Below are 72,089 nucleotides of genomic sequence, written 5' to 3'. Positions count from 1 at the left end.
ATCCTCTTTATTGCAAACATGGTACCCGTTCCCTTAGCGGAAAACTGGTTTAAAGATTAGGCAGCATGCCCCCCTCACATAACTACAAATATGTTTCCCTGTGGTACGGTAGGATTATGTTTTTCTGCTAAATTACTGAAAATAATAACACTGCCAATTAAGTGATTTTTTAAAGAAACATCTTTGCATATATTCTATATGTGAAATTAGTCATTTCACTTTTTGCTTTGGAAAAAAACAAACAAACAAACTATCCCAGACAAACTGCATATCGTCGGATCGTAGACTCTATTCAAATGATGGGCGTAACCACAGAATATCATTTGTGAGGCCTGTGTAGAAGTGCATCAAAGTGCAATACTGCAATAGGCTGCTGGGGGCTGGTTACAACAATTCCCTGGCTATAGAAGATTTCCAATCAAATGCATTAAATTCATTCAAGAGAAACCATAGAAGCTTTTTAATGTTAGACAAAAAAAAAAAAAACTCTGGCTTTTGAGGGCTTTTTAATTGCATTCAGTCCTGTGTCAAAAAACTAGTGGTTTCTGTTTTTTATCGGCTCCAGCCAGGTGCGGCATTGATGAGAACACAACGTGTGGAGGCTCTGAAACTGGCAGACAAATCACAGACAAAAAGAAAAAAGACATTTACAGTCTGCCCTGATGTGTGGAACTGATGTCCGTGGTCCAATCAAAATAGAAACGTAGCTTAATTATCTCCGAGAGGCATGATAATCAGAAACACAGCCTGTGGGATACAATGTAATGTCATCCCTTCATGTTGTCATAGTAACATGCTTGTTCACTGGGAGGTAGAGGTACACCAGACTGGTGGGTTGTAGCCCTCAAACAATGAGGATAAACACACTGCTACTTACACCGGGAAAGGTGTTAATGGGCTTTTTAAAGCAGATGCACATACATTTAAAGAACCTGTTTAAACATGCGTCTTTCGGTGTGTAAACATTATAGGTCATTATGGTGGTATTGTCTAAATTCACCCATTAGAACTGGTTGAGCTTTTGAAAATAATTCCATAATTAAGAAGACAAAATATCTCAGACATGTTTTTGTTCCGTTAGCTTTCCAGCTCCATCGTCCCCGACAGCTCAGTCTACAGTCTGGATGTGACCTTTGTATTCGGCTTCTGTCAAGTGATTCTAGGGACAGAAATTGTAATCATTATGAAAAACCTTGGTAGTGCTGTTCAGAAGTTATTTTCGCTTTGTATATTACCAATTACTATATAATAAAGCATAGTGGATGTACAAATGAAAAAATTGTTGCCGATGACAAGAAACATACAGGCTGGTTTCCTGGTCTCCTTCATGAGGTGTGAATAAACATACTTTATATGATTCCACCTGAGTGAATATTTATTCCTGCATCTGCTTTGAATGTTTATTTAACGTCTTTTTTCTGTGAAGAAAGCTGTACACTGCTTTGCAAGATGATATTACTCCAATTCTCCTCTAACCTTCCTCACCATGTGATTTTACAATGTGAGAGAAAGAAGGAGAAAAGGAAAGAGGAACTGAGCCCTCACACTATAATAAAAGACCCATATGGATATGCATAAGGTAGATACCACTGCTGTCAAGATTGGCGTAATCAAGGTATTCATAAACTCACAATAGAGCAACAATAGAAGCAGCCACGTGTAGAGGTAGACGTGGGAGAATTTCAGCTCCTTAATTTTCTAGGACAAAGCAGCCATTTATGTCTTGTTCCACAGAAGGGGAATCTGACTTAAGCAGTAAGACATTACTTGAATTGAATTTTGGATATTGTAGTTCAAACGAAGTCACGCTGGGCTGAACTAATGTAAAATCACTGCTGTGTTGCCTTGCATACTTCAGCTCATTATGTACAGTGCAAATGCAGACTAATTGTAAAGCAGAAGACTTTAGGATCTATTCTACTTTTTAATTATCGTCATCCGAGGAGAGCAGTAGAAGGGAATAATTGTAGGGTTGTTGTTATTTTCATTTTGAAACGGCACTATTAGGGGAGGAAACAGGAGCAAGAATGCCAGGATATGGTGACAGCTTAGGCTTTTGATCAGAGGATCTCAGAGTGGCATGTTGTGACCAGCAGATGATGTGCGACTTCAGTGACAGGAAGACATTCATGCATGCAGAAACAGCAGGGAAAGGCATTGTCACATCTGTTACTCACATCCCTTCAATCAGTATATAAAACCCACTGTACACTGGTGCAGGAATGTGTTGTAAACATCAGATCATGATGGGATGTATGGTATTTGTTCATATAGTACGATGTGGCAGCAATGAATATGAGCCCCTCTGTATAAATCACAATAATGTAATAGTAATTTTTGGAAATATAGAGTACAGAAATCAAGGAGGAACCATACTGTATATTTATTGTATAACACACATGTGTGTATTCCCCACGATGTTCAGTTAACAGGCTTAAAAGAGTTTATCAGTTTCTGTTGTATTTATTTCTGCATCACCTTGTGTCTAGTTAACCCCACAAACAAATTTCACCCTGAGTGACAATGGAGCAAATTCACTGTTCCCATTGAGGAAAGGCAGGCCACTTTAATAAGCTTCGACTGACAAGAAAATTCCCACCTTCTTATCTGATCGCCTGTCAAGACAAACAAAAAAACGTACGGATCTGTATAGTTGGAAAATGTCTGATTACCAAAACATCAAAGACATTTTATACAATAAAAAAGATAACAGTGACTGATACATTTTTATTTTCAATTTCTCTGAGTCAGTGTTAGTGTGTTTCTATATGTTCATACTATGGGTAAGGCTTTACAATAAGGGATACAAAATTATGAGCATCTCCCAGGGAAAAGATGGGAAACAAATGAGGACTTAACTGCTGTCTAACCATTAGTAAATGTGTAAGTCAAAGCCAAATGCTATGCAGGCAAGTATCTCACAATCTAAAACAGGACTATTTATTTCAGACTAGCCCGCATGACATTAATTTACTGTATGTATAATGTTATCAGCTGACCACCCGCTCTGCTCAAAAATCAGCCATACAAAAAATATAAATCTGTCTGAGCAAAAAGCACAAGACCATGTTGTTGAACTGAAAGTGCGCTTGCTGGATGTGTGTGTTGCTGGAATCCACAGGACTGCATAAGCCAGCATGAACAGGAGGTAAGTGTAGCGGTGACTCCTCAGGACATCCTGCTGCTCCTTGTCGAGAGTCAAATGACCCTGCAGGTAACACCTGGCTATTGGGGTGCAAAGGGATGTGAAAAAGATGTAGGTTTAGATGACTCTTTTAGATTAGTTATGCAGATCAACGGAAGGCCAGTGCAGCCTCTGGTGCATGCCAGATCCTGTAGTTTTGAGAAAAAGAAAGAGAAGAAGAAAGTGAAGGGTGGAAGGTATGCTATTCACCCTTCTCTGTCACTATTTGACCCAAGCTGCCAGATATCCAGCATATCTTCTATAAAACTAACCTGACCCTCCCCCATAACCTGTATTAATCTGCAGGAACCACAGGTCAGGGGTTACAACCACTAATAACTGCTAATGGAGGACAGTGTGGTAGATAAAGTTATGAGTTACCAGCGAGCAAAAGTGGAAGGTCCTTCATTATTGGTTTCTGTTAACTCTGCATCAACCAGTGAACAGGACAAAACCAGTAATAACCAGCAATGGCTGGATCACCTGGGGCAAGAAACTGGACCACACATTGTCTCAGATTTGTTCATCGGTGTGTCAGTTTGTATGATAGAGAAAAAACATAGCATGGGCTTAAAATTTGAAATGCTGGAAGAATGTGTGTTTGTGAATGAATGAATGTGTTAAAAACACCTTGAGTGGTCAACAAGGCTTGAAAAGTACTTTATAATCCAGTCCAGTCATGACCAATTACTTCAACTTAAGTTATTTTCATTTTGCATTCAAGAGGTGATACATAAGACTGAGCAATTACTTGGTAGCCACTCATCATTGACAGCACAGTAAACTGGACAATATTGAAACTAGAGAGAAACCAATAGTTATATCGCTCCTGAGGCCAGCTACTGATCTGATCAGCCCACTCTGGTAACTGGGAAGCCAGCAACGGGACAAGAGATGACAACCACTTATTCGACATAGGTGGCAGCTCCTGTGTCAAACTCAGTCTTGATTGGGTATTAGCATGCTGGTGCTGATGGATTTGTCTGATAAACATGCTGATGTTAGTACCGCTGTATTGCATGGTCGAGCATGAGCAATTGCTAGATATTCATAAAGAATCTTTACCTAATGATTTTTGTTTTCTGGTAACTCATTGTTATCTACAGACTGACTGAGAATTATTAGAGAAGTACTTATTAATGATTTCTCACTCATGAAGTTGTTCCTGACTTATTCCTAACTTTTGTGTTCCTCCTCATAAAATGTTACTATATTGTTTGTTGGAACCAAGTGCAGACAGTCTTCAAAAAATAAAGGAATAAATAAATAAATAACACGTGAAACAGATCCCGGATAATGACCACTATTTTCTGGTTGTGGAGCTGTGTGTTGACAAGCAGGTCTCTTTCCTGTTTGTTTCTCATGCAGGCAAACGAGGGCGCACAGACCTCTTCATACTCCGTGGTTTTATGTCTCACATGGCTGTTGGCTGTTGTGAGAGAAATGCAGGTTTGGTGTTGTACTGTGTGACAACAGCAGCTTATTAAAGGCGTTGGTGACCAAAAACAGAAAATATGACAGGAAAAGAATATACGATCAAAACAAACAATGTGACCGCTACTACAAAAAGAATATGATCCAAACAGAAAGACTAAAGCTTGCGGTGACTCCAGCAGAATGCAGCTGATAATGAAATTGATCTACCATCAATCAGCCACTTAGAAATTAAGCATTACGTTTTAATCTCCATCTTCTGGGTTCTAACAACATCATGCAACTCTTGCTGATCTTTTGAGGTGATGGTACAGCTTTGGTGCAAAAGGTATTAGAGCAATTTGATGCACATTATTATTACTATTATTCTAAGCCCTCTTAAATGCAGCCTCTCCTTCACTATTAACCCCCTAGCAGTGTCAAACAATTCAGGCATACCCATGTTGCACTGGGAAAAATTAAGAAAATTAAGAAAACTCCACCACTAGTAGGATTTCCTTCTCTATGACTTAGGCAAGGTTTTTGCAGAGGCAACTCCCACTCTATGATTCACTGAAATGACATTGTATTGCTCTTAAACAGTAAAAGAATGCTTTTAGTTGACCTAAGGAAAACATTTATTTTCATTAAAGATTATGAGTTTTTAGCTCCTCTGTTCCTTCAGTGAAGAAAACTACTTACCAAGAGTTTGTTGTATAGAGGGGCAACAAAAAGCAAGCCCCAAGGTAGGCATGGTTTTTGTTCCACTTTTCCTTTTAAAAGCAAGGTCAAAATGTTCAACGCTTCTCAGCTTTGCTGCTTCCAAGGTCCGCTGAATGCAGCTTCAAGACTGCTTTATGTAATTTTAATGTTGTTTCCATCCTCACCTGTGTGGAGATGCTGAGGTCTATCCCTTTTATCATGAAAATCTATGATATGGTCTACCGGTTAATCCAAACAGATATTGCATTTTGGTCCTTAATTGTTGCTTCATCACTTATCTGACGTGTGGTTCAAAACTACACTCAAGCTTGAAAATATAAGCCAAGTATTGTGCCTGTATTCCACTCAAATTAAAGTTTGAAGTCACTTATGTAGAACTGACTTTTTTCTAATATATTTCAATATTGTAACTGACCCCCTACTGTTCTTGGTTCATCTGTTTTAGTAGCTTGAGATACAAATTCTGATTTATAAAAGATTCTAGTTGTAGCTCTTGATTCTAGCTAACCGTTGATTTTGCTACCAGGTGGCATGCCAGTGTGTAAGACTTATACTTATTAGACAGTCCATAGCTCCCTAGAGGACACCAGAAAAGGTCAGGGGAAATGCACTCACAGGCAAACATGGATTTAAATAATTGCATGTCCCAATAGTTTGAAAATAAGTCTTTGGTGTTTTATGAGACCGGAAATGCACTTAAAATATTTGTCAAGATAAAGGTACATTAAAGGAAAGAAAAAGCCAACTGTTAATTGAATGCTGCAAGTCTAAAGGGGATAAAATTCATTAGCGTAGTGTTGTACAGCTGCAAAGAAATGGACGGAACTTGTCTGACTATCATACAGCATCATTCAGTCTCTGACAGCCAGAGGCATCTAATTGTTGTAAATGTCAGAAGTGTTTAGTTGCTTTCCTCTCCCACTAAAAGCCATGTGATGCTATTATGAATAAGAGAGGGCATAAAAGAGATATGGCAACTCCTGAACAGACAGTTGCCTGTGGCTTTTTACTTAAAATATGTTGGTACTCATAAACACAAGAGATTACACATAAAAAAGTGCACTGCAGTGTGTGACCGTGTAGCCTAGCTTTGTCCCAGTATTGTGTGAGATATTTTTCCCTGGCTGGGACCTAAATCACTCTGATGAATAATCAATGAATCCCTAGAGAACAAAAAGTAGACTGTGAGACAGTTCATACTCACATTTGTTTCTCTTTAAGGCAGCAGCACATCAGACAGTGTAACATCTGCATATGTTTTGTCACCTACTTCTTGCAGTTTTAGGCAGGTTTTCTTTGTATATTTTTATTGTGTCTCCTTGCGCATCCATCATCTTGGTGACATTAACAAAAAGCTGCAAGTGCAGTGTATGTGAAAACTTAAGAACAGAATCTTCTACCTTAAGCTGTATTTGTAAGAAGCAAGTTTCAGATGTGAAAACTCGGTATAATTAGTATTGAAGAAATATAAAGCAGCAAAATCGCTATTAATTTTTTTAGCTCAGTACAAGCGTGTGAGTCTTAGGGAGGACAATGGACAGCAAAGGAAAAGTCATCTAATGGCAAAACAAATAATAACTAACAGCTGTTTTATGTTGAACAAACAAAAGCAAATGAGAAAAAATTCTGCACTAAATTTCTCTCATAATTATACCATAAGGATGCTTATACTTGAGCCATTTGTGGGCATTTGTTGTCGAAATAAAGGAAGCAGAGGATCAAAGTGTAACCTTCACATTTTGTCAGGTGAAACATCCTCATATGTAGAAAACCCACACAAAAAGCAACAAATGTAACGTGAATGAAAGAAACATGGTAAAAACAGCATTGTCTGGCGTGACAGGATAAAAAATCCTCCTCTCCCACTGGCCTGTAATCCTCAGGCGGATAATTAAAAAGTGTGTGCCACTGTCGAAAGAAAAAAGAAAGATTAAAATAAATAAAGAAGTGAGGGAAAGGGAAGAGGCTCCACGCACCTCCCAGGGGGATCCATTAAAGAATGTTTTCTTGAATTGAGGTTAGGTGCATTGATCTCTGTCGAAGCTGGCACAGCAGAGAGTTAACACTCCCTGTCTGAGACTCTGACTCATTTCATACATTATTCCAATTAAAACACTGCAGCCTGACTGGCTGCCTGCCTATATGTTTTCTAGGAAAGGAGGAATTGGCACCTGCCGGACTAAATCCAGTGTCACTAAGTAGGACTAAAAGAGAGATGGAAAAAAGGAGGTTAACTAAGGAAATGTTCCATCTGCCTTGGTTGTGGAAACGACTGAACATCCACCATGATATATTAGACACATTAGGTGCATGCTAATAGATGCACTGTCCTATACAGTAGACCTGAGTGTCAATGTATGATATATTGAGTGGTGGAGGGGTGAAAACAACCATTGTTTGAGTTTCTTTTTTATACAGAACACAAAAGAAAGGCTCATTACTTTGAGTTACTTTAGGTGATGCCATTTGATGCATTCCAGTGTTTCATGGTGGCATTGGCTTGGAGTATACAAAACAACTCAGCCATGAAACTTTACTGGAATCTTTTACCTTCTCTGTTTCCAAAACCTTGTACCATCATGGCCAACACGTGTTACGCTAGATGGACCAAAAACAAGACATTTGTTGTTGATAAAACTGCCTCAGCGCAAAATCTGTTAAATAGCTGCTGTGGAGAATTCATCAAACTAAATTTGTCACAGCTGTAGATTAAGCGATGACACGGTCTTTAATTAGTGTTCCTTAGCTGTAGAATGGATTTCACCTTTTGAGCCGACATGAAACACAAACAAAGTAAGCACCTGCTATGAGTCCCCCAGAGTCCACCTGAAATGTCACTCGTTGGAGCTTGATCTTACTGTCCCCTCTTTTCATTTCTCTTTTTGTCATACAATATGTTAATCAAACAGCAAGCCCTATCAGGGTATGTTAACAGGCTAGCTAACTAATATTTCTGGTTAAATTAACTCTTGCTTCCTCTGTCAGAGCTGGATTCATTTTCATAAGCACTGTCAAATATGTTGACTGCATCTTGATGCAAGCAGGTAATTGTTGCGGTTACTCTGCCAGTAGATAGTTGTGATTAACACAGGTGCTGCAACTACTATGGATGGACTCAATCCTCATATGACCATGCTTTGCATATTGGAGACACCTAACCGATAACCCTACCCTAAGCCATTATACTACTGTATATTGCAGAATGTCACAGTCTATGTTCTGTCACAGTTTGTTTTTCAGATCACAGTTTATGTTTTAATAGTTAGGTTATGTTCTTGTCTTGTTTCTCCCCTGTCACGTTCGGTTCACTCACGTCACCTGCTTCATTGTTCACAGCTGCACCTCGTTCACTGATCACTCCGACAGTATTTAGTCTCCTGGTTTGCTTTCAGTCATCACAGAATCCTCACTATCCCTTCATGCCTTGCCACAGAGAGATAAGGCTGGTTTTGCCTCATAGCCATAGTCCTGTTCGTAGTTATTTATTCACAGTCATAGTCTTGTCTTGTTTTCATAGTTAAGTATTTTTGATCCGGCTCTGCCGCGCCTTTTGTTCGTGCTCCCTGTATCAGAATAAACCTTTTGATTTTTGGAAAAGAACTGCATCTGGGTCCTACCTCACCACCAGTCCCTGACACAGAATGATGGTTTAGAAAGAATGAAACAATGGTGTCTCAAACACAAATATTCCTAAAAGGCTGTAAACAGACTTAAAAAAAAAAAGTAAAAAGTAAAAATTAATGAGAACCTGCATGTAATTTCTGAAAATATATGAAAAAATGTCATGCCAAAGACTATGAACCAAAGATCACGGTTTATGATAGTTTTGCCAGGATGAACCATACCCTGTATATAAAGAATGGACATAGTCATCCATAGTCAGATGTTAAAAAGATGAGCACGTGCACTAAAATTGGTGGCTGCGATGTGCCATCAATCCATAATTAGCTGAAGTCAGTCCATCTGATCAGTGTGCTGGTGGTTAGATAGCCATCAGCGCTGAAATATGTGTATATCAATTTCCAAGAACCACTCTCCAAAAAGACAAAGAAGGAGACGACCGGAGGCCGAACCTGAGACTTTAAAACTGCAGTTTACAAACTAATGGGTAAAGTCATGGTGACTCCATCTCTTATTAACAGTCTGTGGGACTGTTTTTACACAAACAAAGGAACATTTTTATGTGTTACTGTCAGATGCTTCCTCTTTACAACTCAGGAAAAACTTAACATTATGATATGGCATCATCCATATAAAGGCTGTAAAACTGTGTCCCTGCTTCCTTTTTGGTGTCACTATAAACACATTGTGCAATGTTTTTATACCTTCTCGCTTGTGAGCCTATTAGTGATTATTGTTAGTGTGCCTTGAAGATGCTGCTGAGACCTGTGATTTAAGGTCTGAGGCCTGTCTGTCAAGGGTCACCAAAGCAGCAAAAAGCAGCTTATATGGTTGGTGATAAGAATATATTAAACTCAGTTTGCAAAAAGATTTCATAGTTCACGGCCAGGCCAAAGTGAGGTCCCTCACAAAAACTGCTTATGGGTTGTTATCTCAAGCCAGGTCTGTTTCTTGAACCTGTAACATAATGTGGTTCTCCCAGTTGTGAGATATATTTCTATCAGTTAACTGTTGTCTTGTGAGGCTTTATTTCAACACAACGGTGGTTTTTATCAGCTAGTTGACATGCTAACAATGGCAGCATTGTCATGATATTAAGCATGTACTGCATACTTATTGTATTTTCTTGACTAAAACTGGGATTAAATAAAAGACAGTTCTTTCATATTTGCCAGAGGTGGAGTTGACATGAACAATGGAGACTGGCCTTTAACAGCTGGGGCGGGCAGGCAGGGAGCGAGGAAAGATTTTTAAAAAGAAAAAGAATTGTCATTACAAAGTCTACCCCAAAGGCAAAAACATTTCAGCCTGGGCCAATTTCATCTAATTATTTCATTGACATGATCATGATGTTTTAAATATGTTGTTGGACTGGATTTAGTATTTGCCAAAGGTTAGTGTCTGATTCCTTTACTTTAAACCACTTCTCATCAGTCCAATAAGCTGTTGCATACAATAAGTCCTGTTAAGAACAGGGGTGTTTCTATACACTTAAATTTGGAAGAGATTCTAATTTGATACAGTTGAGGAAGAGTTTTGTGGGTAGTCTCAGCCAATAATTCAGAAGAATATTTGCTTTATTCAACTCTCTGGCACACAATCCACCACAAAAGTGTCAAGGCAAATTTTGGAGGGTTTTAAAAAAAAAAAAAAATTGTTATGTACACCTTCCTAATGTCGTAGCTCCACGAAGGAACAAATGGATTTCCATTTGACTTGCCTATTGACACACAGACCTGCAAGTGTTTTAGTGCTCTGTTTTAAAGGCATTTATTTAAGACATTATGGAAAATAAACATATGACAATGTGAAATAAAGGTCTGGTACTCTAAGCTCTTGAAGATTGTTTTACTTTCTGCACCAAAAATATTCCCGACATAAAATGTAATACAGTTAGTTATATGAGAACTAAGAATGTCTTTGGAAATTTGAAGCAAAGCCTCAACAAACTTACAGAGATACTGTAGTATGGATCACATTGGTGGATCTCCACTGACCCAATCTGCATATATTTATATATATATATATATATATATTGATAAGCTGATAGCTGAGATTTAGGTTCATAAATAGCATGGATACTGGTTTATGGATGAATAACAGCTTGGATCAGCAATGTGCTGTTAAGCCAAGGCACACAGATTTCAGTGTCAAACTGGTAGAGAAATGGAAGCATTACCGTTGCCACTCATTAACACAAAAAAAGCTCAATTTTTCTGCTTTTCTCACAGGAGCTATATGCAAATGCTAACTGACAGAATAAATTGCTTTTTTCTGCTTCTTTCTTTCACCTTACCACACCCCTCCACATTGTACAAACAAAGACAAAAACACATTATAACACCACAGTGCAATCAGACCCAGCTCTGTGATTACAAGCTGAAAATGTTTTTCAGGTACTTTTTTCAGATTTGTGAGATGATGTGAGGTGCAGCTTGTGCAGAGTCTGATGCAGGCTTGTGTCAGTAGATCAGTCTGTCTTAAATGTGGATGGAAAACTTTACATAAACATTATTCATCGTGACTTCAGTGGCCAGGTGAGAAATGGGTAGACACAACACCCACATCAAACATCTCCTTTTCTTGGTGAAAGGGATTAAAATAAATGTTTTCCTATGAAATGTGGCATGTTTGAAATAATCTTGCCATCAGGAACATCAGTCAATTCTACACAGTCAGAGAGCACTGAAATCTAGATATCTCGTAGTGCTGCTGTATTCACATTTAAGGAAACATTGATTCAGCATGCTTAAATTAATGCAAGACAGATGACACAGCAAGAAAAGGGGAAACAAACTAAGACTGCATCAGCTGGAAAGAGCAGCCGGGTGAAACATTTAACAAACAAGCAGCTTTTGAATGCACATTGCTGTTGTCTTACTGGAAATGTAGTGCCTGCTGGTTCCATATTGATCCTCTGTGGCTGATGGACAAGTTAGAGTCAAAATAAGAGGGCAGGGAGGAACGATTGATAGAAGAGAAATACTAATGCTTTCAGTGAATGTAGGTCCACATATGCAGCAAACTGTAGATAGCGAGCATATGCTAAAGCCTGACTGTAACGAGCAAAACACACACACACAGTTAACTGCAGCCTCTACTGAAGGAGAACACAGCCTAGCTCGTCATTGTCTCCTAATGGGAGCAGATTGCATTGCCTACCCATAGCTGAATGAGGACTTGCTCCCACACCATGAGAGAAAGGAAATAAAGAAACAAAGCTCTTGTTAAAGAAAGGGAGGTACACATTCATTAATGGATGGGTGGGGCATATTTAGCTGCTGCGTGTAATTTGCGCGTTTCTATTTACGACATTTAAGCTCAGCTCAACTGATGTGTGAACAACACTCATCATTTTTTTGTAACATAAGTATGCAAATGAGGCCATCTTTTCACTCCGCTTATTTCTTACAGTGCATCTGCTAAATTGGCTTTCATAGAATAGAAGACAACAATTCACTGCTTCTGTGACATGTGTTTGATAACATAATTTCTCTTTCATGCATGCTTATCCTCCATTGACTCAACTGTAATCATATTACAGGCAATCTAGTGAGTCATTTGACCTTCTCTGTACCCACGATAGTCACCAAGCTGTAATCTAATGTCATGTAATCTAATGTCTGATATAATTATATCTATTGCTCACTCTAAATAACACAAAGCCCGAACTATCATATCTCTTGATAAAGAGCTAATATAATTCGGAATGCATGTGAAGCACCAAACATTAGCATTCAGAGCAATTTTTTCTTCATGCAAAAAAAATTATACTGTCAGATAAACAGCTTAAAGGAGCATGGGCTGCTTTCTTTACACTTCCCAACAAGTATTTTGAATATTCATAAAGATGAAATAGAAGAAAAACTAATCCAAGATTTTCCTCGCGCCCCCTCCTTTCAGCCTGCATCTGCAAACTTCCTGCTCGTGAAAACTAATGGAAAATGCATGCGGAGGCTCCAATCCATTTTAATCCCGAAGGCAATTACGGTGTGGGGTTTTAGGGTCAGTACTGCTGTTGATTGATGGGAAGAAAAAGTCACTTTAACAAAGTGCTGTGAACTTCAACCACCTGGCTGCAGCACAAAGGGTGTTGCTTGATGCACCGAGAAGCTTTAACGCTTTGTTAATGCATTCGATCGAAGAATACGCAATGGAGAATTAATGATTGCTTCTCTGATAGGCCTTATATGTCAATATCACTGATAAATCTGATTCCCAAATCTCTCTGAATCATTTGCTACTGTTGTCCAGGATGGATTTGGTAACGTCATCGCCACCAGCAGCATGGAAGTTGCACATTTTAGACCTAGATGGTGTCGCTGGGTGTTGACATATTTGCAATGCCTGAAAAGCCAGGTTTGTTTGTGAGTAAAATCATGTGCTTCACTGTTTTTCTTCAAGCTCCCTTTAAAGTGCCATGATCTGTTTCCTAGCAACAGGACTCATTCGCCCCCATCTGTAGTCGCTGGCAGAGAGAAAGGGCAAGAGCACGGAGCCCCAACTGACTCCTGTCGCCGTTAATACAATGTGGTTACAATCAGCTTTGGAACATGTAGACAACTTCGTGTAATGTCAAGGGCATCGATCAGAAGTCCTACTTTTTTAACAGTCTGTATCCAATACTCAGTGCAGGTCTGGGAAGTAACCAAGTATGTCTCATTTAGTACTCCATTAAAACCTTGATTTCATTTTATATTGTTTTATACATCTTCTTCAGTTTGATGTAGCGGGGATTTCTTTTTTTTTTTTTGTTGTTAATATAAGGCACTGAGGAAAGCCTTGCTGTATTGGTATGCTGGTGTGCAGAGTGCATGTTGCAAATGTTTTTTTGTTAATTTTTTTCCGTTTGTTTGTTTTGTAAGAGCTGTGTATTCTTTTCACCACTGGTGATCTCTTGCATCAACCACGCTACTAAACATAAGCCTCATCCAAGATGCCATAAACCAGGAGTCTCCAACCTCCTCAGAGAGCTAGTTTGACCTATTTAGAGGTTTTCTTATACTGCTTGATATATTTATTTTAATTGTCATGGGGTTGCCGAGTGTCATCTGATAGATAGACTGCATATTGTTTGTTGAGACAGTTAAAAGGATGAATAGTTTTCTTCCCCCTCCATCTGGTCTGTTTATGGAATTGTGTAAATTATACATGGGGTGTCTCTATTGAAACAGCTGAAATACGGTTTCAGAGGACCTGTTCATAGTCCTTGTAGTTTTATTGCTGGTTTGATGTGCACATGAAAGTTGGTTTGTCTCATCGGAGGGGCTTCCAATATAAAGACTGGACTTGAAGCGTTCAATGCACAAGAGCAGCTTGGGCCTAGCAAATACAAAAGCCACACTGCAAAGAACTTAGTTTTGGTCAAATAATTGTCTAGTATAAATTCTGTCATGATAATTAGAAGATTTTGTAGCTTAGTTTTTCTATTGCTGTTGTTGTTTTTCTGTCTCTACATTTTTCCTTTCCATAACTAAACATGTCACTTAGCTGGTGAGGAAAACAGAGTCACGCACCATGTGAAGATCTGAGTGAAGGCCTTCTGCTTCAACCAATTCAACCACTCAGCCAAATCCCATAAACATATCACATAAAAACTGATTACCAAACCAGCTGAACATGCAATTATATTTATTATTTGTGATTAAATGTGCATCAGTTACATGTAAATATACAAGGCTTGTGTTAAAGTTTTCCCACTAGCTGTAGGGTTACCCCTGTGGATGAATATTCTTTAAATTTGGTTCTGTTGGTCTTGCTCTGGACCTGGATTTCTAGATTTGCATTTTCATAACAGAGAAAAGCCTTCACAATGACGACAAGACCCAATTTACGATGAGAGTTCTTACAAGTTGCTTGGGTTTTCCAGGTGCCAGAATCAAATGACTGGGTTTTTTTTTTTTCTGTTTCCATCCACAATTAATTTAGTCATTTAAATGATGCTTTTATCCAAAGAGATTTACAAGTTAGGATCAACATTCAAGGTTCAGTACAATAAGAAACCCTGGCATAATCATGTTTTAGACATGTTTTAATTGAGGTTATACTTCAAAGTACAAGGATATTCCTTATGTGGCATCAACGCTTAATTCCTGCATTTTTGTTTTTAATCTAGTTTCATCTTGGACACCTAGTTTTTTGTGTGACCTGTATGACACACACTGAACATTCCCTTTATTAAATTAATCTTGCATGTCCATAAAAGATACAAAAGGGTACCCTCTATAAATATATTAAATCAGTGTAGAGTCACATGCAACATGTTTCAAACTTCTTCCATAAATTGTAGACTATTACCACTTCTCAGAAACTAACACAAAAGCTGGTCACCTGCCTCCCAATATCACATGAACATCTATCAATGGCTTTACAAGCTAAAATGGATATCATACTTTTCGACCCTTAAGTGTTTTTACTTCTCTCCACTCTCTGAACCCTGCAGGAAATAGAAACTACTGTATGTGCACTGAAACTGGAGATAAAATGTGGAGAATTGGTAAGGATGATCAATGGCTGAAGAACAATGTAACCCACTATCTGATCCCTCCCTCATGCTGTTTCTAATGGCCTCTGCGCCTATGAGGTAAGTCCTTTCATCTGCCCATTCCTGTGCTCCGCCTCCAGTTCCAATACCCATGCATATTATCAGATGAAGAAGAGCAACAGGATTCCAATCTGCCAAGCTGCAGCAGAAAGCCAGTGTGATTTCCAGGGATGAATCACAAAGCACTGCAGGCATGCTCTCGATTTTCTCTGTCCCAGCCTTTTAAATCTGTGATCTACAAACTACTGAAATTGTTGTGGGACAGACACACAAAAAAACGGACATTACAGAAATTTCAAAGAAGTGAAATGTTCTGTATGTTTTTCTACTTGCAAAGTACGATTTGGAACAAGTTTTAGAGGATACAATTTCTCTGCGATAGCTTGGAAAAATAAATGTCTTCTCCTGGAAAAGGGTCTGGACGGGGTCTTTACAGGACAGTAAAACTAGAGTCATAGCTAGTGAAAAACACACAAGGCCTGCTCTAGAGCCACTGTTTGATTTGTGCATTCTAGACAATGGTAATACAGGGGTTCAAGATTGGTGATGGGCGAGGAATAGACCCCATTAGACTCTTCGAATATAAGTTGCTTGCTCTAAGTGTCATGGAGTTCTGAGGTGCATTTGTTTATATTTCAGCATTTATTTAAGTTAATTTTTTTCTTTTTTATTGGTTTTACTCCTATTCTTTGTTTAGTAAGTGCTTGCCTTATTTTAATGTTCTATATTATAGATCATTTCCTGTTTAATTTTGAAAGATTTTTCTTTCATTCATTCCAGTTATCTTTTGCCTCTGCCGGACTTGCTTCTCACCTGGGTTCAGTTAGTTGATTGTTACTCATGTTAATTTGAGATTGCCCCACTCATCTTATGTACAGCTAGTTCTGTTTGCCTCTTGTCAGATGGTCAAATGGTCTCACCATCCATTTGTTTCAGACCTATTGTACGTCTGAGTTGCTTTGAAGTCATGATCCTCTGGATTTATTTCTCCTGAATCCAAATGCATAAACGATGTACAGACAATTTTGCAAAGCTTGTTCAGTAGTGATGGTAAGGTGGAAGAGCTTGAAGCTCTAAGCCTTTCCAACCAATTGTGCTGAAGTGGTTAATTTCCCAAGGCTTTGAATGCTCAGTAATACCATCAACTGATGAGCTTTGAGGTTTGAGAAATTACACAGTAAATATGTGTCAGGTACTGTGCATTGATGTAATTTCATATCTTTATTGTTATATGATATTTAAACTGCAATTGAATACCCCAAATTTGTTTTAGTAGCTTTACGCCACATTTTCCGTTTTTGTTCATTCATTCAGTCATTGTTGTTCATTCTAAAGACCATATCAAGATATTACCATGCAGACTGTATACTGTGCAGACAGTGTATTAATTTGCTGAAGATATATTTTCTCTTATCTTCTCTCTTTGGCTGTTAGTTTATATTCCAATCTAATTCTTTTTTTTTCTGCTGAGTTGTTTGCCCTGAACTTCCAGAGTTTATCTCTTGTTACTTGTTATTTCAGACATTTCTGGGTAACACTACAGTTCAGTTTGTGGTTACGTACGTGGACTACTGCGCATACAATAGAGCTGTGGTAAAAGATAACTTAGTATGCCATACTTGTATATCCAAGTAAAAGATAAACTGAAGCAAGATCAGATGCGCTTTTCAAAAATACAGCGATTCCTTGTATTTAAGTAAATATCTCTATTTATCCAATTAGAAAATTACTTGTTCTCATGTACAAGTAAAATTAATATATTTGTAAAAGAAATATTAAGAACTGTAAAGGATTACCTCAAACTGAATCATATTTCACTGAACTGAACCAGTTAGTTTAGTTAAGAAATGCATTGTCACTTCTTAGCCATGTATCTAAATATGTTCAATTATCTTTTAAGGGAAAAATACACACCCTTAACAAATACTCGGGTTTTGGCCAGTTCCTTTTTCATTTTAGAAGGTAGATTTAAAGTTTCCTCCTCTTCTGTGACGGTTTATTTCTCTGTTGGTTCCACATCTGCACTCGTGACATACATTGGCAGTTGTGTGCTCAGTTGGTATATTTGTGGGTCAACTCAGCAAACCATTACTTGTAATCTTGAGGGAGATTGAAGATCAGGCACAACATGTTAAGTGCTTTAAATGTGTAACATAACAAATTTCAACAACGTAGCATTTTTGAACAGTTTCACCCCAGATACATTTATTGGTGAATTGACTTGTTTATACAATTATAACAAAAACCGCTCTTTTGTATGTTTGAGGACACGCATGATGAAAACATATGGATTTAAAAATAATTTGCTCTCTTGTAAGGGTTTGAAGGCACATGGTAAATGTCCTTGTTCTCTTCTCATTAGAAATTCTACTCTGCCATTCTTTGTGACAATGAAAAAGCTTTCCTGACACATGAATTTCAGATACCCACAACCCAGAAGCGTAATCATAATCTATTATTTTGTCCAAACTGTCAAAGACTATAGATTAGCCATCACTCGATTAGAGTCCCAACTCATCTTAATACCTCACTGAAAGACGAGCATAGTTAAAGCCTCATTTTCAAAGTGAAAATGTGCTATGTGCTGTTTATGTGTTTATTCAGTTCATCCATTGACCACAAAGAAAATAAAATCTCAAATTGCACAGATTTTTAAGGTAAATTCTAACTTAAACTTTGTTGTACTTCTGTTGAACACTCTTATCGTAGATGCCATATTTCTGTGCTAACTTACAAAAGAAAAATGACCTACTTAATGTCTCCACTTTCAAAAAGCAAACTATTTTGCCATATAAGTGCTTTATATTTTTATAGGCAGCTGTTTTAGTCATGAGGAGTTATGGTCTACCAGTGATGTATGATATTCTGCAATCTGTTAGATTGGTTACATGGGTACACGGTTGAGTTAAGAAAAGCTCCTAGAAAAAATTTACATTTACGGATGATCCAATTCTGTTTGCTTTTGTGAACTAAAGAGCAAGTTTTCAGATTTCAGATACTACAGGAGCCATTCTGTCATAAAATATGTTTTCCTATTTCTCATCATGAGGCCAGCAGAACAAACATTTCTTCAGCTGTCATAAGTTTCATAACACTATAATATCAAATCAAGTTTTTTTATTTTTATTAAACACATTCAAAATAAACAAAGTGCTATACATGAAACGAACATACAATTTCAAAACAAAACAGATGGAGCAAAGCAAGCAGTAATCGTCCTTTAAATCCTCTTTTAATACAACAGGGGAAACAAAATCAGAGGAAAACAACATAAATGAATACAAACGTAATGCATAAGAAACATTACTAAAGAGAAATAAATGTCAGAAATCCTTAAACTAGCAGCATTAAAGGCAGTTGAAAGACAGGGAGAACAAACGTATCCTAAGCTGTTAATATCTTTTATAGAGCTTGGAATCTAAATGGGTGTAATTTTAGGCATTTTCACTTAAATGTCAGCTATTAGTCTGTTTTCACTTGCTGCTCCTCTCAAATGATTTTCACATTGTGCTGTTGTTACATTACCGCTCATGTGTGACACAAGCTGCTGATAAACTGTCCCGAGACTTATAACCACGATTTGTTTGTCATTCTGACTTTCTTTCCTTTACCCCACCAAGCGTCCCCACAAACCTTATTATTTTCCTAAAAAAGGCGATAGGTATTATCATTTCCCTGAAAGCAGCCATATTCAACATAAGTTGGGTTAGCAATTAGAAAAGCCACTTTTACTTTATCCGCATGCAGCACACACACACAGGGGTAGGTAAGTTTTAGAATTACACGGTACACAGAATATCAAATATATGTATATATACTTTTGGTTGAATATGTTTTACTTAATGCAGAAATACAGTGCATCTGGAATCTTAAGCACTTGTGTTTCACTTACATAAAGATTTTGATCTTTTAGCAGCAAATATGAACAAGACCAGTTACAAAAAACAGTAAAGAAATTAGAATATTGTATGGTTTACACTCCAACAGATCTGGTAATCTAACAGCTCTACAATTATTTTAATTACAAACAGAAATCCTTTCAGGCCAATGGCCACTCAATAATGTAATCAAAAGCTTTAGTGCTCATTACAGGCTTTATAATGCATGCTATAGACAGAACAATATAGGAGCACTACACTTTGTAATTAGATGTTGCCGAAAACATCTATAGATGCATCCAAAGTTTTGACCTGTGAAATAAGCAAAATAAGCAAAATAAGAGTGTATGAAGAGCTTAATACTACAAAAAAAGTAGGATTTTTGTCGCTCATTAGTCCACTTATTTTTACTGTGGTTGACAATCGGATAACCTGTTTTTAAACCCTGGGTGTGCAATAACAAAATGCTGTCACATGTTTATGATCACAGGTAACACCCTAACCCATGACTTAAATACTTTTTAATTTTATAAATTACAACATAATAGACATTTTTTTTATTTATTCTTAAAATCAGACTTTCTTCTCATGGTAGAGCCCCCTGTGAGTAATTGTTCTTTGTGGCATAGATACCCCAGTATGAATAATTTTCCAAGGCTTGTATTCAGTCTAATACACATCACATCTCACTTGTTACATAATTTCTCTCAGGTGTTGCCTCACTGGAAAAGCCATGCATTTTTTCCCCTCCAGATCTTGGTTGCCTTCTGTAATTTTCAGATCAAACCAATTAATTGCCTCATATCTATGACAGTAACCCAGATTTTATGGTAATAATGTCATGTAATAATAAAACTAGGTTTGCATGATACACAGTGCTCTGAAAACATACCTAGTATTGACTCAGAAGCTGCTTGAGGCGCTGTTCTATTTAACATAACTTTTTATTATTATTTGTAGGGCAAAAGATAGCGAGTGGCAAGGCCACCCTTTTAACTGCTTGTTTAATGATTTAAGGGATTAAGGGACACCCCTTTGCTTTGTTTTTGCCCTTGGTCAGTTCTAAAAGCTACTCTACCTCCTTGTGTAGTCCTCTTTCCTAACAAAATGTCCCCCACATACTTCTTTAGGTGGCCCACATGCCCCACTAATGTCTCTGCTTAGCTTTGTTGCTACTGTCATGTGACCTTAGGGCAAAAATTCGTCATGATGCCAAGCCCTCTGGAGGAAATGTCCCTTCTCACTGCCCCACAGAGAGTCAATGAACAATAAGATCAAATTAAATCAGGTTAGTCTGGCTTCTCCCGAGGATGTATTTAGGTAGCCAAACATTTACTGTGTCCATAAGTAAACAACTGACCATTACCACCTGGCTGAAAAGGTAGGCTGTGGTACTGATTCCTGCATTCTGATTTAAGTTTTTCATGGGCAAGATGCTGGGTTATGGCAAAGACAGGCAGTAGAGTATAACTGGAGAATTAGGTGGACCTGAGCAACATGCAAGCTTTTTTTTAAACAGATCTATAGTGAAACAGACAGCAAACAATGATTTGCATTTATTATGGGAATCTCCTGTTACAAGGTCCTCAGTACCCATATGCGCTCCAACAGAAATAAGGCGATTAAAATACTTACCATTGTCATTCTTTGTAATAAATTGCAATTAATCACAAACTTGTTTAATCCCAAAGTCTGTTAAAGACAGTGGTGATAAGACCACTGATTAGAGAAAGGGTTCGAGACTAATTGCTATTGCAATGTTATACACTCTGTGTAATGTCTTAGAAGTAGAAATACTGGTTGATACAAAGTTACAATGTTGTCTCTTTGTCTGTGCTCATCGGTGCAGAGTAAAAGCAATATATCAGCAATGGGCGAGGCTGCAGTGAAGACACAGTACTATGATCAGGAACCACAGTTTCTGCTAAGATTACAGCCAACAGGTAACTGGAACACTGCTACTGCTAGGGGTCTGATGCCTCTATTTAGTTTTTTTTTGTTTGTTTATTGTTTATTTTTGTTGCTTAAAGATGAATAAATACAAAACAGATAAAAGAAGAAATCTATCAAAAATAAAATGTGTGGGTTCAGTAGAAACACCCCCCCATGGGCTTATATAATATCACACCTAAATATCGTACAAGATTTACAACACAAAGATAAAGTATCAGATGTACATATCATTGTTTGTGCCATTTATCATTTACCAACTGACTACTTAATGTCTCAACATTTTGCTGTAGACATTGATCAAGTCAAATATTTTGATTGAAGAATATTTCTAAGCTTCTTTTCATTTTTTTTCTTTATGGTTTGTATGATGATCGTTGGGTGTTTTGAATGAAACAACTGATGCTTTGGATGGTGAGCAAACTGTCAATGACTGAGGCTGAATGGGTTCCTCTGGCTGATGATTCGATGACGGGTGTTCAGATGTAAAATCAAATCTATATTTTATGCAATTAAAAACAAAAAAGTTTTTTTAGGTTTATAAACGGGATGAGTTTTACATAGACTGAAGAATTGTGGCCTCTGTGGTTTAAAAGTCAAAAGCTTTGGTGTGAGAGGAAACATAAGAGATGGCCTTTTGGTCAGGCTCAAATTTTTTTTGGCAAACAGGAAGATGGCTCAGGGGAAACCAGCACTTTCGTCCAAATTGCACTCACAGAGGATGGGGAGCAGCAGACCTTGACTGGAAACGTTTTCTTTTTTTAAAAAACTTTTTCATTTATCTTTTTTTCCCCTCAACACTTTATTGAACCAAATTCATCCCCAGGCTCTGTGCTGCAAAATATAAGTCTCAGTATGAAGAGCACAAAGATGCAGCCTCCACAGTATTGGTTGCTGTGTGTTTTCTTGACAATAACAGTTTCCTTGCATCTCAAACACAGACGAAAAGGAGCAGAAGGAAAACATCCCACATTAAAACATATATGAAAAATATAAGTATAAGCTGAATGTGTGTATATATATATTTCTTTTGTTATACATGTGTATATACATATATTCTTTATTATTTTTGTTTGAGCTTACAATCTAACACGCACAAATTGACTACCTTTGGTGAGACTTTGATGAGGGAATTCAAAGGCCCCCACACAACAAAGGGCTTGCAATTCTTTACATTTTCTGACCAAATCCACCCATACGCAAAGCTTTATTACAGCAGCTTTAAATGGTCGTTCTTTCATAGTATTTAGACTTGCACTTTGTTGTTCCAAGAACAAAATGCCTCGTTGATGAGACAATTTGTTTCACTGCCACCTCTTGGCATGCAGACACTGAATGAACTAAGCAGAATTTGTACACTGATAATATAACAAATAATGTGCAGCAAAGTTGTTAAAAGGCCTGCTACCTACACTGTTTTCTACTGGCAACTGGCAGGTATTGTTGTAATGTGGAAATTCAGAGGATTGGAGGACCCAGGGGAAAAGCATTTTCAGTTGCTCAAGTCTTAGGTATTTGGCCGAAGGGGAAGCATCTTGGAGAGATAGTGGAGAAGATGCTGTGATCCTCAAAGGATGTTATCTGCCAGCCCACTAACTGCCTCCAAGAGAGGCCTGCCAGGAGAAGGAGTTGGCAGACATTCAGTGATTTTGGTTTCTGAATATGGTGAGTGAATGAAAAGACAAAAACTGGTCAAAATGGAAAATAAGCAGCTGAAATTAGACTGTCCCTAAAGCTCTTCATAACTTTGACTTTCATGAGGGATTTTTCCAAAGGTCCATCTTTGCACGAGACAATAAAGATTGATTTCATATTGACTCTGAGGGGTATGATGCTGTAAATCCATGAATAACTTGAACGTTCAGCGTTATCGATGTGACGAGGCAGCTGCAGTGATGTGATACACTCTTGCTTGTAGCAGACACCAAATTCCAGCCAGGAATTCTTGAGATGCCAGAACACTTTATGTTATGCTTTTCGGGTCTAAAACTTTTTCCACCCATTTCTCCAAGTGTGTGTGTTTCACATGTGTGAGTGCAAAATTCTGTGTGTGCATGTGTGTGAGAAAGAGAGAGAGAGGAATATTGGATGGCACAGTCGATCATTCGTGCATTTATGATGTGTGTGCAAGAAAAGCAAATGAAAATGAGTTTTTAACTTCTTTGTTACTTTAAGTTTATAACATGACAACACTTGACTAAAACACTTTAATCACATTCTGGTTGGGTTTAGGCAGTAAGGTTTGTTGGTTAGGGTTAGAAAATGATCGTTATTATGGCTGAAATCAATTCTTTTTACAATGTGCTCTTACATTCATGGACACCATTTTGCTGGTTGTCTTGGTTACATGTAAGCAGAACAAATTAAGATTAAACTTTGTCACCACCTGGTTGAGTAAGACAATTACTTCACTTGATTAGGGTTGGGAGTCAAAACTACTTGGTTTCTGTAAGAAAACATTTATGTTTAGGGCTAAACTCCATCATGCTAAATCCAGATACTATTCTTACAATTCACATGCAGTTGCACTCAGGACCACTGAAGGGTTGCACATTGTTCAAACGTAACATTAGTTCAGCCCGCATGAACAAATGCCCCATGGGGACATGTTTGCATGCAGGACAGTGTCCAACACCTGGGTGCCAACACTAGTTTGTAAGGACACTGCTGTAGTCGGGGCAAAGTTAACACAGGTCAATTTTTCTTTACAGAAACATAAGTTTATAAACCATAACATGTGGCTCTAATGAGAGATGAGACTGATTGAAAGTGTTTGAAAGAAAGCTGTCAGTTAACCCTCAGTCCTGTGTGGGGCTGACGTGTGTGGTCCAGTCAAAAATGAATAAACTAGCATAATTATTCTCGAAAGTAATTCACATCAAAAATAGTTGTCCAACACAGGATGTAGGATACAATGCATTTGCAACCCTTGATGTTACCATAAACCCTTTATTGTACATGAAAAACTGGAGATGTTCAGGAAAATTTGATGGCAATTTGACCATGTCTTTTTGCTCGATTGTTGTTCACACAAACAATTGACAGCGTGAGATTTTAAGATGAAGAAGAGTTCTCACAGCTGGAAATTTGGGGGAGGGGCTGTGGGCGAGAGTCTGTCAAGAGCACAGAGGACGCTAAATGTGATGTAAGAAGTACACTGTGGAAGCCTCTGTTTTCTTTACAACACATCGAGAATAATAGGTGAGACTACTTTACAAACAGTAGCAAAGAGCAAGTGAAAAGCAGCAAACTTATCAGTACAAAAAGAAAATGAAGCAGCAGTTGTCACCAGCACACACACTCATTCAACTTGCTCAGTAGCTGCAAATGCTGTGGACTATGGACAATGTGGATACTGCTATGTTCGCGTGTTGTGTCACCCGCTGATGTCCAATATATTTCTAAAATTTCTGCAAGAAGTCCAGAGCAAACATTGTGAACATTTGTACTGACATATGTCACCTCTCCAGAACGTCACTAGAATATTTCAGGACTACACTGCTTGGCCTCCAGGAAGAAGTGCTTCTTGACCAGTTCTGTTTTGTTTTTTATATTTCAGCCTATAAAATTGCTATACATTAGAAATCTAATTTCTTTAGATTACAGGAGGGTTGAAGTCCTGCCTCATCCCAGCACAAACATGTTGAAATAAAGGTGTGAAAAAATAGATTTAGGTGTAACAAATAAATGCACTATTATGTCTTTCTTCCCCCCCAAAAAAAGTTTTTCGAGATTTACTGTGAGCCCGAGGGAGCCGGTCTGATGTAAACGTCCTAAATGCTGACAGAAAACACTACAGCGTCAGAGATATGCAGTGTGAAATGTATTGACTTATGCTTGGGCCAAGTGGAACACGACAGTTTCTCATATCCAGCAGCTTTTGTTTGGAAGAACCTGTTAGAAGCAGAAAGCTCTTTTGCTGGTTAAGAATGTTTTAACATCAGAAATCTGTACATACTCAATGCTCAAAGCTGTCAGCAGTGTATCCCGCTTATCTCCTTAATAAACACTGAGAAAAAAAAACAAAGTCCTGCTATGCAACAAAAGGTCCCTGAAGGCATGCAGCCCTACATCTGAAGGAGTTAGCCAGCGGTTGAGCTGACTCAATCTGTTTGACTTTCTCTGTGGGGCATATTGAGCCCAGGGCAGGCAACAGGGTCCATAGGCTTGGCCCACATTGATCTGAAAATTCAGCATCAGACCGCTGGTCGACTCTTAAATATTTGGTTTTAATTACTGCCACAACCTTTACTCTGGCAGGTTACTTTTGAAACATAATCCTCAAGGGACTGCATGGCAATGGCATCGCACCATTATTCAAGCATAGAGTGGATGTCAGGCATGCCTACACCCTGGCTTTTTTATTTTTATCTTAAAAAAGGGACACAGCCGCAGATTATAAAGGCTGCCTCTGACAAAGAGCAGTGGAAAATCATGAGATGAGACACACTCCATAACCCTTAATTATACAGCAGCTACATTTGACTCAAGAGTACAGCTTATCTAACTGGAGGGGTTGGTGGATTTTTGAACTTCTCATTTGATTACTTGCCCTGTTCACCTTTCTGCCTCGACAGCCCACAGATGCACTAATGAAGGTGTGCACATTTCCTCTCACACATCTAAGGATGATTTTCTAATTTAGCCAAGTATCGTCCATGGAAAGATGATGTAGGAGAGGAAAAACCCACTATAGATCTGTTGCCTCAGGGTAACACCTGTCTTTTCCTCAGCAGCGTCCTGACAGTCACTTCACTGGACTTTTCTTCTATTCACTCTGGCATTAATTATCCATTTGCGTCACTGATGTTGAAAAAAATGCATTTTCAATTCTGAATTTATTTAGTATATTCCTCTCAAGAGATTTATTTGTTACTTTTCCCAAGGCTGTGTCGTACCACGATTCAAAAGAAATGATATATGGTGTGGCCTCGGCTTGAGCACTCATTTTTAAAAACTGCCAGTGGGGTGTAGCAAACCTTTTGGCACAGGTAGATACAATATGTTAGGTGATGAAATATTTCTCATCTACTGTCCTACTAAACTCTTTTGTACTTGCATGAACTCTGCTGGAAGACTGACCAACTGTAAAGTCTATCTTAGATACACTAATATTTTGTGTTTGGTGCATTGATTTCACAGCATTATTCATTAACAAGCTCCCCCTTTTGATGTGAAGAAATCATTCCCCTTGGTGTGAAACTAAGAAAGCATGAAAGGGTGGGAAAGTGCAAAGTGTGTTTTACATACTGGCTTTTAATCCTTACACTCCAATAATTGGACTTTGCCACATGTACCCTTTGATGTATTTCTGTCTGGGTATCCACAAAGCTGTGTCTACCCCATGGACCATGTAGAGACAAAAAGCTTTCTGATGGAAACATGGCTTCCCTTTTGTTACCTATCTCCAAAACCACTATGTACTGCTCTCACAACAATGATCCTCACAAATCACTCTCCAAGGTGAGCCTTGAGTATGGGGAGTGAGTTTGCTAAAGGGGTAAATATCATCTATACCTGTGATCCTATCGTGTTATGATTAAAAATGTCAGTGAGGCCCTGGAGGTGACAGATTGCAGGGTTGTTGGCATCCCTGGGTATTTTTGGTGCAGGGACAGGTGCAATATGCCTGGGAGACTTGGAGGGAGGAGAGTGCTGATGAGAGGAGGGAGGGAAGAATGGAAAGCAAGGAAGAGGGAAGTGGGAGCAAGAGCTGCTCATCGATGGCCTGTGGCTAGCCTACATAATCTACTACCTGGGCCGGGCTCCAGCTCATCTATGTCAGGCAAAGCGGCCTGGTCCTCCCAGCATGGCTGTAAAAGGCCCGTTGCAAATAGGTTTGTAAGAGGCAGCAAACAACACCAATCACTCTACCAGTACCAAAACAGGTCAGACATTTAGTACTGTAGGGAATCAGGTGTACTTTCAACATCCACACCTCTCAGTCCACATGGAACCACATCTGACAAACTCCACATGACTGCCAGCACAATATAACACTGTGAGTCAAAAAGACTCTAGAGTTCATCAGGGCTCCCTCCAAGCCCGATCCATCTGTTCCCACCGGTCACTTGACTCTGACATGTCATTCAAGGGGCAGCATGGCCAGTCAGCCCTTCTGTTTGTACTTACCACTTGAAAAGGTTAATGCTTTCTATAGAGAACAGTTTAGAGACATACTTGAGACATAGACTGAGAGATAGATTTTCTCTTTTTCTGTTTTTATTTTTTTTATTACAACACAGATAAAATCACAGATTTCTAAGAGGCCTCTCAGCTGAACATATGTTATATTATTTAACAAATCAAGTAACCCTGTTTAAAATGGTGCCAATTAAAATAGTTGATACACACCAACAAAGAGCATATACAATTGACATTTGGTCATCATTTTAATAATTTAGAAAATTAACCGAATAAGTCTCGGTAAGTAAATGCATCACCCGTTTAGATCCAACATACAAGAATCAGGGGTTCCACATTCTGTAGATAATAATTAGAACTCTCATTCAGTTACACACATATATGTATATATATATATATATATATATATATATATAAGGGGTTATGGCCTCGAATGCTACAATTACCACTGGTACCAATGATACCTTCACCTCCCCCATTTTCTCAACATCCTCCTTCAGCCCTTGGGATTTTTCAAGCTTCTCATGTTCAGCCTTCTTGATGTTCCTGTCACCGGATTGCTACATCTATCACTATGGCCTTCTTCTGTAGTTTTTCCTGTTGGTTAGCCATCTCGAGTTTGGATTTGAAACCCCCACAGAATCTTAGCTCTGTCATTCTCTACTACCTTTGGAGGTATCTCCCATTTTGACTTTGGGACTGCCACCCCATATTGACAGTTGTTCCTGTACATTATTTCTGCATTTGCTGATGGTATTCTATGTAAGATGCATGTATGCCTACATCTTACACATTGCTACTATGTGCTGTACTGTCTCAGAGGACTCTTTACACAGCCTGCACTTGGCTTGGCTCGTGTGGTAGACCCTGACTTCTATTGCTCTTGTGCTCAGGGTGTGTTCTTGAGCTGCTGTGAGTAGTGCCTATATACTATCTTTCAGGCCAGCCTATTCTAGCCACTTATACGACATCTTGAAATCAGCCACTTCTTCAGTCTATCTGTGGTATATGCCACGCAGAGGCATATCTTTCCATGAGGGCTGCTTCTGTTCTTCCTCCCCTTCCCTTGACTTTAGCTGCTTGAGGCTCTCACTTAGTAGTGCATCACAGGGGGCCATCTTCCGTATGCATTCCTAGATCTCTATTGTTTCATCCTGGAAATTGGCTCTGACTCTCAAAAGCTCCTAGCCTCCCTCCTTCTGCTCATTGTACAATCTCAGTGTGTTGGACTTGAAATGAAACCCTCCATGCACTGTGAAGAGCTTTCTTCTTTTGATATCAGTGGCTTCTATCTCCTCCTTCGGTCAGGTTATTATACCAGCAGGGTATCTGATGACTGGTAGGGCATATGTGTTGGCTTGGACTTTTGACTCTTTGATTCTTCAAGACTTCATTCTTACTCTTTGGAGGTAGTTGGTTGTGGCTGACTTCCTTGCTGCCTCTTTATGGTCACCTCAAGGTATTTGTAGCTTTCCTGAACATCTGTTCTGTTGCCTTCTGGTAATTCAAACCTTTGAGAAGTTGTGATCATCTTTTCTCTCTTCAGTATAATTTGGCTGCATGTATCTCGTGTTTATCAAGAATGACATTCTGATGTCCTTGCCATACTGTCGCCTCACAGCAAGAGGGGTCCTGGTTGAAATCCTGGCTGGGATTTCTATGTGGAGTTAACATGTTCTCCCTGTGTATGCATGGATTCTCTCTGGGTACGCCAGCTTCCTCCCACCATCCAAAAACATGCATGTGGGGTTAATTGGGGATTCTAAATTGACCTTAGGAGTGAGTGTGAGTATGTATGATTGTTTGTCTCATTTGTCTCTGTGATCAACTGGTGAACTGTCCAGGGGGGGTAACCTGACGCTTGCCCAATAGTAGCTGGGATAGGCTGAAACAGGCAGTGCATGCAAAAATACAAATATATTGAAATTGTAACATCATTACTGAAAAAAATATCTGTTGATAGAAAGAGGTGAACAATTATTCCCTGCCATAATGTTTTCCTGCTCAAGGATCACATACATCTGCCACTGTCATTCTTTGGGTCGACAGCTGAACAGTTTGGGAACCCCTAGTTTAAAGGAAATGTACACTAAGAGGTCACCGTTTCTGACTGCAGTATTTTAAAAAATTACCTTAATCAGGCCTCTTTCACTTGTAGATAATCTTTTAATGGAGGATCAAATGTTGACTGAATCTCCTTTGTTCTCTCATAAGTCTGATTGAATTGTTTTTGGTCCTCTCTTTTAGAGTTGGTTTGGTCAGAAATGCTTATAAAAAGCCCTCAAGTCTTTGTGAAGACCAGCATATAATGACAGTAAGAGCTTTTTCATGTAACTAAAAACTGTGTGAAGACCTGGATCTCTAAAAGACTGGCTACTTGATGATTATAAGTGTTACTGTATTTCGTCCCATATTTCGTCCCAATTTTATATATTTCTTATCTTATCTTTTTTCTTTTTTTTTAAAGTGGGGTTGTGTAAAGTACTTGCGAGTAGTCAGTGTCTTACCTAGACAAGCAGTCAGTGTGCTTTCAGTTTGGAAAATCAGTTCCTGACAGACTCGCTGATCAGTGACAGGATACATCCAGCAGGCTGTGTATATGCAATGACACGCAGCAACACGGATGTTATCAGGCTGAGAGAAAAAGAGACAAAGTAAACAACTGTCTGATCAAAAATGCCACAGTGTAAAATAATCGCTTTATTTAGCGTTCACTCTTACTGCTGTGAAGTTTTTAAGGGTTGAGTTGTTTTAGATGGGAAGAAGTCACTTTTCTTCACCTGTTTTTTGCGATCAAGCTCCTCAAACTGAATGTCATATTGTTATTCCACTGTGATTCTCCTCCACTATTTTAAATACCATTAAAAACACAAGCTTCATTGTGCAAATATAATCAATGGATTATACTCAGGGCATTTAACTTTAGCAACCTTGTAATGTATGGTGTTATTTATGGTGTCCTAAATAACATTTTTCATAACTTTTACCCCGTGACCTTTCTGCTATATATTATTATATATGTTTAGTAGATAATACACAGAACTGTCTTTTTGGTCTGTTAGATTAGCTTTACAATGTAAGGTACAGCTCCACATCACAACAACACAGAATTTCTTCTCAAAATCTAAACGTTTATGTTGTCAGATACAGTGGTCGTCACCTCTGTACTTTTCTTTAACCATGTGGTTTTAATCCATCTGAAGAAAAACGCATATGAGTGGAATAGATTAGCTGATTTTTCAAATTGTATTCTTTTTCCACACATACAGCAAAAAGATATATAGGAAATATAAGAATAGAAGTGCTACAGTAGTTAAACCTTGCCTGTCAACAGAAGAACTGACTGACAATGGGCCAGTGTCTGAGGAAGGCTCGCAGAAGTTGGATTAGCGTTTAGACTTTGTGATTAAGATACCCACCACCCACAGTGTCTGTGCCCTTTCAGCAGACAGCTCTCTGAGGTCTCACACATGGACATAATGATATGCCATGGTGACTGGCACAATGCCACTGGCCATTGCCTCTGGTCATGAAAGACAGCAAAAATCATCAGGGGCCACACTGGCACAAACCGCTCCTCAGAGATCTCACCCTCACATATGGACGAAAACAGCATCACAGATGACAGAAGCCCCAGTGTACAGTCTGAGGCCATGTGCTTGTGGATGTCTTTGGAAAATCCATTTCAGAGATGCGGAGGGATAAGCAATGCTACAGGATAATCCTAGATTATATCCACGGGGATTGCTTTGTATGCTACAATCAAGTGCCCCAGATTGAAATGTGTTAAACCCGCTCACTGGACTAAGACTGACCTTCTTTTTATAACTGAAAATTACACATCATAAAACAATGTTGATGTTATAGATCATATTTGATGCCCATTTCAGATCATATGAAAGAAGTGAGCACGTGCCAGTGCAAAATGAACCAAATATCAGTAGAACAAATGTAGTCGGTGTACCAGGAGGAAGTTTGTTATGATATGAGTGGTAATGTTTTCCCATTCTTTAGAAAATGCATCTGTTTCTCAAGGGGCTTGTGTTGCTCAGTCTTTCTCTTCAGAATGAAAGGTGTTTTATTGGGATTAAATTCTGTTTGAATACTAGACTGGACAATAGCTTTCATTTCATCCTTGTACTAACCTATGGAAACTAGGACTCTTTTTTTTTCTTTCCTGTATTTCCTGTGTTATTCCTGTGTCCAGGCATTCATTGTGCCATCTGTAAATGTCATCTCCCCAACACCTTTTGCACTCACGAAGACACTGTCATCACATTCCCACCTCTGTGTTTCACTGTGGGGACTTTGCCCCGAGCAGCACTTGACAGGTTCACACTGAAGAGCTTAATTTGGACCTCTGTACATTGTCGCTCACAAACACATGTTATAACGTTTTGCTGCCACATGGAGGCAGTCTGATAAATATTTAGGACAATCTTAGCTGTGGGCCGCTTTTAGAAAAGTCTTAGAAAAATATATTTTGTGATAAAATGAAAATAAGTGTTCATGATGGATTTTGTATTTCTCGCTCTTTTCATTTTAACTGACAAATCCTCAAAATGACCTGACTAACAACGAAACAACAGAAATGGCCTACCACAGCAGCACAACTGATATGCACGAACACCTAAAAATAAAACGTCCTGGGGCTGTTCGACCTCAAAACAATGAGGCGTCAGGGTATCACTGTATCTATCACAGTGAGTTATGTTAGATTGTTGGTTGGTTATTGTGTTTAAAACTAACTCAAAAGTCCCTGGATGGCGGAGGGTTGTTCGCCACAGCTTCAGGGCAGGTCTTAAGATGTGCACAAGTAGTCCTGGAATTCCAATCTTTACCTGCAGACCTCCACAGGTTTGAAAGACAATTTTAATGATCACAAACACTCTATAGCACCGTCTGTACAACTCCTGACCAATAACTGTGTCTCCCACCTCACCGTCATCTCTTTTCTTTGTTGGTGATGTTCAAGTGTATTTTATCTAACTGTTATTGAAAAAAAATAATTGAAATTTAAAAGACAGTTTAATTATTGTTGTTTTGAAAGTTTCAAAGTACAGTAATTATGATAAATGATCACAAACATAATATTGACCAAAATAATGCTATAATTGCCTGAACAAGCCCAATATAGGCTGAAAGATTAATGGAAGTCATGCTTATGACTATATGACTTCATATATATATTTTTTTCTGATTTTATCTATTGTTCTTATTTCCTTCTTTTGTTTAAATTTTAAATCGTGCTTTTTATTTCTTCTGTTTTAATGTCTCTGTGAAGCACTTTGAATCACCTTGTTGTTGAATTGTGCTATACAAATAAACTTGCCTTGCCTTATTATTCATTGGTACATTTACCAAATTCATAATCAGCTAAATACACAATAACTGACTTATCAAAAAAAAAAAGAATATCTATAGATTAATAAAATAAAATGATAATTGCAGCTGCAGCCTAAGTTCACATGAATCACGTCGGCCCAGTTCTGACTGAACAAATTTATTGAGATCTCCTTGGTCCTGGAAAATCATGATTCTTTCCGTGTTCCTTTGCAAAGTTTGATCTTGGATCCTGGAGTTTTCTACAAAAGAGCAAGCAGGGTTATTTTTTTCTTGGACTGTGTCCATAGTATTTGGAATAATGCACTGCCCTACATACAGTCAGAGCTACTGCGGAGATATAGATTCCCACTGATAACTTCTGTTCAAAGTCTGATGAAGTCTCTTATGTGCCTCCTGATTTCTGCTTGAACTCTGCTGTGAATCTGGAATATTAACCCAGTACTAATTGAATTTTAACATTGAATATTAATTCAGCTTGTCCATAGCCTCTTTTGATTCTGAAGGATGCGGATATAAGGTCATTTTTATTTCATCAAGCTAAATTCCGTTTTTTCAGTAATCACAACTTTGCCCAGCTGTGTGTAAGTTATCCCAGTTGTGATCACTTTTATTGGACCATGTTTTTGTATCATTCATAATGGGGAAGAGTCTGCTTGTCAACTTGAAATAATGGAATTAATGACCAGTGACATAATTTAGATTCATCTGCCATTTAATGGCATTGCACAGACTTATGCTCACTTCTTTTTATGCTGAAGTATTGGAGCTATATTATCTTTGTAAAGGTATCCCCATGTGGGAAAACAGCAGCCAAAAAGATATGAGAATTATGAGGGAAAAAGATGAAAGCAGGGAAAAAATATGGATACAAAGAGGAGTTGGCAAGGATAAAGAGGTACACACAATACATAAATATTGTATCCAACAACACACCCTCAATAAGCGAGGATGGGTAAAGGAGTGCCATTAGAGGAGCTGAAATGATTGAAACTACATTATTGATCAGTCAGATTGATTAGCTCATAAAGGAGGTTGTATCTGGCATGGCTTTCTGTTGTGTGATGCTGTCAAGGCCACTCCTCATCTAAGCCATCATGAGGGCTCACAGGCTTTTTTTGTCAGCATGCCCTCAGCAGAGCAGACACTCGCCTTTCAAACTCATTAGCCAGCCCCGATGTGATGAAATCATCAAAAGCATTGTAATGAGACAGAGATGTGATGAATCAACGCTCTTCAGTGTTTCCTGCTCTTCTCCACATAATTCCATACACGCAACATGATTTCAACTTAGCCGATAATGGAATCAGAATGAATTGTGAGCATGTATTTCAAAGTGAAAGTGTGCCAGGATTGCCACAGAAGATTGTCCCAACAGCTGTGAATGTTTGGATGTGGCTTCTTGGGCAAGAGCCAAGCTGACAGCCATGTCAGTTGTTCTGTACTGCACACACACACCCACACACAGACGTAGAGAAACACTCACACTACCCTAACACTCAAACACGTTTTGCACAATCACATGCCTGTACAAACACTCAGGAAGAAATATAACAGTTTGATATATTATAGGTTCAACCAATGCAGTATATGGAAAACTTACTTGCCTGCAGCAAACTCAGAAAACAGTGTTATAGCACTGCTGAAATGATTGTGTTGAGGATGGGATATTGTAATTTAATCATCAGCTTCAGGTGTTGCAGTCTACACAACCAGCAAAAACTTGCATTGCACAAAGTTAGAAAACTTAATTCAATAAGACTTTTAGGTTGTGCATGTAATCAACTTACGTCAAGCCCATTTTAACTTGAGAGTCCAATTTGCCTCAAGAGCTTTTACAGTCTGCACATATTCAGCTTACTCTCCATTATTAGAAGAAGGGGGGGGGGGGGGTGAGAGACTCTCAGATGTTTACATATCAGACAAAATGAAAAGACAGTTTGGACAATCAGAATAACAAAGTTAAACATAGTCTGAAAAGAAATATGAACAGATCATCAAGACATCAAACAACTTCCAAGTTCTGCCAAACAGACCAGAGACCACATAACAGTTATTCCCCAGCATGAAGATATGGAAAAGGACTGACTCCACAAACACAGAAGTAAAAATGAATATTAAAGCACACAGAAGTAGAGAGGAAAGAACCGTTTTACTATATATATACTGTATATTCCTTTATTCAGCCATTTTATCTAAGTGTTTGTTTAATATAGCTTTATGAACTCAAAAGTAGTGTGAATAGTACATTCACTGTTTTTCTTTACAGTACAACAATTCCATGTTCTGTGCTGGTCAAAATTAATTGCACATTAACTGAAAGCATATAATTTAGAAATAAATGGACGATTGCCAAACAACCCAGGAAACAAGCTGAGTAATTACAAACACAGAATTGTTTTAGTAAAGGTTTTGGAACTCTAAACATCCACAAAACAATTGTCCAAACCATTTTCTAAACCTTAATAACATTTGTTAACCTGTTTTGTAATCTTAGGATTTTATCATTTCTTTGGTAGTCTGCCAGTCTGTTTCTAGGCGTCAGAATGCACATTACATGTCCAATTAGCTCTTCTTTAACTCTCTTATTTGGCTTTCTATGATGCTATAACATTATCCTGGAAAGGCTCTTGCTTTTCAAGCTTTTTATGCATTATTTCCATAATCGCAACCTTGTTGGCCTTCACCCTCAGATCCCTACTTAAAACTGGCAGCTGTTACAGTTGTTATGCATGGAAATACTCAAAGTGATGTTTGCTTAGAGTATTTGCATCACAGATGACATTTACTATGGATACAGCTTGCAAGTAATTCAAGTAAAAAACAAAATCTCCCTCTCCAGATGTTTGCAAGAAGCTCAGCGAGTTTTCATATTTATCAGAGCCCTATGATTCCTACTCCCCAAGTTGGGAATCACTGACGTGAGGAATCTTGAAATATTTAAAAGTGCTTCAGAGCCACTGCTTGTTTCCAGGGCCAGTGATGTTTCTGAGAAAAAAAAGCATGGAGATAGCACTCAACTGTTTTTATACACGATTGATAGATTATCTAAGGAGATATGATTTCTCAACAACAACATCAACATTTCTCAACATCTGTACCTTTTCCTATTTGTCATAGACTCAAGCAGCACTCTGTTAATTACATATATTTTTCTGTAAATAGACTAATACAAAACAAGAAATAGCAAAATGTCATGTTTGGATGTGCATAATACAAGCACAAACACCAACAGCTGCAGCTTTAACGTATCACTACCATGAATCAGCCTTTTGAAAGCCATGAGAAAAATAAACATCCTTTCAGAAATGCAACACATTCTGTGCTTCACCTCCCTGACTGCTGTGCATTCACCAGCACCTCAGCACAGAAACACTCAGTCATGTTTCTGCCACTTCAGAGGACATCACATCCACTTTTAAGCGATTCCTGGGGACTTATACCTAACTACAACCTACCTTACAATAACCCCTTACTCTACACTTAAACCAAGTTTTCACCCTAAAATAAAACAATATACATTAAAGAGACTTAGTGCAGTTTTTTGTCTGCAGTGGGATTACACAGAATATATCCCTATACCTAGGGGATACAAGTAGACATACACCCACTTCACATCTCCCATAAACTGGATAAGCATGCGGGTCAGCATGCAATGATGGGATTCTGCTTTGTGATGAGGGGAAAAGATGCTTTGAACAAGAGTGGAAAGTGGAAAATAGGGATATGGAGTGATATACAGAGGTTAGAGACAACCAGGGAAACACATTTCACTGTTTTAGCTGAATCCTGACATTTAATTTCAGAGTTGCCATTAATGTAAGTGGAAGCTGATGAGAATGTTGGGAGAAAGCACCGGGTCGGTTGGAGGGCATAGTGGTTGCATTAAACAGCTGCAAAGAAGTTTACTATGCTCAGATTTGTAGCCATGTTGCTGATCGTTAACAGGACTTGGGACTGCAAGGGGATGTTATATTGAAATAAACAAGTCGTTCAACAGAATAAAGCCTGGTTTTATACAACAAATTGTTTCTTAATGGGATTTCCAGTTCAAAAAACGGAAACGTAAGCAAACCTCAACAAAAATTGGTATACATATAGAAAATATGAGTCGTTTTCTTACATAATGGCTTACCATGACTCCATGATGTGTTTGTTGAATATGAAGCTTCAATTGGCGGCATTAGCTAGGTAGCTGAAATCTGTATAAAGACAACAATATCCGCCTGAATCCACTCCATCAAGCACACTTATTGGTCTGCTATCGTGACATGAAAGAGGGCTTTCTTAATTGAAAAACAAGCAGACTAATAAGCACCTTTGGAGAACTAACAATTTGCCAATCAGCGGCATAGCTTAAATAATCACACTTGTCAACCTGTTGCTAAGTGTTGTTGAGCTATGGGCTGCGACAGGGGTATTTCAAATGGGTGGTGCTCACTTTACTTTTTCTGTGTGCCTTAGGCGCGACTCCTGAATAAATGGATTGTAACGAGCTACTTTCTTTTTTTCAGACTTTCTCCACGTCGTCATGGCTACACATCTGTGTTGACTGAAAATTATGCTAAATGCTAGATTTTGGAATGTTTGTCTTTTTCTTTGTAAGAGTAATTATGCAAACACTACTAACGTTTGTGATCGATAGATAGATAAATGCACAGTGATTGAGAAGCCGTCTTCTTCTTCTGGAAGTCGATCACCATTTCTCTGGTCTTATTGACGTTCAGATGCAGGTGTTTGCATCCAGCCCACTCCACAAATCCGTCCACCAGTGCCTTGTACTCCTCCTCACTTATACACCCAACAACAGTCAACTCATCAGAAAATTTCTGAAGGTGGCGTGAACCAGAATTGTACTGACAGTCTGTGGTTTATAAAGTGACAGCACAGTCCCATGGGGAGCTCCTGCAATCAGCAACACCCTAAAATAAAAGGCCAATCAATACATATTTGTGCATGTACAGCATAATACACAATTTGTACATACTTAAAACATATTGTACATCACAGAATCTAAAAACACGTCACTCCTGTTTCTAATGTCAAACAAATATTGCTTCACAAATTTTCTCCTGTTAAGCTTCACTGACTTATGGCTGAAAACAATGATTTTTTTCCAAAGTTGAGTAGCATTCACTTCTCAGGTGGTTTGACCTACCCCCTGACTGCTCCTGAAACTTTTGTGGTTCAGGGCTGTAAAATTACCAAGAAATGAAATCTTTCTAACGACGTTGCACAATCCCACAACTGGCCCAAGCACTGAGAAACACAGCTGCTGGCCTGCTTTAGGCTAGCATATCCAAAAGAAATGCAATCACATGAATGAATGTCAATCACCACATGATTGTGCATTGTTGCAGCACTCATTTCAGACTGACCCTGGTGAGGCTAAGTGATACTGGAACCAGATGTTCAACTCTTCATCAAGCACATCAGGCAAGGTGCCAAAGCTCTGAATTGTCAATGCTCATCCGCACTGGCTTAGGAACGGCTCCATGTTAGGGAATATTTTGAAACAAACAATACTGAGCTTCTCTCTCAGCTGGCCAGAAGTCCTGACCTGCTGTAAACCACATGAAAAGATTTCTTGAGCAGTTGTGTGTGATGGCGTCCAAACCTCCAGACATTGCTAGATAAGCGAGGAATAGAAACCCATTCCTCAGTACTAGATTAGACAGTATTGTAGCTCCAAGGGGAGCTGTATGTCAGTTGTAATTGGTGCCCTACAGAGCACAGGTGCCATTGGCCTTATCATCACTGTCCTGTGATGTTTGATTTCCCAGTGATCTTTTTCTTTGTTTTGACACTTGACTGTGATAAAATGCAAATATGAATTTTATTCAATTCAATTCCTTTCAACTCAGTTGGATAATACTTTATTAATCACTGAATTAACTGAATAGTGCTGCAGTATAATTTTTTTTTTATATAGATGATAAAATTAAACCAAATGGAAATGGAAATAAAATCAAATATTAATCAGTTATCAAAGTTTTTGGAAGTTTAAGTGTAGCAGAGACAGAGGTGTGGTTGCAATCTGCTGAGATCACCATGAATGGATTTGAGTGTTGTTTTTTGTAGTTTAGCAACAACTTAGTTGATGATCTCCACAAGTAATACAGATAAACTTTGTTTTTAATAGACAACATTCAACATCAGGGTGTAGAGATGCTCCTACTCAATGACATTTCTTGGATTAAACTTCTGTCTGGAGTCCTTCTCTGTCCGTAGAATTATTAAAAACGGAATATAGTTTGTTGTTATTATTGTACTTTTCCATTACAATAAATTATGGTTAGTTATGAATACATTTATTTGATAACATCATAAGTTATCGAACTGGTTTCAAATCCAATGAGTCTACATTCTGTTTAACAAGTACTTATGTATGAAAGGGTGTTTTTTTGATTCATGAATAAAGTTTTGTAAGGCCTCACAATCAAAGCCCCTCACACAAAGCTGTTTCTGCATCATTATGAAAGAGAAATACTGGACGAAAGAACTGTCCAAACTAATAGTTCACTATTAAGATAAGTGGAAGTTAATAGGACTGCTGGGAGAAGACATTGCATTTAAATGTCAACACTGATACTCACACTGCCATCCACTAAACCCAATTTTGTATCAATATGATTGGATCTTTGTAGAAATATGAGAGATAGAATGATGTTATTGTCATTTTATGGTGAGATGTGATATACAACACATTGTTACCAATTTGTGCAAAAAAAATATTTTTAAGTCTGTCTGTACTCTCATTTTTTTTCCAGACTTGTCCTTTCCTATACTGTAGCTATGCACATTCACAGACATGCAAATGAACAAGATTGTATGTTGATGGTAATGTTGCATTATAATCCAATAGTGTTTTTTTCTGTGATTAGGTATCCAAATCTAGAAGTCACCACACCCTTACACTGCAACTAAACCTGTATCTGTATCAACATGACAGGAAGTCATTTGGGAATCAGCAGAGGATAGCTATTGTGCCAGGCTGTTACAGTCTGAAAAGAATGGGTCTTGGCTCGATGAATAGGTTTTCATATTCATAATTGGCCATGCCCTATGTCTCTGTGTCGTTTCCTTTCCACGCTTATCACAACAACACAGAGTGATAATCGTCTGTTATCTCAGTCCCCAAAACTCTCATTTCAACAGAGGTTATTAGTGAGTGAAATAGCTAGCCATATAACACCTCACTATATTCCACGCACATATCCACTCTCAAACGGAGTATGAGATAAGAGGCCTCTCAACTATTTAATAACCCAATTTAACCATGATGATGAAAACATATTCCTACTCACCTGTTTGTCTTAAATGTGCTCTGTTAAACTCAAGTAGTTCAAAATGACATTTAAAAAAAAAAAAGGTTGGATCATCAACAACAATAATAATGGTGATGATAATAAAGAAAAATATATATCTGCTGGTCTAATACATCAACAGTGTCCTCTGGTGGTGGTATCGATTTAGAGGATGTCCTGTCTGTTGAGTCCAAGTGTCCCAGATTTATGTTGCTCTGCCAAAATGCCTTGACATCTGCCAGACACAATTGTGCTCGGCTGTCTCAAAAGGTGGCAGCAATGTGGCAAGGATTTGCAAGGAATTTGAGGTTGCTGATGTGGGGAGAGAAAATTGACTCTCCAATGATTTGATGGTACCCCATTAGGCCATTTTATTCTTCTGTCTATCAAGAAAACCCCCTCCAGTTTTATGTCACAATAAATGTATCATTATTACCTGAAAGAATTCTTGTTCTCATATTCAGCAAGTCAACTCATGCCTGCAGATTTAACATTTTGTGTAATAGTGATTAACAGTCACAAGAGTGACTATATGAAATATTAGCAGTGCTCCAGTTTGTTTCCTGTGACTAGCTGTTCTTTGCATCTGCAGTAGAACATAAACTTTTGACTGATCCTGAATATCTGTCTCTTTCCTTCTCCATACCACGTTACCTCACATCTGTGTCCTCCTCTCTCCATTTCTTTATTTCTTCTGCTGTGATTTTAAGGTTTCTCTCAGTGTGTGTGTGTGGGCTGGTACCCGAGTCATCCCAAATGACCTTGCATCCTCGTTATTCTTTGCAGCCAGGCACTTCAAAGCAAGCTGTGGGACGGCAGAGCAGAAATGACGATGCAGTGTCTGATCTCACACTGATTCCTGCTCAGACTGAAACATGCATGGATGCTGCTTGTTCGTGCGAATACAGTCAACATTATTACTAGGGTATGACGAAGAGAGCTTCAAAGGAGTACGATGTGTTTCCAGAAATGTAAATAATTCAGAACGTCTTGCAACACATTTACTAATGTCACTCAGAAGTAATTCAGCAGGCCTCCCACTACAGCTGAGACATGTTTATAAAATGAAGGAACAAGTATGATCCTGCTTGAGGAGCTTGGTGGAGTGAGCTGAGTTATGAAAGTTGGATGGGACTGACTTCAGTAAAAGGGTTAATGGATTAGAGTGTGCTTCTTGTCATGATTGGAGTAAAAGATGTGGGCACAATCCTTATTTAGCAGATTGTCATTTGTGCCTCTTTAAAACTGCCTCGTTGGCATTTCCCCTGGCATCCAGCAGTTTTATGAGGCAGGCTTTTTATTCAGCAGCAACTCTACAGATAAAACTTGTGGCCCACCAACACACCTCCACATTTTATTTCACACATATTTCCTTGACTCGCTCCATCTGCCTACTCTCTCGCTTTGACAGACGCGACATGGAAGTTGTAAGCCCTGTTTCTGTGCAAGAGCTGGTTGTGGTCTGTGCTGCCGAGTGCCTGGCACATCGCAGCACCTCTGCCTCAGGAGATAACGCCATTTGAATTGTATACCTCAACCCACAGAGTGCTACATTGGATATTATCATCAAATGGGCAGCAGCTCGTAGAGTGTGACACCCCAGTAATATCTGATGTCTAATGCGAGTCGAAGAGTCAACCTGTTTTCAGTGTATGTGCATGATGAGTGTGTCTTGTCTGTGTTGCGGGAGGGCACTGGATTTGGTGGTAGGCAGTGGTTAAAACAGCTGCAATGCAAGACATGGACAAAGTGGGCCAATGTTTCCTGGAGCTCTTATCAAGTAATTACCAATTCACCCATGAAATACCAGCATAGTAGTAGTACACTGGTGATGGTGGGAAGCCAACATAGGTCATCTTGTAATTATGACTCCTTCCTTCTGCCTTTATTGTCTCTGCATAATCAGCTCCATCAGGGCTGAAATAATTGATTCCCCATTTATGCTAATAGTATGGATCTGGAGTGTAGAGGAGCAAATACTCAGCCATGTTGTCTTTCGGGCCTGACATTTAGAATGAAATGAGGAAAGGGTTAGATTCCAGCTCGACAGCTGGATGTTTTTACTCTGGCCTTAGTGACAGCCTTGAGTAAAAGCACCAGGCTGCACTTGTACTAACCAGACCAGACACTGAACAGGAACAAGACCTTCAGATGTGTTTCATCGCTGCCTGTTCAGGGACCTTTACTATTGTGCATCAACTGATGGAGGTAAATTAGATCGCACTCATGCATGCAGAGCCCAACCAATTAATCCCCCCACCAACCAGGCTGTGTGAGGCTCCAGACTCACAGAGACAAACCTTATCCAAACAGGCTCACCCACAGAGACGCATATGAGCAGATTTGAAGACAGGCATATTTGCATACACACCTACAGTCCAAACAACCACATGCCAAAACAAGCACAGTCATGAAAACTTTAAAGTAGAAAAGATTAATGTACAACTAAATTACTTAAATTAAAGTAGTCTGACTTTCCTCCAAGAGGAAACATAAATCTCATAAAACTCTATAGGTGTGTCATTTAAATGTAAAACTGCTATTCTGAATACCGTCGTACTTCTCTGCCCTCTAAAACATACCACATTCTCGTCCAGTTTAATACTTTCACACATCATTTCTAAATCAGCGGTTTCTGTAACTCTCTTGAGAAATTTAAGATTTCGTTTTTAACGCAATCTCTTTGTAAACAGTTTTAATCAACCTACCTAACGTTTGGCTGATATGGTAAAATCCTTGTCAAAAAGCTAAATTACCTGCCACGGACCCTTGTCATCCAGTGGCAATGTCACAAAAATACCTGACAAAAGCTTCATGAAAACACATCAGATCATTGCCTCACAACTACCTCTGAATCCCTCAGTACTTTAATGTCAATCACCTGTCAGGTCGTGGCTGATAGGCTGCCACCAGCCCAGCAGGCTGCCTGTGGCAGAAAAAGGTAGCCCTCATGCATTGGAATTAAAGTTTTCCAGTTACTATTCATGACATGAGCAAATTACTTATGTGCCCCGTGTTTTTTCCATGGAAAGCTATTGTGAAAATGTATTAGATGTCACAAAAAGACATTAAATGTCACTTTGATGGACAAAAGGGATTGTGAGGCTGTGTAAACATCTGAGTCTATCTTAGTGTGCATTCCATTTCAGGAAATTCGCTTCAACTGTCAGCCACCAACCTTCACCATGCCAAATGGGCACTTACTAACAGCCGGCTAACAAAGACCTCATACCAAAGAGCTGCTGCCATATTGTACTCTGGACAGCATTACCCTCAGAGAAATCCCTTTTAACACAACCAACATGGTGGAGAAAGAGAACATGACTGCTCTATCTCATTCTTCCCTGCCACTCACACAGCACACACATCAATCACAGTCCGTCAGCCTCAATTCCAAGCAGCTCCTTGGATGCAATTTGTCACAGGTCCTTAGGCGCTGACATGCTTCTAAAAGGCTCAACTAATCTGCCTAAGATAACAGTCTTAGATTTCCTTGGTGGGCGTTAATCAAAACGATCTGCTCTGTGTCCAAGAAATAACCACTGGTCACTTAGAGGTTGGCTGTAATTAAACACATTGTTAAGCTAATATGAACACATAAGCACAGAGACTCTTTTTTTTTAATGACAATATAAAAGGTTGTACTTTCATAAAAGGGAAAAACTAACAAAAAGCATATCTTTGTCAAAGCAGGTAATATAAGGCAACAAGGCAAAGGTAAAAGTGAGTTCAAATGTTCAGTCTAAGTTGTCATTCTACTTATTAATACATCAACTTTGAATATTATCTCACATTCCTGAACTCACCTTTAGGATGAACACTTCAATCCCATAACAGATTACTCATGAATAAGAGCCTGCATTATTCAGTGGCTGGTGTTACATTCACCAGCCAAATGCCTCCGCCTGCATGGTGAAAGGATACTTGAGCAAGGAGGATACATGTCCCCCCTTCAAGAGCAATTGCCATTCTCAGTGAGTCCTCCAAGGGAGCAAGCTGCTGAGAGGTGGGTGTGATGGGCCCAATTTAATGCTCCATTATGCAAATTGATCATCTCAATTGACCATCACTCGGGTAATGGGATGGGTTGACTGGGTGCTGGGGAAAGTGGTGGTGGGGATGGGGGTGTCTTAAATCTTTACAAAAACATTGCACCGAAGTCCCAGGCGCTAAAAATAAGTCAGGTGAGTAAAAACATGAAGAAATGCATCTCACCTTACACCGATGAGGCATGACAGAATTGAGTGACAGCAAGTTAATGGCTGCTTTGGTGACCTCTCTAACAACCGGTTGGATTTAAAAGTCACCTGTCTTGTCTTCTTCAGAAAGCTATCAGGATATAAGGGTGAAAAACAGCATTTGCATTATGAGCTTCAGCTCTGTGATATTTGCACACTTTTACACTCGGCATGTGTGGTGCTCCACTTTGACTTTTCTACACTGACTCTCCTTTTGGTAATTCCATGATTAAGAATAAATAAGAGGAGCCGAGAGGGGCTATTTCCATTCGTTTAAATCTTACTTGGAGTTGATATGCCACAAATTACGTATCGTTGGGAACACAAATTAAGTTAGATATTCTTTACTTAATGGGGATATTTTCAGTGTGCTTATACCCCTCTGACCCTGCAGAATCACAAGACACACTTGACTTTCCCTCAGAATGCACATTGCATAGGAAAGTCAGAGTATGGGAGAATTCATTTTGTCAGTGCCTAATTGCATTTATTGGCCATGCCTAGCACCTCCTAATCCTGGATTATGATGATGCATTAACAGCTGTGACTGGCTGTTTACAAGGAATTTATCAGCTGGTGTCAACATAACGAGACAAATTCCACCTATCACATTAATCACCACACTGCCAGGACTATGTCACTGTTAAGAGTAGAGCCAGATGACGCAAAGGCCAAGGCTGCTCTGAAGCTGCTTCCTATTTTCTTGCATTAGGCGTTGCTATACGACAATCAGATTACCTCCTCAGTAACTGTCAGCCCGGCAGCAACTTGGAGACATGAAACTTCACTCGAATAAAGAGCAATGGATTGGGGAGGGTTACAGATAACAGGAGAATAATTGTGGGATCAAATACACGGTTCAGTGCATCAAACCACAAAAACAATTTTCTCAAGATAATGCTTCTAATAAAAGTCGGGTCACTTAATTACACTTTGAGCTTTGTTTATTGTGAGCCCATCTCGTCTTCCTTTAGCTCTGTGTTTCTGTCAATTTCCTATCACACAAAACAACCTTACACATTCATTTTGCATCTTCTGGTACGACAAAAAGCAGACCTTAGTGTGGTGGATTATCAAATACATTAGGAATAATGAAACAGTGATGTTGGTGTCATGACACTTCATAAATGGTCTGATTCACCCTTCAACATCCCCACTGTTGTTATTATCAAAAGAGCATCAACAGCAATGGTATAGAAATAACTACTTGTTATGATATGTTTTATCACATAACTGATCCTTATGATTTACTGTGCAAGGTTGATAGTATTTCATAGTGATAATTTTTCCTTTCAGTGTAAAGTGATGTGCAGCTACTATAGAAATAAGTGTCAGACCATACCAACTTCAAGAGATTTTGAGAGAAGCAGGGGTTTAGATATTGCATTTTATTCAGTCACAAAGGAACCATCAAGAGAGATCGCCTCTCACCTTGTAAGCACTGTATCTGTGCTACTCACTGAGCCCATTTGAAGAACAATGACTGGTCTCTGTGCCAACATCATTCCTTCAACTGTCTGGCTTGTCATGATCTGCTGGACCTGATTCATGGATACTGTCAGCGAAGGAAGCTGAAGATCACTGAAGATTAAAGTGTTATGGTCGTCACTAAAGAGCATGATTTTAATTTTGTTTTCTAAAAATGAAATGAGCACCTTAGCAAGGCAACACCTCTCCGAAGTAAAGATGAGAAAAGGTTAAGCAATATGCAAAAAAAATGCAGAAAGGATTGTTCTTGGAAAAAGACTTGGAATATTCTATGGTCGACAGTAAATAGTATCATAAAAAGATTGTGAGACATCTGTGATAAAAAGATACAACTGAAAATCATTATTGGATGTTTATGATTGTTGGGTTTAGGTGATACGGCACCAAATACAGGCTTTATTTTGTTACGGAATATATTTTCTGTGAACACAGTTCACTGTGCCGTCCACAAATGATGGTTAAAGTTCTATTATGCACAGAAGAAAACATGTGACCCACATCTGTCTTTTGTTGGCAGAAGCTCATTTAAAATGGGCAGAGGCAAAGTGGTAACTGTTCCTTTATGTGTGATATATGTGATCATATAAATTATAGTTTTGAATTCTTTTTGGAACTCATGGGCGCTGTGTCCTCCAGACTGAAGAAGAGAAGGACCATTTGGATTGTTATCAACGCTAAGTACAGACTAAGTACAGTAAAGCCTGTATCTCTAATGGTATGGGGATGCATTAGTGACAATGGAACTGGCAAATTGCACATCTGGAGAGGTACCATCAATGCTGAATGGTATGTAGAGGTCTTAGAGCACCATATGCCCCCATTGAACTTCTTCAGAGAAAGCCATGTATATTTCAAAGAGACTCTGCTAATCTTCATACTGCATCTGTTATTACAGCATGGTTACGTAGGCAGCATAGGAAGATTCAGGTTCTTTGAAACCTTTTTTAACCAGCTGAAAACATTTGGTGCATCATAAAATGCAAAATACAACAAAGACAACTCAGGACTGTTGAGCAGCTAGAATCACGTGTCAGACATGAATGGGACAACATAACACAAACGTAAACATGGCCCTTTCCCCACATTTTTTAGATGTGTCGCTTCCATCAAATTCAAGATGAGCCAATATATGTAATGAGCAGCAAAAATGGCACTTGCACAAAATGTGTTGTTTTCTTTGTTCACTTGTAAATAAAACATTTGTTTATGAGATTTGCATATCATTGCATATTGTTTTTTCTTCACACTTTACACAGTGTCCCAACTCTTTTAGAATAGATGTTGCATAAAGTGAACAAAGATTACATTTAAATGAACAGTTACAAAAAGAGAAAAATGGTTTCAAACAAACTGCCTGTATAGATGAATGCTAAGCAATGAGTGCTCTAATGCACTTACACAATCAAAACTGGTGATCTAGAGCAAGTTGTTCCATCTTGCATTTTATTACCACTAAACAACAGATTTATTACTTTCAAGTTTTGCACCCCATATCACATTTTGTGGGCTTCGTTTGAACAAGAAGAGGTGAGACTGGACAGTGAAATTCATGCTCTCTGGTTCCCAAAATGAATGTGCTTTAGTGATAAGGACCGGATGAGAGGACAGAAGATACGGCACAATGCAGTGGCACATCTCCCGGCACAAGCTGTTTCACTGTGCAGTAGTCTGCGTTATATAATTCTGATGGGGTTTTCTGGCACCTTACACTCCACCTACTGAAGGTGGGAACTCATACGGCTAATTCTCTTGCCGTGCTGTGGACCGTACACTGACATATGTGCAGAAACAATGTGATACACAAGCACGTTCCACCAATGATATCCAATCAACAAATAGTACCCAACCTTATTTTTGTTTTGCATGTGAGAAAAACATGCCCCCCCGCCACACCTCCCTTGATTAATGCTGGGTCATGATGATGAAGAAAGTGGATAGTGTGTGCCACCAGCCTCCAACTGTTCACCCTCACCCTGCCTCTTCCCTGTGGAAGAGCTCTCTGCCATCTGTCAGTACTGGAAAGTCATGGTGGCTTGCAGCAGGTTTTTCCAAACCTGCATACACGGCTGCCTTTTCCCTGTCACATACTCCGCTGTGCATGAACCCTTCAGCCGTAAAACAGCCACTGGGCTAGAAAACGGTGCAAGTCAAGCCAAAGCCTCATTTATATCCATGAAAAAGTTATCTTAGTAGTGTTATTGACCCAGGATATAATCGCATGGTGGGTCAAACTTGGCCAGAAAAGGACACAGTGAAGTTAAGAAAGCATGACATCACTTCAGTATAATTGAATGTTGTTTACCTAAGTGCTATTTAATTGCCTGATTCGTCTCTGAATCTCTCATGCAACTCTATGCTGCAAATGAGCACAGCACTGGCAATGTCTCCTTATTAGTTATTCATGGCTTCATTTGCTTCATATGTTCCCTCATTCTTTCTTAGTAATGCTGATGGCTACCATAAAGTAAATCCTGAGCCGAGATCTGTGAGCAGATAGAAAATAAGCGCTTTTGTGTGGAAAAACAGGTGAAGTAAACAGATCTCAAAGAGCACATGTAGGGGGTATTTTCCATACAATATGAAACTCATGGGCTCCATGTTATATCCTGAATTCTACAGATGAATGTCTGAAAATAATTTCCTGTAACAGCAAGAGACTAAATAAAAAACCATGCTTCTCTCTCCTCTTGAATCTTATCTTTCCTGGCCCTTAGTCCTAATAAATCATGTGAGGGGCTCATAAATCAAGTACATGTCCACCTAACAGATACATGATGACTATAACAATGTATGATTAAAAAAAATCTTGTTCAGTTCATCTCCAGAGAACTTAATTAAATAAACCCATCTGGCCCAAGACTTGAGAGACGTGCCTCAGCAATGTCATTTCACCCTGGTCAAAAATTGTCAAAAGGAAACCTCGAGCAAAGGAAAGAAAATAAAAGACTCGAGCTGAAATATCCTACTGAAACGCCTGCTGGCATGGCTTCAGGGTCACACACCAGCTGTGACAGCAACCTCCAGGGGTCTTTGTTCTTGACAAAAAGGGTGGATGAGGTGGTTCTTGAACAGCTTGGAATCTAAATTGTAGCAGTTGTTAAGTTTTACCATACGATGAATAACTATCATTTTAGCCCTTCTTTCACCCTCATTGATGAATTATCTGTCGGCAACATATGACCCACCACTTTCTGCATGTTAACTAATGTTAACTAATATTCATTGTTTTGTATCAAAGGACCGTTCTCTCAAGGAAGAAGTTTTTTCTATGTATCTTATGGAAAATATAGGAAACCTTCAGACCTGAACTCCAGAATTTGTTTAACTTAATGACAAGCTTCGTAAACACAATTCCCCTGCAGATATTAATCCAGTGTAGTAAAGTCAGATCCTTTTTTTTTTATATCAACTTTGCATGAATGTGAGCTACTTATATAAGTGTATGATTTCAGCAGAAACATTTGACAACCACATAAGGGTGTTTGTCTCACACTCTCTTTTCCCTGCTGCAAGTTAATCTGTGGGAGATTAATAAAATCAATCTGTTCCACTGACTCCTAATGGGGAGATACTTGGACGACCCTTATAAATGGGCACACGTGTATATAAGCAGGTAACAACATGCATGGCTCATTCCCAACATTTAGAGCCAACACACTGACGAATTAAAAGAATATCTCTGATCTTCTTGCGTCAGCAATGTGATGCTAGACTGGAAGAGATAGCAGTTCACCTTGTCACACCCCAAGAACTACTTAACGACAACCTAAAAGGACAGCAAAAAGTCCAACTCCAAAGTCCTGCGATCCCAACGCAGTCGAGCATCTACTGGTTATGCCCCACCCTGCAGCTCACAGGACCCAAAGGATCCTCTGCAAGTGTCCTTGAGCCAGACATTACAAGACACTCTCAGAGGTTCTGTGTCCCACAGGTTAGTGCTGTTTTTTTTTTTTAGGGGAAAGAGGATCAACACAATGTTAACTAGGTGGTTTTAATGTTTTAACTGATCCAGTTAACTGACTAATACTGTCCCGAAACACTTGTGCTTAACAGCTTTTGAATAGAGGCCCAATAATGCCTTTGTTATCCTATTGTTAAAAATGGCACTAAAAATAGAGCAGAGCTTGCATAATCCAAAATAAATCTTTATTTCCCCTTTTTCATGAGGTTCCATAAAACACTTTGTTGAAGTTGTACATTTACATACAAGTACACAGAGACACTAGCACTAGTGATGTAACTTTTCCCCCTCTCAGTAACCTTAGACAGCCCCGATCGAGATGAAAAAGTAACTGTCAATGAGCAGACAAAGCCAAATAAAACAGCAGACTCTGAAGAAAGCAGTGTTAAATATTGGTTGTTAATTGCCATCTAGTGGCCAATGCTTACCTTGCAAAGCAATAGAACTGGTCAATAAGGATTTTACACAGCTAAATTTTAATCCTCAATTTTGAAATAATTAACAACCTGAGTAGATGTAATGGTTCTCATTATTATAAATAAATTTGAAATAAGCCAGGCTAAATTATTGTAACCTGGAGATCGCTTGCCTTACGCTCAATATCTTCTTTGATATAGGTCAGTGAGGCCTTACTCCCTGAAATATCCACAAAAGTGATATAACTGTAATATAATTGGTAATGTGTCTGATTTTCAAAAGCTGATTAAATGATCATATTTTATGGTATATTGTCTCATTAGACTCAGCTGATCTTTGACTGATAAGCACCAATTTATTGTTAACCTTTATCTAATGAGTACACAACACAGAGAATATTAATACATTTGCTGGAAACTATTAGTTGGATATAACTCTCATTGTGTATGTAGTAGACGTTCTTCTAAAGATGACTTGTCCTTTGTCAAAGTGTCGTTTAGGTGTTTTCAGAAATATCACATTTATAGTCTTTTTCTACTAGCTTATTTATACATTTAATAGCTTACGTCTGTTCATGCAATACGATACGAAGTACATACCTGTCCGGTGTTTGACCATTTTTAGCGTGTAAAATCGTTATGACAATATAATTTCTTAAAATGACGGGGAATAGAGTTGAAGATTTACGAGCCACTAAAAAGTACATGAAAGCAGCAGTGGTGGGAGGCATCAACTAGCTAACTGCTGCTGCATGAACACAGTGAGCATACCTCCGTGTCAGCGAGCCACCAGGCACGAAAATGTCAGGAAAAAGTTTCCGAGTCAGCGATGGAGATTGGATTTGTCCAGATAAAAAGTAAGGTCACACACATAATCAATGCTGCATTGTACGCTTTGAGGGTTAAATTTAGCCGCAGACGTATGTTTAATTTGATGATAATGCTAACTGTCTGACAGTAGTTAGCTTAGGCCTCCTACCATTTTGTCATTGCTAATGCTTAAGAGTTAAGCAAAAAAAAGTAACTTCCACTTTTACTTGTAACTTCTGTAGCCCATCTGTATGTAGAATAAACACAACGAGTCGACTGCACACTTATGAATAGGGACCTATCTGAATTTACGTGCTAAGGTTTGGTTGTTAATACAGGCGCTACCATGCAAGTTAGCATGTTAGCTGTCTGCCGCTCGTGTGGGTTGGAGTAAGTGTCTTCACTCACTATTGTGGGTGGTGTTTACAATGTTGTCGTAACTGAAGAGCCTTTATTCAAAGACAGCTCTAGTGCTCCCTTTTAACTTCGCTAAACAAGGGTCGGACAAGCGTAGCCGGCTGCAAATGTTGGTGGGAAGGCTTTTGAAACGAGGTGTTTGACGAGGACAGGAAGACTACTAGCTAATGGTGTGGCACATGGAGAGGAGAATAATCCCACTGTTTGCAGCACACTCAATTCATTCTGACATTTTAAACTTGTTCATTCTGCTTTTTCAGGTGTGGAAATGTGAATTTTGCTCGGAGAACAAGCTGCAACAGATGTGGCAGAGGTGAACCTTTATTTTGCTTTGTGTGATATTTAATGTATCCCAAAGAAGCTTAATGCACTCATTTTAAAAAAAAAAAAAAAAAAAGAAAGAAAGAAACAACTCTTTTGTTTCCATAGAGAAAACCACAGAGGCAAAGATGATGAAAGCAGGAGGAACAGAAATTGGGAAAACTCTTGCTGAGAAGAGCAGAGGCCTCTTCAGTGCCAATGATTGGCAATGCAAAACGTAGGTGATGATTGTAGACTTGCTGCACAGACTGTTGTCGCAAAGCCTGAGAGATGCATGCAAATAGTAGTCGGACTTATTTATACAATTAATTAAAAGCATCACTGGCCGTTTTTTCAGTTTGTGGCAAAACATGTTTCTTTTAAATGTTAGAAAACTAAACTATTTCATTATTTATCTGCTTGCTTTCATTAAGATGTGGAAATGTGAACTGGGCTAGACGGTCAGAGTGCAACATGTGCAACACTCCCAAATATGCCAAGCTTGAAGAGAGAACAGGTAACCCAATAATTCTTTTTTTTTTTTTTAAATAATAATAAATCAGATATTGTTTGGTTGATGCCCATCAGCTTCTCTTTTTTCCCTGTGATGTTTAAGGTTATGGTGGAGGTTTTAATGAAAGGGAAAATGTGGAGTATATTGAAAGGGAGGAATCTGATGGTGAATATGATGAGGTGAGCCCCCTGGGATAAAAAAATGGGGAAAAGGAGGAAAAAAAATTCAGTGTTGTTACAAATATGGTAACAAGATGTCCTTGGCAGAGGGCTGAATCAAGTGGATGTGTTTGTCATGTTTATCCACAGTTTGGTAGGAAAAAGAAAAAGTTCCGCGGGAAGAGCAACAGCACGTCATCCTCCAAAGAAACCGAAAAAAAGGAAGTACCAAAAGATGAAGATGAGGAGGAAGAGGATGATGACGAAGATGGTGACGTGTCTAAATACAAATTGGACGTAAGATCAGTGATTGAATGTTTAAAAATCTGATTTGTTGCGCTGGCAGCCGAGCGAAATGCTAAGAATTTAAAAACCGCTCCTATCCAGGACGACGATGATGATGACGACGACGACAAGAAGAACAAAGAAGACGACGACAACGACGATGATGGTGATGATGACGACGAAGATGGCGATCTGTCAAAGTACGACCTCGTTGCCAGTGATGAAGACGAAAAAGCAGCTAAGAAAAAGGGCAGCCGCTCCGGTTCGTCCCGCTCCCGTTCCTCCTCCCGCTCCTCCAGCTCCAGTTCTCGGTCGAGGTCCAGGTAAAAGGGTACAGGTCAAGGGTAACTCCAGGCAAAATGTCAGTATCAGCTCAATCTTCCTTCTGATTTAATGATCAGCATCAATTACATTTGCTGTTTTGCCAACTTGTTGTTGTTTTTTCCCCCTCCTTTTCTGAACCCCTCCCTGTTTGCAATGTAAGAAACCTGATGTGTAGATTCACTGCTCTGTTGCTGGGTTTTTGACATCTCTTTGACTAAAGATGGCACGATTGCATTTTTCTTTTATTTTTTTATGTGTTTTATAGTTTGGCTTTGAAGAAATACCTGAATTTTCCTTTTGCCCTTACTATTGGTTCCTGTGCACCATTTGTATGGAAGTGATGAGTTGTTTTGTCTTTCCCTTTTGGATGACATTATCTACAGTCATACAGGAGTAATTTCTCTTTCAAACTGATGTCAAGTTAAATGTCGTTGCCACACTGAACATGCACATAGTTGGTGTCCCTATGTTTAGAAAATATTGGAAAGGTTTTATTTTTTTGTTTTTCAGGTCCCGCTCTAGAAGCTCTTCCAGTTCCAGATCTGGATCTCGCTCGAGGTCTCACTCCAGGTGAATGAGGTGACATGCACTCTCTTGCTTTAGAGAGTGTATGTGTGGGGCAGAAAGCTCCAGAACAGTCGTACTCCTAAGCTCACATTTTTAGCAGAGACTGCATAGTTCTTTCTATTGATGCACGTTTCGTTTAGGTCTGAGAGCATAAATAGTGCAAGTCTTGACTAGCTTGATTGAGCTTTACTGCTACAGCGCTCAGGCCTCCAGAATGACTTCTGGGGTATTTATCACGCCTCTCTCGGGAGTGTTACCCGCTTGATCTGGTATATTGAAAAGCAGCTAAATATTTCCTAGATTTAAAGCCACTATGAGGACACTTAATCACTAACCAATACAGCATCTCGGGTCAAACTTTCTCAGTACCATTAATTCATAGTTAAGTGCTCCTAAGCAGAGAAGCCTGATAAATATCCACACTGGTGAGACCCCGATTTGATTGTACTGACTTTAGTGCTTGGTTTATTCCTCCAAAAGATCCAGCTCCAGGTCTGGAAAGGGCTCCTCTCCCCGGAAGAGGTCCCGCTCACCCTCCTCCTCACCTGAGAGGAGACAGAAGCGCAGTCGCTCCAGGTCCTCATCTGGAGGGAGAAAACGGAGGCGTTCTAGATCACGTTCGTCCGAAAGGTTTGGGTTTCTGTGGAATACCACAATGGCACTGATTATTACTAGCCATCTGTTGGCTCGCTTATGGGAATTCAGATTCACATACTGATGTTCACACTTTGCCACGTTGTAATACTTTTCACATGCGGTGACCTTGCTTCATGTATACGTCGTGTGCTTGTGGCCGAGCCCGCTGACCGCGTCGTTCTTCCCACGATGTTTGTGTGATTTCAGGCGCAGCGGCCACTCATCTGGATCGTCCCAGTCTGGCTCCAGTTCAAAAAAGAAGTAACTTTCTTACGGCCTTTAATCCACGAAAAGGAATCTTAGCGGAATTGCATGTTATGTTGCAAAGAAAACAACCACATCCCTTCAGTCTGCTGTTAATTGTCATAAAGTCCTTAAAGTCTTACTTCTGCTCAAGAGCAACAGGCGCCTTGACTTCACCCTGTCTTTACCTTCATGCTCCCTTTTTAAAGCCACTTACATCAAATGTTTGTAACAATAGGTGTCCAATAAATATAAGTGTTTGGTCCTAAAAGAAAACAAGATGTACTGTGTAGAGGGTGTATTCCATTGGAAACCTATTTTGCTTGATATCTTCCCAAAAACATTTAAGTTCTTCGCATCTGTTGGTAAATTTGAGCAAAATCTATTTTTTTATTTTGTTATTTTTAAATTGAAAGTGAATTACGTAAGCATCCATTTAAAAATAGCTGAGATGTAGCTATAAGTTTTGGCCGTTTCCTATGTTGTGTGTTTTTCAAGGTAAGTATTTTACTTTTTGCTCGTTTTAGTTGAATGGCAGTAAACGCAACATTCTTTGGTTTAGATTTTAAGTGTACTTCATTCTTTACACAATTGTTGCCTATTAAACCAATTAGTCCTCGGCTATTCTTTAGTAGTTGGGGGGACAATTAACTTTCTTTTTTTTTTTTTGTGCTCCACTTAAATTGGGCAAGAACAGCTGAAACTTAATGGTAAAATGTGGCCGTACAGTCTTTTTATTGGTAAAAATCAACTAAAATGTACACATGTAAATAAAATACTGTCAACATTGCCTCTTTGTGATGGTGATTAATTTTACACTGAGGATGGTAGGTGTTTATGAACCTGGAAACATGCAGAGATTTGCTATTTATTTTTGACCAGTTCACACCATGGCGTTGTTGAGCTTTTAAAAGAAAAAAGGACTTTGTTATGAAGTGATAACGTTTCTGAAGGTAAGTTGAGCACAAAGATTATGAAGTCGGATCGAACACAAAGGCTTTAAGTGTGAAGATCGGCCTAATAATAGCTGCAGTTAATTGGGAAGTGGTGAGTTGTTTTGTAAGTAATCTGTGTCTCAATGGATTGGGGGAGATTAAAGCAAAGATAATGTCAAGCAACCAGACATTTTTAAAAGTCTTTAAGCAGTAACACTGATCTCTTTGGATAATGAGCTTTGCTTTAACACCATTCTATCAGTGGAACAGCAGCAACCAAAGAAAGTACCCATTTAATAGTTAAATTTTCTATATTGGATATTCCTGTTTCATATAGTTTTTTGATAAAAATGATACCTCAGGTTTAGTATTATGGTCGCAGTTAAAAGTAAACGGCTTTTTGACTGAAAGGAGACTGGGCAAAAACTTTAATCTACTTTTCATATAGTCCCTTAGGAATTTATCCCTGTAATGATTAAAATATATTTTCTTGGCTGTTAACAGTTTTGTTGTTTGTCTTTTGATGGTGTGGTAAAGACCCTTTTTGAAGACAGCCATATTTTGCTCAAATGTTTCAAATTTAGTTCCTGTGTTAGATAACGTGGCACTTGCATAACTATCTGAATGAGTCATGTTATGTTGGAATATGTTCATTTCAGAAAGACTGTGATACCATAAAAATAATTGACTCAATCTTACAAATCAGCTGGGGAGGTTTTAGAATGATACCGGGTACAAGTTTTACTTTTCACCTTCAATGTCTGCCCCTAAGCTGCCAACGTTTAACCGAACCAAGCAAGCAAAGCTAAAATTGCAATTCAGTAACTTCAGCCGCTATCCCGCTGACGTTTCTCTTAAAGTTGATATTTCATTAGTTTTGAATGAACAGCACATTGTCTTTTTATATTGCCATCGTTTGCTATTGCATTTCTTCAAAGTTGTATTGTATTTCACATGATGGTCAACAGGTGGCGGTTGTTGCTTCTCAGCTGGGCAGGACTGCCTACCCTGGTGCAGAATAAATGCCCAGTATATTCAAACTGATCTTGAGTGTACATGCAGTCAGACTAATCCTGGGTACACTTAAAGTGTGGTAATGATAAGTCAACTTGAAGTTTACTATTTCGGAGCAACTAGTTTTGTACCAAGTATATTTCAGTTGTAAATAAACTGTAAAAAAGCTGAATATGAAGTGCATTTGTTGTTCTACTTTAGTGTGCTAAAGTGGAACAACTCAAAGTACTTAGTACACTTAAGTACGTGACCGTATATGTACTAATTTGCATGCTTGGTTGATCAAATAAAGTTAATTTACGTCATTATATGTTATTTAATCAATAGTGTGCTCGATCATACATATGAAACATGTCTATTGATGAGTAAGCCAGTATACTTGGTTATTACTTTATGGGTTACAATGCAAGTGTAAAAAGTTGACTTAAAATTAAGCTCAATCGTAATTTAAGATATGCTAAAGCCTTTGGGTATTGAAATATGAAGAAAATGTACTATAGCACAAACATTTCTGACAGTGTTGTGAAAAATAGTTTAAAGCGGAACATTAGCAAGCTTCGCGTAAATCTGTAGATGGTGCACTTTTTTGCTCGTACATTGGCAATATATTGTTGAGAATGTGAATATATGTGAAATACAATAATTATGGTGATGAAACGTGCGAACATAGGCTATGAGTTTAATAAATTTGAAGTAGACTCTGTTAAACTCGGTTGTGAGCTGCTGTCAGATTAAATGACAGTTGTATAGTCATAGTACCTGTGATCATGTTTTTTTTAATGTATGTTCCCCTTTGAGTTGATTGAAAAAGCCTTTGAGAGAAATGTAGCCTAAGTCATTATACGAATGTGCACATAAATGCCGATGGAAAATGCATAGCCTAACCTGATTACCCTATATTTGACTTTTTCCTTGATAACCAGAGAATGCCTGAATATGTTATACACGTCTCCTCATCCTGCATGTCCTGCTTCTGCTTTCACGTGCTCAAAGACAATTTTTCATTACTTTTCCCAAGCTGAAAGAGAGCGTAGGAGCCTCGTTTGTTTCCCAATGTCACCCTGTGCGTCTGCCTGTAGAATCAATTCAATAGCTTTTCTTGTTGTCAAGTATATTGTTTCGCAAGAGGTACTTGGATATTGTTTCACTCTCAATTGTCACAGCCTGTGCTTGAATAAATGCAAATTCAGTCAAATGAAACATGCGAACAAAGAATACTGTATACATTTTTATAGGTTTTTTATTTATTTTTTTTTTTTTTCAGATTTAAACCAGGCAACTGTGCGCTTCCTCTGGGCTCCAAGTAGTCCCGCCTTCAGCGTGTAAAGGGCTTGACGCGCTTTTACGCACCGCATTCTTGGAGAAGCTGGGAACACAAGATGATGCTCAGGAGGGATATTCGCTGCTTATGAGCTTACATTTTCTGAAAGAATGACTGTAGACAGTTGTGATTCCCTCGGGAGCCTGACAACCACTAAAATACTCGAAAAGATGGTGGGCTCCAACGTCTCCAAGACATTGAGCGAAAGCAATATCACCAAGAATTGTGGAACTGTATCTGTTGGATTTCCAATTACCATGATGGTGACTGGCATGGTTGGCAACTCTTTAGCTCTTATTCTGGTGTATATATCTTATAGGAAAAAGGAAAATAGAAGGAAAAAGTCTTTTTTGCTTTGTATTGGATCACTGGCGTTGACTGACCTGTTCGGGCAGCTTATGACAAGTCCAGTTGTGATATCAGTCTACCGGGCTGGTCTGAAATGGGAACTTGTCGACCCATCTGACAAGCTATGCGCCTATTTTGGTGTGTGCATGACAACTTTTGGGCTGTGCGCTCTCTTCTTGGCCAGTGCCATGGCGATGGAAAGAGCGTTGGCGATAACAAATCCTCACTGGTACTCGAATCACATGAGGACAAGTGTGACAAAGCAAACTTTGGCTGTCATATGGTGTCTTGTTTTGCTGTTTGCTTTGCTGCCCATTGCAGGGATCGGTAAATACACGCGCCAGTGGCCAGGCACCTGGTGCTTCATCAGCACGGGGGACAGCGATGTCCCGGGTAATATGTTTTTCGCCATCACTTTCGCTGCACTTGGGATTTTCTCTCTGCTTGTGACACTCTCTTGCAATGTGATGACGATCCGGGGTTTAATTATCCGATGTAAAACAAAGTCTGGCACGTCTCAGTCTTCAAAGCAGTGGGAACGTCTCACCACGGAGACCGTCATACAGTTGTTAGGGATTATGTGCGTCCTGATTATATGCTGGTCTCCTCTTCTGGTACGTTTTTACGTATGTGTGTGTGTGTGTGTGTAACTGCAGCCTGTACTTACATATGTTTTAATGATGCAGAATTACTTCATACAGAAGTGACAGCCCTTGAATTAATATGAATGTAGAAAACCCTGATTTAAATGTAATATTAAAGGACACTTTAACAGGTGCCTTAACTAACAGATCAAGAGATCTGTTTTTTCTGGAGATGGTCCAGGCCAGTGAACGATTGTGAGGGCAGACATTGCAACCATAAACACACTTTATGTTCTCAATCACTTACCTCTCAGTTTATGTTTCTTCTATCTGAATCCACTCACATAGAATCCACACTCCATGTAAAAAAGAAAGGAAAAAAAAACATGACTGTCATGTGTGATCCCTTTCAAATGCTGCTGCCAATTGGCATTAAGGGGTAATCCACTTAGGAGTCCTGTTTGGGGTTCTGCTCAGTGTACTATGAGGCCATGCACTGTCAGTCACATTTAATATTTCCATCAAGAAAATGAATAGAAGACACAGCACTGTGGCAGCCACAGACTGTGAACATTGTTGTTCTTCAGTTTATTTGATAGCAACTAGAATTGGTTTAAGTTACATAATGTATTAATGTTAAATGAAACTGCATCAAAAAATACTTAAAGATCTGTCCAAACACAGGTGCTGATGCTCAGGATGATCTCCAGCAAGGTGTCCTCCCATGAATGTAGTAATCCCTCACTAAAGTCCAATCACACGTCCAGTCGGGATGTCAATCTCGACTGCAACTTCTTTCTGACAGCGATACGTCTGGCCTCACTCAACCAGATCCTGGACCCGTGGGTCTATCTGCTCCTGCGTGAGATCCTCCTGCGCAAGTTCTGTATCATGGCTAACGCTGTCTCCAACTGCTCCCTAGAGGAGAAGGAGAAGGAGACTCAGACGGCGCTGGATGCCCTTAACAAGCAGAACCAAGACAGCAACAACCTTTGTAAATCATAAAGTAACTAAGTCAACTTTTGACAGTAATCTCTATTTTATGACTCCAAGGCTGGAAGTGCTTTCAAGGATACAAAATTGTCTGGAATTGAAAACGGGAATGGGAAACAACGGAATGATTATCCTTCACACAAAGATGTTGTGTCATGGGATCCAAGTCTACATTTGTTATGCTTACAACATATTCCATTGAAAGTCACCTAACCAGCACGTGGATGCATGACCGTGTCATCTCCTGCACATGGCTGCTGTGCGGCCACCATGAACTCTTTAATTGACACTTTTAGTAACATCGTCTGTCAGACCCAAGACCTGAATGTAGGTGACTCCATACTGACAAGCTATTTGAAGCCACAAGCTAACTTAACAACATATTTTGTAAATATTTGTGAATGAAGAAAAAAAAAATCTAAATTCATGAAAATAGCTATAAATATCTTTGTTATATCTGACACGAAACATACCGTTTTGTTAAAAAGAAAAAAAAAAAGGAAGAATAAGTGTTTAATCAGATGAAAAAAAAGCAAAACTGGAGCCAGTTGTTGATTATATGGTTATTAATGTCTGTGATATGAATTTTGTTGCTTGTGCTGGATTCTGATGATGCTACCTACCGAATATCACTTGGTGTAAATCTAATGTATAGCATTTATGTGGCATAGATCGGCTAGCAGCCAGGACTGTGAAATGTGAACCTAAATGTTTGTTGCCTGTTTCCCTCTTGAACATGAAACACACAGGTAAATTGTGGTGGTGTGGCTGCTTTCTCAGCAATTTTCTTTTCGTCATACCAACAAAGCCACTCTTGTTAAAGTATGAAAGTGTAAAATCCCCATCAGTGGGGCCTACTTTCACCAGCCAGATCATAATCATTACTTGTGATGAATTTTCATTGACCAGATACTTGGAAAAAACAGCAGATTACAGCAAATGTTTTAACTTTTAAGAATTTTGAAGGTCCTGTTCAATCCTCAACATAGACAGCATAGCAGAATAAGAATATTTTTAGGCCCATTTGAAGTTGTCAATATAACTTCACATACTGTTATAATTACATATGGTGGAAAAGCACTTTGGAGTTATAACTGTACAGCATGTTTTTAAGCTATATTCTCCAGAGTTGAATAGCCTGCATGGGTCTTTTAACTGTTATGCTGAATGGTTCAGAGTAGGTAGTCCTACCTTAAGGGAAAATCACATGTCATTTGATGCCATGAAATGAAACACAAATGGCAGAAAATATCCACTGTGAAATGTGTTTCGAGTGGGATTTCTATATCTACACAACACCATGATATCACTTTAGTTGATTTAGATTTTTCTCACGTTGGGCAGTGTGGTTGTGCCTTTTAGCATTCCACCACTTCTTTTCAGTGTCAGCTAAATTCATTCTTTGTAATTCCAGTGCTACTCCAAATACACTCAATTATTTACAACCTTTAACACACAAAGTGCCATTTGTCAAAGGTCTCAGATGAAATCAATGTAGTTTCTAATGAGATGGTTTGCTCTTAGTGCCAACTTTCTAAATGTAAAAGGAATAGATAACCACTGATTTGGGGAAATGTGCCATTTATTTCACAGTGGTGTGAATCGGAGCTTTTTATGACTAGTTTGTCATAAGTAGCATGATCTGATTGTTGTGTAGATATTTTCATCAAGGTTGGTAAAAGACACTTCAAGGTGCTGTCTCTCCTCACAGCAAACTTACAACTCTGCCATGTCAGCACATCATCCAACAAAATTAGGCTAATGTTCGCCTTCTGCTGTGCCTGGTCCTTCCTCTGCCTTTCAACTGTGAGAAGGCTCTGTGATAATGGCCCTTTCGGAAATTGTTATCTCTGAAAGCCATGTGAAAGATGAGCTTTCTCTGTTGCCATGCATCTGTTCATCTGCCTGCATAGACATAAGAGATGTAGAGTTTAATATGTTTTGGTTGTGAAGCCACTCCCTTTTAGCTTTAGTGGCTCACTTAAATAATTAACCTTGTTTATTCCTCAGCAATTAATCAGTTTCACAAACATCTCAGTGGTATCACCACGACGTGAGCAGTTTTTACTTGGGTGAATTATGACACCAATTGAGCTTGTGGTCGTGCATTAAAAACATTTATCCCGAGCATACGTCCATCTTGTTCTGCAGTTATTATAAACTTAACCAGTCACCTTTATTTTTGCATTTATAACCATGAATATTCACTGACAAGTTACTGCCAGATATGGCAAAATCAGCTTTCTTTCAAACCTGCATCATGTAATTACTTCAGTCCTCTGAAGCTTCCTGCTCATCAACACAGGAAAAATAATTACAGTTAGGAAATAAGTTTAAAGCTATCTGGCCATGTGGTGGGGAGTTTTCCTGAGAAAAACATCCCACCCAACCCCCACAGTGGAAAGGAAAATGGAAAAATAGTTCATTCAAACATAATACAGTCCTTAATGGATCCAGTAAAAGCCAGCACAATATTTAGAGGGCTCATTTCCTGTTGCTCTGAAGCACAGTTTCTCTTATGAATTTTGTATGTCCAATTGGTCCAAGGGCACAACAGAGTAATAGGAGATGAAGATATCAGCAAGTCGTTTTATTGATTCACAAGGGGCAAGCCTCAAAAGTGATAATGAGTAATTTTTGACTTGATTAAGAAGTGTGCAAGAACTGTAGTCGCGTCCTGCAACAAACACATTGTTGAATAATAATGTCAAAGCAATACACAAGCATCTTAAGTAAAGCTCCTTTTGTGTTGATTTGTGTTCGGACCTGGCCATTTCAGCAGAGAATTACACACAACAGACCTGCACCAGCACTGCTGAGAGAGTGAGATTATATCATGATTTTATGAGGCTCACAGAATCTAGAAATGCCAGTTGGCTCCCTCTCACTCACCCATGTCACTAATGCATGGAAGTGATTCACTGTTTGCATGGCGAGATTGATGTCTTCAGGATTTCTAGAAACGTAAGAGAATGTCTCTGATAAAAGTTTGCTTGATTGACATTTGGTAGGTGAACATGACCACAGTTTCTATAACACACTATCAACATGCGGAATATCAATTTGAAAAGTCAACTTAATCCCAAAATTCAACATTTACTTCATCCATTTGTATAATCATCTCTCAACACAACACAAATCAACACAACACAAACAAACTCTGCTTTCTGTCAGCCTGAAGCATCCAATTTCTAGTTCTGTAGACTTTGCTCTTGCTTTTTTAAATAAAAATGTTGTGCCAGACACAATCACGGCATATAAATGATGGATAAGTTAAACAACGTCATTTCTTGAGTGTCAGTATTCAGAAACGTTGTTTAGAAGCTTAATTTTCATAACAAAAAAGTAACATTCATTGAATTCACAATTTGGTAATACAAGCTTGTACATGATAAGTACTTCTGAAATCTATGGTAAGAGTGCATGCTGGTGTCACGTGTGCCCATAAAAACAGGTTTGGCTCCCCGGCCAACATTCCACTGCTGAAAGCAAATAGTTATGCATCTTCTTTAGTTCACATGATGCCTATGCTTTCGATGTCAAACGAGGGCTACCAATATACTCCTACACGGCTGTGGTTTCTTTGCCAGTGCGCTTGTTGTTTTCTCCCTCAGCTGAGCAATGCTAGAAATGTTGCAGCCTTTTGTACTTTGTTCTCCAAATATTTAACATATCTGTTGTAGATAGGCTCATGTAACAAGATGCTGAGATGAAAAAAGAAATATCTCCCTACCACTCAAAGTGTCCTTTTGGTACATTATGTCTTTGTCCTCTACTTGACGTGTGTCAGTGCAACATGCAACACATTTTTCAGTCATTCTGTAACACTGTTGTTGGCTTATGTGGATATGTAATGCTGTAAGGAAGTAAAGATACTCTCAATATGTGTTAAACATTTATGCGTCTTTGTCTCACACTAATTAATGAGTGGTGCAAAGTCTAGTCAGATGACCAAACAATGTGTCGAAGAAACAGACAGAACGGACCATCCTGTTCCAAGACTAACATTGTAACATTTAGATTGTTAATTTTTGTCTGGAAAAACTGTAATAAATGTGAAAAGCAGAAAAAAGGAGATAATAAGCATAACTGCTCTTCCTAAGAGAAAAGTCCTCAAAACAGTCCATGATAACCAACAGAACAGAGGAATCAAAAACTACTTAACCAAATTTTAAAAAAAAAGAGATCTAAGTACTTTTTTAATATCTTGCTTTATTTGCAAAAATTATTTGACAAATGAGGATGAGGTCATCGTTTGAATGTATCTTGTATTGTGAAAAGCATGTACAGGATTCTGTTGTTTGTTAACCTTAGGCCATGTGTTTCCTATGGGACAATAAACATATTAATGGGGAAACAGTTTACTTCTAAATTATTTGTTTACATACATTTTTACAAGAGGCATAAGAGGTAAGAGTAAGGCCTTTGAAGTGAATGCAGTTTAGAATTAAATTCATAGTGAATTCAACATACTGTATACTTTTGTGTACACTGTATTAATTGTTTCACATCCCTGGATCTATCCTACACTTATAAGGTAGTATGTTTAAACCGAAAAAAGAGGTGGACATACTGTAAGCTGCATCAGTATTCAAAGCTAGAGAATAAGAGCTTGGTAAACAGTTAAAAAACACTCAGTTTTACCTTGTTAGAACCAGGTTGGGACACCTCTCTATCGGGGTAGGGTTGATGTGTGTCAGGAGATAATGTCCAGATATTAGAACAGCCAAAACAACAGATGTAGCAAAACAGACAGGGTACACATCACTGCACCTTCAACAAGTTGATAAAAGGCAGGATCTGTGCTCTCATGTTTTTAGAACAAACCCCACGATATGAGTGTTGCTGCATAAACTGAAACTCCTCTGACCAGGCAATGCTTTTCCAGTCCCCCATTGTTCACTTTTGGACAGCATCCTAATCATTGTAACCTTATTTCTCTTTTGAGCTGACAGGAGTGGCACCCAGTGTGGTCTCCTGTCACTTTGGTCCATCTGCTACTAGATATGAATTGTTATGTTGTCAGGTATGATCTTCTGCAGACTTTTGTTGTAAAAGATAATTGTAGTCTAGTAGCTTGAACCAGCTTGAACTTTCCTTTGCACTTTGTGCAAACCTTTGTGATGGTTATGCATCAAAAGCATAGGTCAGCAGTTTCTTTAAAGGTTAAATCACCTTTATTCCCCTTTTAAATGTATGTCTTGTCTTGTCTTCATACCTACTGATTGGCTGATTAGTGGTCGGCTTTTGAATGAGTGCATGAGCAAGATTTGCAAGATTCGCATGATTCTTTTGTATCGTTTTGTTTTCAGTTACAAATGAGACCTCTGAGACAACAAATCCTTTATATACATCTTTCATTGTACATTTGACTCTGAAAGCACAGACAGAGTTGGTTGTCAAGGCAACTGGGTCAAGCTGGTGATTACAAGCCTGGGAACATATTGGAAATTGTGTTCTTTTACTTTTTCTTATGTCGCAGTTTGTCGAGTGTATTGATAATCTTAGTGTTTATTTTTCAAGCCTTCAAACATTTTTAATACATATACAAAGTTTGGAGATGAAGTTTTAAAGTAGCATGCACATGCTATGTGTTAGTGTCAAGAGGATGGAGGTTCGAAGTAGAATGCAAAGAGGTGAGCACACTATTCTTTACATTTATGTCATCTGTGATTAATTTGTAAGCCTGAATTCAACCAGTCATGAATCGTGTAAATTACCTGCCTCGGTCTCCCTGCTCTGCACACCATGTAGTCATTTTATGGCGGAGTGAGAGCACAGTCTGCATCTGATGAATTCAAGTGGGCCCATTAAAAACTCAAGTGTCCCATTATTCATCACAGTTAAGTGTAATCGATTGAGTTTCTATATATTCTTTGGAGAAAACACAGGGAGAGATAATCTCATTGACACACTGACACCTTTACATGACTTTTAAACAAAAAAAATCTCCTGAAAATTGCATTTTAACAGAGAAAATTCAAACACATGTATCTATTTGTTTGCTGTTTTTTGATTATCTTGTTTTTGCTGAAGTGGAAGTGTGTCCATTCGACAGTAACATGTGATTTGCAAGACTAGATAATAGTTCACCATCAACAAGTGTTTTAAAACCAAGACAATCATGGGGGGAAATTAAAAGGTAATTTCCATCAATTTAGAGGCAGAACATCATGATGGCAAAGTGGCAAGATTTCATGATGTTTCATGTTTACTGCATGCGGTGAGTTCAGTCTGTAAGAGACTCACAGAGGTCAGTTTTATACATTTATATTTACTATCAGTATTACTAGTTTATTGAACGTATTGTATATAGCAAAAGGTGAGGCCTATTTTGCACTTCCTTTTGTGTTGATTATGATTTTACAGAACATGGACCAGTTTTTGCTTGGTGATGTTGTCCTTCTATAGACTTTTAGTCTGAGTGAGATAAATGTCTAACTGATATAATTGCTCCTTCAGGGCCTCTCAAGTAGAAGCATGACGTTAACTGAATTAATTAGGGTGTTGATGGATTCCTCTACTTTACCTTCCTTATGCTTTTAATGTATTCTCTGATGGTATAAAAAAAACAAAAACAGGTAAATGTGAAGCTGTGCTCTGTGTGTGAGTACAAAGTATCCAGAGGTCAGGTAAACAAAAAGGTCGCCCACTGGCTGCAGAGAGATCCAGCAGCGTTTGTGTTCCTGCACATGGTTACTCAGTTTGCTGTGAAAAAAGGTTTGCTGTATGTCATCTGGCAATGAATTGATTTCATCCCCAGACGCAGCAGTTTGTATGAAACATTGGTGTATAGGTGGAGATGCTCTAACTGAAGGTGAAATGGAAGTGGACAGATATGTAGGGCCAAACTCGCACACAGGGTGTCCAAATAGTACCAACAGGTGCAGATTATTTCAGTAAATTTAGGTGATAACTTTAGAATTTAAGTTAATAGGCACAATGAATTAATTGAATCATATTACAATGGCAACTTTTGAGTATGGAACACTGTCCCTTCTTGAAGTTGATCATGTTGAAAGCAGAAAAAATGGGCATTGACTTTATCAAGGGCAAGATGAGGATGATGGAGATATACGGGGATTGGTACCAAATCTGGTCAAAGGACCATTGAAATGGTGTCAGAGTCAGGGATGATAAAAGCTGAGGACTGGAAGTACGTGTGGGCTCACGGTCTGAACTAAAAGCCACTTTTGCAGAATGTTTTGAAAATCTCAATGGTTGCTATGATAGAAAGTTGTCAGAACACACAGGCCCATGCTTTGGTCATGACAAAGCAATGATCGAAGCAGTGGGTGGGATCTTTGCAGTGTTCATTTGGTCATATGTGGTTGTTCCCTCGGGCTATTATTGATTATCCAATAGGAGATTACATCACGTTATTCCCTTATGTATACTCCTATGAGAGCTCTGTCAGATACAGTAGAAAGAATTATACTATTCATTAACAGCATTAATTCATTCCTACAATATAATGCAAATAGTAATCAAAGCTGTATGCAAATTTCCATAAAAGCAGTATCACATGATTAGAAATGACAACCAGTAAAATCAAGTATGCTGAAAGAACGCTACAATTTTACAACAGGGCATCACCCTCATCAGCACCATTTTTCCTTAGTTACCTGTAAACAAAACACATTGTGATGAAACATCACTTTCTGCTTGGCTTTAGGAGGTAATATCATTTATTTAGCGTTAGAAATAAAAACTACTTGGACAGAGTTAGAAGACAACCCTGGTTAGGACTAAAATGCTCTCTTTGAACATAGCCATTTTACTGTCATAGATGTCATTTTAACACATCACATACAGTTGCCATCACAAGCACTAAAAGTCAAACATTCATTGAATATAATTATAGGTCACATCTTCCTTGCACAAATAACCTAAGGACATGTTTTAGGGCAGACAACAGTCTCCTACAGAATCTTCCTACTCATATGAATCAGTACCTGCTGTGCCAGCTGGTTCATTTTGTGAATTCTCATGTTGAAATGTTACTTTTGCATTAAAAAAAAGTGTTGTAATGTAACAGTAGTGCATTAAAGAAATGTTTTGATCCCAAATCGTACTCCTTTCCTAACTCCAACCAGATGTTGTTTCTGCCCTGAACCTAATGGAAAAATCCTTTTGCATTAACGAGTAGTTGTGAAACACAAAGAGTAAGAGCATAATCAAAGAAAGAATGAATGAAAACAAGGATGTGAAGAAACTGCAGTATCATTGCCCTGAAACTACGTCCCATGCTTTATGGGACAAAGCTGTCCAATTAAGGGAAGTTGTGCAAGCTTGTGTGTGTGTGTGTGTGTGTGCGTGCATTTTTTCCCCCATATGTATCAAGTAAGAGTCAAAACAGAGAACTCTACAGGTCTGGCAGTCTAAGGAAAAACATTAATTTGTCATTGTATCAACAGCTGTAATTAGTTTCTACGGTAACGTAGCTCCTTCTGGTAAAGCACAATTATCAATGATGAAGCATTTATTACAGTAATCAAACAGCCCCAGCTGAAGTCCTTTATGCAATCTGGCACCAATCTATGTTAACTATTTTTAACATTTGGAGAATTTATCTGAATAAATCAGACACATCTCAACAGTCTCCAGCTTTCCATCTACAAGATGACCTTTTTTCTCCTCTGCAGGCTACCCACATCAAGCAGGTTTGACTTCATAGCTCAGATGCTGCAGAATAGACTGATGATCTAGTAGATTAGAGAGACTTTTCCTCACATTTGTCTGTGTTAAAGCTCTTCTGTCAGTTTTTACGATTGGTTTTTAGTTTATATTTCAGAACACAAGGTTGAATGAGATTATATAATATGCAGAATAAAGCATCAACACTACAGTAAGAGTACCGGTTGCTCTGCCAGCTATAATGTAACGATTACATTCACATGCTAGCTTTTTGTAAAGTTAAGTGCATATCAATAAGTAACTGACAATAGCACAAAGTGGACAAATGTTGAAAGTAAGACATTTTATTTTGAGATATATTTTTACCCTTGAATTTTAGATTTTATTGCATAAATTTCATGACAGAAACTTTAAAAAACTGGGACAGAGGCATGTTTACCACTGTGTTGCATCACCTTTCCATTTACAAAGACTCTCTGAGTATTTGTGAACCTTCCTTTTGAAGGAGCGATGTTTTCAAATTGTTTTTTGGATTTAGGAAAGAAGCTGCTCAACATTTTAATGACTCCTTTTGTTGTATTCTGACATTGCATGACGTTTTTCAACAGGTGACAGTTCTGGACTGCAGGGGAGCCAGTATCACCTGAGCACCTGAGCTGATTTACTACTTTTGAGGCCATGTTGTGTAATACATGCTAAATGTGGTCTGAAAGAAAAAGAAAAAAAGCACTTCCTGGAAATATTTCTTATTGATGGCAGCACATGTCGCTCCAGACATATAAAGGGGGAATGGACAGTTCAAGAAAGCTAATTGTACATAAGAGATAAATAGTCCTCGATTGTGTCAAATATAAGGATGCAACTCAGCACATAACAAGTAGCTGGTTGATCCCTGCCTTCCCCAGAACCCAAGTCAAAGTGCCCTCAGGCAGGACTCTGAACTCAGCGTTACCTCAAAAGCATCCACTGGTGTATGAATGTGTGTTGTAGAGAAAAAAGCTCTGCATAGTCTGCAACACTGTATAGCGTAAGTGCTTTATTACAGGATGGATGTGTCTTGTAGTCTTAAATCACTGAAAGTAATCAACAAGACTAGAAAAGCATTATATAAATGTATAAATCTGCTTTACTATTTATTCAGACACCCATGAATACACCAGAGGTAACGTAGGGTTCAGTGTCTTGCCAAAGATCCCTTCAACATGTTGTCTGGGGAAGCTGCGGCTCAACCTACCGGAATTCTGATTGGCAGACCACAGCTCTTGTTCCTGAGCCTTACCCACTACGATCCTTCGAATACTTGTTGAAATATGTTTGATCAGCAAACAATCCAAGCGTGGCTTTAAAATGGACCAGGTACTGCTGTGCAGTATTCTAACAAGAGAAACCTTCAAGTGCATGTGTCTATGAGTAACCATTAAACAAAAGCATGATCCACTGCTCTATTATTGACCTTCTGTGCATTAATGACCAAGCCTTCAATAATCAGTGTCTTTCCTTGATCGATTTACAGTCTTCACTCTGCTTGTGGTCAATAAACCTTGCTGAACTATATTTGCATTCTCATGATAGAGCAATTTCTGCATGAACGTAAAAACAAATCAGTGCACAACGTTCAACGATGTTACTTCTCTCAGTCCAGCGCTGTTTATTTACATTTTGCAACACAGGGAAAGTGGAAAGTGGAAACCTCATAAACATGGTGCTAGTAGCTCCCTGATGACCAATATACACAAATGGAGGGAAAGACAGCAGCATAATAATGAGTGAGTTTCACCATGGCCACATTCTTCAGAGAAACACTGCAATAAAAACAAGTTTAAAAATAATACAGCTGCAAGACAGTGCCTGTTTGCATCTGCTTTTTGGGTGATACTCTTGTCACATTGGGCTTTTCAGCGCTGCACCCCCCAAAATAAGCACATCCTCTTTTTCAATCTGTTTCCTTTAGCTCCCCAAAAGTCATGAGAATCATTTGGCATTTGACTGTGAGCGGTTATGTGCCTTTAAAATGGTTTTGGAAAATATGTGATGAGGTTTGCATCTGTCAGTCTGCTTGGCGCTCCCCGATCAGACCAAACTTAGCCACGTTCATCTCTATGACTGCAGTGCCCTGCTCTCTCTGTGTTTGCTCTTCTGCTCCCCACCATACTTTGTCTTTTAATCAAAGAACATTTAAGATAATTAGATTATTACAATGACTAACTGGGATCAACTCCAGTCTTTGGAACACTTTATTACAATGAAGTGAAACTAAAAGTGGCAACATTAAGTTGGGCTCCTAAGGAGAGGAAGATCTAGGGTCACAAGTCAGGGCCTGCAAGCAACAAATATCATGAAACAGACGTTTGCATTCAAACAGTTAAGAAATACTGGATACATTTCAATATGCCAGAGATCAAAGCACATGTTATGGAGAAAAAGGCTGTTTTAGGCTGTTTTAGGCTGTTCTCTTTGCAGAGATGAGACTTATTTTCACTTTACTTTCCAAGGCATCATGATTGTAGGAAAAGACGCTTCATTTTACATATAAAATGGTGTAACAGGGTAGTAATAGATTTGGTGCCTTTTGTATGGCACTAGAGGTGGATTTTTGTGGTGCATGTGTGAGTGTTTCAGTGCAGAGGGAGTGTGTGTGTGTGTGTGTGTGTGTGTGTGTGTGTGTGTGTGTGTGTGTGCAGTGATTTCATGGTGATGGGCTAACCTGAAACAGGTGTGCTGGGTATGACTTCAGCCAGCTTAACTACCCCCACACAGACTCTCCTTCAGTCTCCCTCTGCTCTTCTCTGTGACATGTACCTGTGTGCTGAGGTCTCTCTACCTAAGAAACTGTAAATTGAATGTCTTATCTTGTGTTGAGTCTCCCTCTGCTCTTCTCTGTGGTGTGTGACGTGGGCTGGAGTAGTCTAAGGACGGTAGTCGGATTGGAAGCAACCACAACGGCTGAGCAGTAGCAGCGCCTTGCAGCCACGCAGTGGAGTGCAGCAGTCCCCAGCAGCACAGCATGCAGCGTCAGCAGCAGTGGTGCAGCTACACCGAGCCAGTGCACCAGTCAACCAGCCGGATCCAGCCTGCCAGCCTGGTGAAGTGAAGCCGGCCACACAGAATCCACACCTTCAGCCATCCCCCTCTAGTCTCTTTAAATCAATTTCCGTTGGACTTAATTAACTTTTAAATATTTATAGATAGAAATAATAAAGGACTCATTTAAAGTATACCTCTGTCTGGTTGCTGTATTGCCCACTATCCACTGGCCGGACTGAAAGGAACACTTTACAATACAGCATTTATTTGGCTAATTTGCACCATGAACTGTGTGAAAAACTGATACATCAACACATTCTAACTCCCCAAATATCAAATTCTAACCTTTGACCTGGGAACCTGCACATCACATTTTATCATAACAGGTGCCTCTTTCGTCTAATCTGCATAAAAATATAAAGTGTGCCTTAATTGTCTGTTTTCCTTCAATCTTAATGTAAAACACAACAAAAAAACAAGCTCTTTGTTTGTTGGCTTGATGATCATGCAGTCGAATATAGTCTGTTCTCAATCAGATGATGTCACATTCTGCTGTTTTGTCAGGACTCCTGGTGTCACTTATCACTTAATGCAGAATATAGCTAAGAATGAGACCCAGAAATTCAAATCTTCCACAAATGACAAAATAGAGACTACTAATGTATAACTTTAGTTAATTTTCTCAACCCCAGCTTCTACATTTTATTTAATTCCATGAAGTGGCAGATGAGGCAGCAAGTGTAGACTTTGATAAGCTTTAAACAAAATG

The 72,089-nt window shown here is 38.8% G+C and overlaps 2 protein-coding genes across 5 annotated transcripts; both read left to right on the top strand.

Annotated features, from left to right (window-relative positions):
* Positions 1 to 50,938: 50,938 nt before the first annotated feature.
* On the top strand, positions 50,939 to 55,254 carry zranb2 (zinc finger, RAN-binding domain containing 2). Of its 4 annotated transcripts, none has more exons than XM_072389385.1 (10): positions 50,939 to 51,067; positions 51,698 to 51,750; positions 51,867 to 51,975; positions 52,172 to 52,254; positions 52,354 to 52,430; positions 52,560 to 52,706; positions 52,830 to 53,017; positions 53,529 to 53,588; positions 54,066 to 54,215; positions 54,429 to 55,254. In XM_072389385.1, exons 1-10 carry the CDS (start codon positions 51,012 to 51,014, stop codon positions 54,484 to 54,486), a joined length of 981 nt encoding a protein of 326 aa, XP_072245486.1. In that variant the 5' UTR covers positions 50,939 to 51,011; the 3' UTR covers positions 54,487 to 55,254. The 4 variants fall into 4 exon arrangements, with proteins under 4 accessions (XP_072245486.1, XP_072245483.1, XP_072245484.1 ...); XM_072389382.1 differs by having other exon boundaries at positions 52,797 to 53,017; XM_072389383.1 differs by having other exon boundaries at positions 54,066 to 55,254.
* A 2,500-nt stretch (positions 55,255 to 57,754) lies between these two features.
* ptger3 (prostaglandin E receptor 3 (subtype EP3)) lies at positions 57,755 to 62,992 on the top strand. Its single transcript, XM_072389380.1, has 2 exons — positions 57,755 to 58,696; positions 59,351 to 62,992. The coding sequence occupies exons 1-2, from the start codon at positions 57,845 to 57,847 to the stop codon at positions 59,669 to 59,671; spliced, it is 1,173 nt and encodes a 390-aa protein (XP_072245481.1). The 5' UTR covers positions 57,755 to 57,844; the 3' UTR covers positions 59,672 to 62,992.
* Positions 62,993 to 72,089: the final 9,097 nt, after the last annotated feature.

Source organism: Leuresthes tenuis, unplaced genomic scaffold (assembly GCF_036924035.1).
Source record: "Leuresthes tenuis unplaced genomic scaffold, fLeuTen1.0.hap1 SCAF_7, whole genome shotgun sequence".
Lineage (NCBI taxonomy): Eukaryota > Metazoa > Chordata > Actinopteri > Atheriniformes > Atherinopsidae > Leuresthes > Leuresthes tenuis.
The sequence above is the reverse complement of the archived record's forward strand: the minus strand, read 5'-3'. Positions and strand labels throughout refer to the sequence as shown.

What these genes read in the sequence shown, in the direction of transcription:
- zranb2 (XM_072389381.1), top strand. Translation starts at nt 51,012, where the DNA reads ATGTCAGGAAAAAGTTTCCGAGTCAGCGATGGAGATTGGATTTGTCCA. An exon ending in TGTCTAAATACAAATTGGAC is followed by an intron (nt 52,707 to 52,796) that starts GTAAGATCAGTG and finishes GCTCCTATCCAG; the next exon opens with GACGACGATGATGATGACGA. An exon ending in CGCTCGAGGTCTCACTCCAG is followed by an intron (nt 53,589 to 54,065) that starts GTGAATGAGGTG and finishes TTCCTCCAAAAG; the next exon opens with ATCCAGCTCCAGGTCTGGAA.
- ptger3 (XM_072389380.1), top strand. Translation starts at nt 57,845, where the DNA reads ATGACTGTAGACAGTTGTGATTCCCTCGGGAGCCTGACAACCACTAAA. An exon ending in TATGCTGGTCTCCTCTTCTG is followed by an intron (nt 58,697 to 59,350) that starts GTACGTTTTTAC and finishes GTCCAAACACAG; the next exon opens with GTGCTGATGCTCAGGATGAT.